Source organism: Glycine soja, chromosome 15, assembly GCF_004193775.1.
Source record: "Glycine soja cultivar W05 chromosome 15, ASM419377v2, whole genome shotgun sequence".
NCBI lineage: Eukaryota > Viridiplantae > Streptophyta > Magnoliopsida > Fabales > Fabaceae > Glycine > Glycine soja.
In genome coordinates, this window is record NC_041016.1 from 9276753 (window position 1) to 9348841 (window position 72089).

At 31.0% G+C, this 72089-nt stretch overlaps 8 protein-coding genes across 12 annotated transcripts in view; 6 read left to right on the forward strand and 2 right to left on the reverse strand.

Moving 5' to 3' along the window:
- The first annotated feature begins 1886 nt into the window (after nt 1–1886).
- Nucleotides 1887–6645, forward strand: LOC114386842 (heavy metal-associated isoprenylated plant protein 7-like). Its single transcript, XM_028346895.1, has 5 exons — nt 1887–2061; nt 2351–2504; nt 2933–3132; nt 4700–4790; nt 5936–6645. Exons 1-5 carry the CDS (start codon nt 2053–2055, stop codon nt 6283–6285), a joined length of 804 nt encoding a protein of 267 aa, XP_028202696.1. The 5' UTR covers nt 1887–2052; the 3' UTR covers nt 6286–6645.
- A 1806-nt stretch (nt 6646–8451) lies between these two features.
- LOC114385752 (SNF1-related protein kinase regulatory subunit beta-2-like) lies at nt 8452–11452 on the reverse strand. The gene is made up of 4 exons (XM_028345809.1): nt 10911–11452; nt 9975–10153; nt 9676–9838; nt 8452–9000 (listed from the first exon to the last, which is right to left on the reverse strand). The coding sequence occupies exons 1-4, from the start codon at nt 11118–11120 to the stop codon at nt 8674–8676; spliced, it is 879 nt and encodes a 292-aa protein (XP_028201610.1). The 5' UTR covers nt 11121–11452; the 3' UTR covers nt 8452–8673.
- A 2464-nt stretch (nt 11453–13916) lies between these two features.
- LOC114386860 (acyl carrier protein 3, mitochondrial-like) lies at nt 13917–15966 on the forward strand. 5 transcript variants are annotated; one of them, XM_028346915.1, is made up of 4 exons: nt 13917–14102; nt 14209–14262; nt 15212–15392; nt 15548–15966. In XM_028346915.1, the coding sequence occupies exons 2-4, from the start codon at nt 14246–14248 to the stop codon at nt 15734–15736; spliced, it is 387 nt and encodes a 128-aa protein (XP_028202716.1). In that variant the 5' UTR covers nt 13917–14102; nt 14209–14245; the 3' UTR covers nt 15737–15966. The 5 variants fall into 5 exon arrangements, with proteins under 5 accessions (XP_028202716.1, XP_028202717.1, XP_028202715.1 ...); XM_028346916.1 differs by lacking the exon at nt 14209–14262 and having other exon boundaries at nt 13918–14102; nt 15169–15392; XM_028346914.1 differs by lacking the exon at nt 13917–14102 and having other exon boundaries at nt 14111–14262.
- Nucleotides 15967–20527: 4561 nt separating this feature from the next.
- LOC114386741 (nuclear transcription factor Y subunit B-3-like) lies at nt 20528–21820 on the forward strand. Its single transcript, XM_028346775.1, has one exon. The coding sequence runs from the start codon at nt 21033–21035 to the stop codon at nt 21546–21548; it is 516 nt and encodes a 171-aa protein (XP_028202576.1). The 5' UTR covers nt 20528–21032; the 3' UTR covers nt 21549–21820.
- A 3990-nt stretch (nt 21821–25810) lies between these two features.
- LOC114385777 (nudix hydrolase 2-like) lies at nt 25811–30353 on the reverse strand. The gene is made up of 9 exons (XM_028345848.1): nt 30013–30353; nt 28794–29020; nt 28068–28133; nt 27796–27933; nt 27250–27327; nt 27118–27168; nt 27003–27037; nt 26442–26550; nt 25811–26183 (listed from the first exon to the last, which is right to left on the reverse strand). Exons 1-9 carry the CDS (start codon nt 30122–30124, stop codon nt 25983–25985), a joined length of 1017 nt encoding a protein of 338 aa, XP_028201649.1. The 5' UTR covers nt 30125–30353; the 3' UTR covers nt 25811–25982.
- A 1013-nt stretch (nt 30354–31366) lies between these two features.
- Nucleotides 31367–33619, forward strand: LOC114387359 (trihelix transcription factor GTL1-like). The gene is made up of 2 exons (XM_028347533.1): nt 31367–31774; nt 32680–33619. The coding sequence occupies exons 1-2, from the start codon at nt 31545–31547 to the stop codon at nt 33464–33466; spliced, it is 1017 nt and encodes a 338-aa protein (XP_028203334.1). The 5' UTR covers nt 31367–31544; the 3' UTR covers nt 33467–33619.
- Nucleotides 33620–43519: 9900 nt separating this feature from the next.
- On the forward strand, nt 43520–44273 carry LOC114387340 (putative lipid-binding protein AIR1B). Its single transcript, XM_028347507.1, has one exon. The coding sequence runs from the start codon at nt 43613–43615 to the stop codon at nt 43994–43996; it is 384 nt and encodes a 127-aa protein (XP_028203308.1). The 5' UTR covers nt 43520–43612; the 3' UTR covers nt 43997–44273.
- Nucleotides 44274–70298: 26025 nt separating this feature from the next.
- Nucleotides 70299–72089, forward strand: part of LOC114386949 (basic proline-rich protein-like) — a 3283-nt gene continuing 1492 nt past the window's right edge. The window contains exon 1 of the mRNA XM_028347027.1: nt 70299–72089. This exon is cut by the window's right edge and continues 1492 nt beyond it. Coding sequence (XP_028202828.1) covers nt 70359–72089 — 1731 coding nt within the window. The 5' untranslated portion in view covers nt 70299–70358.

Sequence of the window (72089 nt, forward strand, 5' to 3'; positions counted from 1 at the left end):
AATAATAGAGATTAAATTTTTTGTTGCAACGTATCATAATACCATAATTAACATGATATTCGTCATATTAGCACTTAATAAACATCATTCATAATTCTCTCACAAAAAAATCACATTCATATTAATAGAGATTAAAAACATGTATTTCAATAAAATTAATTAAAATGTTTTTTTTATAAAATTTAAAATTAACTACATTTTTAGAGACACGAAACATATCTAAAACAAAAAAAAATTATAAATAGCATAATCTTTTCACTATCACCTCAAGTTATATATGCATGACTCAACTATCGTAACTTAATTTGAATTCATGAATTGCAGATGAATCACATAGCAGTGCAACACTGTACCGTCACGTGAGCATGACATATAAATTATAATAAATTTGAATTCTCATTTTAACTTTAATCATGCTATAAAAGAAACATATAAAATAATTTGGTTATTTGTGTGCTTTTCTTCTAATTTACTGACTTGATTTTGTCTGCTTTCTCCGATAGTGTTCAGTGTTACTTCTCTAGCGCATTCCAGTGTAGAGACTTGAAATTTGGTACAGTCAAATTTAATGCACTCGCTGTGTTCATCAAATCATAAGTCATTGGATGTAAATTAAAGAGTTAATGATGTGAATGATTAAGAAACCTCTATGAATCTAAGTCGTTCGATCGATTTTTATGTAACAGTTGTGATTCAACGAGTAGATTGACTATGACTGCACCCAATAGGAATCTGTCTTGTGCTTGACACACGGTACAGACATACACATAGCGAATGAGATTATTTATTTGTGTCCCACAGATCCGGTATAAATTCAAGAGGAACCTTATACTTCCCCACAAAACTTTTTACAAATATTTTATAAAATAAATATATATTCAAATCTTTAAAAAATAACAATATTTAGGTCATGCAGTATAGTAAAGATTAGTAATAAAGAAGATTTTGTAAAATGATTTAAAATTCTTCCAAATACAATAAAGAAATGTTAATATCATATTTTACATCATTAATTTATTATTAATAATTTTACACTGATTAATAATTATGTGCTAAGTATAATTTTAAAATAATTATATAAAAGTCAATAAATTTATCATATTTATGAATTGTGATTAAAAGAGAATATAAAATTTATTTACACATTAGTAAATGAAATATTTTCTCTCATTTATTACTATTATTACTCACAAAATATTTTTTTAACGAAAATTGAATATAAAATGTTTAATAAAATTAGCATAATTTTTTTATGCAATAAATTATTTTTAAAAAGTGTCTATACTATTCGTAAACCATAAAAAAAAAAAATAGAAAACGCATCAAAACAACTTTCATTAAATAGCCATAATATTAGGAGCAGAAGCATCTATATTACAGCCTCCAGTTAAGCTAGTAGGTCATTAAGGCATAAAGTGAAGTTTGAAACTTGTGAAAATGAGTTTAATTATCTGTATTAATACGGTTTTGGATTTAAACTTGTAAAAAGGAAAAGCAAAATGGGTCTTGCTATTTTAATCAGTATTCGGGGTGCTAATTAAAGAATTAATAATATTTTTATTTAAAATCATAGTAGAAACATAATCAAATTACGACAGAATATACAATACATTAATAAAAAGTTTATACATTTAATTTCTTAACAAATACTGTACTGTACCACCTTCAAAATAGCATTTGTTCTAAAAATATTATGCAAGAGTTTTCACCAACTAAGTCGGTGTACACTGACCACCCAGTACTGGTTGGTGAAGTTGAAACTCCAAAGTCTATGAAACACAAGAAATTAAGGATAGTAGCTTTGTGGATGCTGACTCAGCCATATGGTGTTACGTAGGTAGCATTAAACGGTCCACCTCAGATTTTCAGAATCCCCACGTTAATTTAATGTGCTTCTCTCCAACCCGTAACATAGCTCTCACAGACAGAGTGCAAAGAAAAGAAAGAGAAATAAGAGAGAGAAAGTTCAGAAGAGGCATCAATTGCTAGCTCCAATATATTACACCACTGCAAAATTTTCTGAAGCAGAGATCATTGTTCATTATCACAGAAATGGGTGAAGTAAGAGTTCTCTCTTACACAAAAAATTCTTGTCTATTTATTCTTAATCAATCTGTCTCTTCCTTTTTTCGACAACTTTAGCCTTGAAAACTAACTACACTATAGGACTAGGATCATGCATTTTTTTAACTTTTATGATCTTTTGTATATAATGTCTGCTCTATGATATATATGGTGGTGGCATCATTATCAAGTAATGCATGCCATATATACTCTAGTTCTACACATGGTGGAGATTTTTCAGTCACATCTTTGCTATATTCAATTAATATTCTCTTTGCTGTTAAAGGAGAACAAGGAAGAAGAAAGGAAAGAAGAGACCACAGAGGAAAAGAAGGAAGAAGAGAAAAAGGATGAAGAGCCCCCAGAGATAGTACTCAAGGTTGATATGCACTGTGAAGCTTGTGCAAGGAAAGTTGCAAAGGCATTGAAAGGATTTGAAGGTCATTTTTATTACTTCAATTTATTATGCTCTAAGTCATTTTATCTAATTAAAAGTGATAAATGATAAATCTATGAATGCAATCGGAGGAGAATCAGAAAGAGTTGTTTTTACACATTACTAGTTTTTAAGGAATAGTGTCAGCTTGTACTTTTGTTCTCTTTTCCCCCTCTTTTCGATCTTTTCTTGTTAGAGGGATCTGTTATCCATGATTGATTTTGAATTTAACAACACATATGCATGATGAATAATTTGTCAGGTATATACTATTCTCAACTTTTACAGGTAATTTTACACATGTCCATTTCAAATAGAAACAAAAATTCATCATTGCATTAATGTTTAACATAGTTAAAGGTATAGGTGGTGGAAAAGATTAATAATAAATTAATATTAACAATTTTTTACTTGTAATTTTTTGTGAGACAGGAGTGGAGGAGGTGACTGCAGATAGCAAGGCAAGCAAAGTGGTAGTGAAAGGAAAGGCAGCAGACCCCATAAAGGTGTGTGAGAGACTACAAAAGAAAAGTGGCAAGAAAGTGGAGCTCATTTCACCTTTGCCTAAGCCTCCAGAGGAGAAAAAAGAAGAAATTAAAGAAGAACCGCAGCCAGAGGAGAAAAAGGAGGAGGTAAATCATTCCCCCTTATTTGGCTTATTATCTCGATTAATTTCCAGATTAGACATTAAATTCTCTTTTTGTTTCTTGTCTGTGTTCAATTAATTCTCTTTGAGAGATCTTATAAAGTGTTGTGTTTTGTTTCACATTGAATAATTTAAAGTTACATTAAAATATCTACTGACATAATTAAGTAAATATTGATATACTAAAAGGATCTAATTTAATTGAATGAATATGATAAGTGAATTATTATAAATCTAGTTGTATATGTCTTTTATTTTCACGTATCAAAGAAAAAAGTAAGTATTTACATATTGGATTTTACTTTGAAAAAGTCATTCTAGATCCATAATTTGGTTGAGTTTAAACTAAGTTTAGGAAACTTATGCATTTCATCAAACATTTCATATTGAATTTTACTATTAAATGTTTTTCACATAAAAATATTTAAACATAAATCACTTCACTTTAAAATTAATTTTAATCAAAATTAATTTTAATTTACAACCACTCATCTAAATACACTACCCTTCAGCTAGATTACAAGCAAAACTTTAAACCTTGTAAGCTTTTTTGCCTTGGAGATTGAGATGAATGTGGTTGTGCATGAGAAACATGCTTATCTTACAAAGTAAAAATGTGAAATACTTTCTTTGGGTGGAGTTTCCATCTCCATAGTTTTTTTTTTCTCTGTTTTGGTTTCTTGTTCCTGTTGTTTCCAAGGATGATGGATGCTATATGCTAGCATGAAAGTAACGAAACAAAGTCAGCAAAATGATGCCCCATCTCCCACAAGGCACGTGTAACGAGGGCAACGTTGGTGACAATTAAGAGGGCTTTGACCCCACTCTCTTTTGCAACTTGACATGTAGCTTGCAGCAAAATGGGGTCACACTCACGGGCTCTCATCATATAAGCCTGTTTTTACTTTTATTTATTTTTACCGTGCCCACATTGTAAAATAGAGAAGTTAATTAATAACACTACATGCCACACATTTGAGCGCATAAGTACAAACATAAGCATGTGATGAAGTGGGTACGAGGGGAGAAGTTGAAAGTTGAAACAACAGTCACTCTCTATTAGATTAGATCAGCAGTGTAAGGTAATTCTGTGTGAGACTGGTCCTCTCTGCAAACTGTGTTTTGGGACGAAGATATTGTAATTTTGCACCCTTGGCTTTTAGCGCACAATTGGAAACCCCCACATGGCCCATATCTGAATTGACAAAATACAAATTAGTTGCAGCACTTAAAAGCCTCTTTTTTTCAGCAACTTCAGTGGGTTCTCACAACTAATTAACAACTTGATAGTACAATATAAACAAATCAAAATGAAATAAGCTAAGGTGAATTTACTTTAACTCGCGCGTGAACCGATCAACACTAACCCTATAGGCATGTAAAAAGTTGTTTCAGGTAATGTTAAATGAATACTGAATGTGTAGTTGTGTATTCTTCTATATATGTTTTAAACTGATATTGCTCACGTTATATAACGTTTTGGCTAAACTCATATTTTTATGTATTGTTCAATCAATGTTACATGTTTCATGGTTGTTTCAATTATTTGCCAGCCCCCTCCTGTGGTAACAGTAGTTCTCAAAGTTCGAATGCATTGTGAAGCATGTGCTCAAGTTATACAAAAGCGAATCCGCAAGATTCAAGGTACATAGATTCATGTTCACTCTCTCTCCCTCCCTCTTTTTCTTTTGATATTCATAATTCATGCTCTCTCTCTATCTCTCTCTTCAATATTGATTGCTCCTGCGAAATGTCTCTCCCTCCCTCGTGCACTCACTACAAACACGTTTTAGATCACTCGCTATCTTGAACCCTACATATTTAAAAGAATTCTCTTTTCCTTTATTTTTTGAATTTTAGCATTGAATTTCATGATGACGAACATGCATTTCATTGTAGTTTTATTTTAGGATAAATAGTCAAATTTTTTGCATAGTTGAACTAAATTTGAATTTTATATTTCATTTTAAGATATTAAATATATTTGTTTGTAGTCAATACTTTATAATATATAAAAAATGATAATTTTTTATATCCTTGTCTTCAAATCTTTAAATCAAATGACATGTGAATAAATTTCGAATGCAAGACTTTGATATTAAGAGCAATATTAACACACTTTCTTTGCAGATTTTATGCAGATCTCACTAAAAAGATCAAAGTGTGTTTTGGATTTTCAGTGAACTCAAATGAAATTTTCTCAATAATTGAAAGCGTATTAAAAAATTATGTTATTGTCTCTGTATTAAAAGCTAGGTTAAGGAGCATATAATTTACTGATTTTTCTTAATCATGGCGTAAGAATCATAATATGTGGCGCTAATCCCGTGTCTTTCAAAAAGTGTGGGAGCTTTCAAAGTTTTTCATGCAGCCTTTTGACCGAAAGGGTTGTGATTTCGTCGTTGATAAATCTCGAGGATTATATATTAATCAAAGTGCCAATGCCATATATATACGTTAATTAACTACGTAAATTTTTCTATGAATTCGATGCTGATTTTTTGGGGACGAGGGTTACTTGATGTTGAGATTAATATTTAATATAATCGATCCATGGTTTTAACTGTTTTTTTAGGGTCTATCTTAACTAGTATTATAAATTAAAAAGACACTTCAGTGTTTAACTCGTGCTTTTATATTAAACTTACAAACATGATCAAATTTTAATTTAATTAATCTATATACTTTATCTTTAAGTTGCGATAGCACACTCTAATAAATAATTTAGTCATTGGTGAGCAACCTATGACATGTTAACATTTAGTAATTAATAATGATAATCTATGCAGGAGTAGAGTCAGTGGAGACAAGCTTGGGAAATGATCAAGTCATAGTAAAAGGTGTGATTGACCCAGCAAAGCTTGTTGATTATGTGTACAAGAGGACAAAAAAGCAAGCTTCTATTGTGAAAGAGGAGGAAAAGGAAAAGAAGGAAGAAGAGGAGAAAAAGGAAGAGAAAGAAAAAGAGAAAAAAGAAGGTGAAGAAAGCAAGGGAGAAGATGCTGAAGAGGGTGATACTAAAACTGACATCAAGCGAAGTGAATACTGGCCATTAAGGTCCTACGTTGACTACGTTGACTACCCTTATGCTCCTCAGATTTTCAGTGATGAGAACCCAAATGCATGCACTGTAATGTAGATCAGTCTATTGTACTAACTCGGTATTTTTTAGTAGCTGATCAACTGAAGCAACTTGTGCTGTGCTGAGTCGTTGGAGCGTGGAATAAGATGCATGGTTGTGAATATTTCAAGGCTTTGTATATGATTTCCACGGCATCCCTCAGAGTTGGCATTCTATATATGGAGATGGATGCCTTGTTTCTTATGTTTATGAGCTTTCTACGTATTTCCTTGCCAAAGGGTGACTAGAATCAGTTGTGTTAGTGTGTACTGAATTTCGGCCTACAACTTCAATTATGTACCTATAATGATGACATTAATTAATAATTTCAAGTTGTCATCTGTTATGATAAAACTTGCTGCGAAAATGCTTCTTCAATTGAAACTTACAAAAGTATTACTTGCAATTTACAGAATTCACAAGTTATCATTGTAGCCTTTCAACCAGCATTAGCTTCTCAGTTTTTTTTAAAATACAAAATATAATAAAAATTCATTAGTTGAAGCAAAATAGGGGCCATAGAGTGGGTAACATTAAGTTGGTACAAATAAAACTAAACTTGGATTAATCAAGTCTTAAATTCAAGCCTCATAAATTTAAAAAACATGATTAATTAGAAAGAGAAATCTTATTAAAAGTAGCCAACAAGTTCTCATATTAGTTATCACAAAATTAATTGGTGAATATTTCTTGTCTATAACATGACATGTGGAGAGCTGAATTGGATCATTGCACTTCGGTTTCTTGCCCAACTTAAAGAACTAAGATTGAGGTTGAGGGTTGTCCTTTATACGGACAGCTGCTGAGTAAGGTAGGGACGAATTATTGACCAAAGAATAAGGAAAAAAATAAAGGTAGGAACCGATTGCTTAGCCATTCTGCGTTGGGGTATTTCCTTTTTAAGCAATTCTTACATGTCTCATAACAGATACGTAGTTAACTAATAATGGCACAAAAATATAACGTATGATGCATTTTGAGTAGCAGCGCTTGTGGTTTTGAAGAATATTACCATTAAATTATTTTTATACTTTTTATCAAATGTTTTCTTTATAAAGTAATAATAGGGAGGTATAGTGTTATTCATTTGAATATAAACCAAAAAGGACATGTTAGTTGCAATATTATTATCAATTTTGTCGAAAGAGAATCATGCAAAGTAGTGCCGCGGAATCTAATTCCAAAAGGAATAGGATGCATGCAATCTACCAATCTCTGAAGTAATGGGGCGTTTAAGATAGCGAAGGTGATATCTAAATGGATGCATAAAATTAAAAAGGCGAAATCAGGAGCACTTTATTCTTGTAAAGCTGGAATGAACTACTTTTTGAGGTGGCAAAGGCAAAGTAAGAAACAGAAACGCCATGACATAGACTTGCAGGGTTTTCTTTTTGTTAGAATCATAGACTTATAGTTGTTATAATTGTGTAAATTAATCCATCAATTTAATGGGAATAGAATTCAACTTACATAAATGCATTAGACTAAACAGTGCCTATAGCATAAAACTCCGACACCTATTCTAGAAAAAAGGCAGGACCATTCAGCAATAGATTATAGAATGCATCAGGGAAATTTTTTTAAATTGCTCAAGGAAAATGAAAATATTTCCGCTGCTCAGAATTCGAAATTTTAAAGCAATATTAAGCTAGTATCATATTCCTTTCATAAAATTAAACTAGTCTCATAGTTATATCTCTGTCTAACAACACCAATGGTTTGCATATTTTTGTGTTAGAACGATTGTTTAATCTGAAAGCTACAATTTCTGTCACCAAGGAATTCAATAAATTTTTGAAAATTTCAATAGTAACATATTCATGAAATCGAAGCAGAACAACAACACGTTCTAAAAATCCATAACATTGAAGATTTCACAAAATAATTTTAACTTTATAATGGGATCCACATATTTTAGGTGTCTGCCTAGACACGCTATTCAGTCATTTTTTATAAATATTGATTTTATTAGTTCAACTAGTAGTATTAAATTAAAAATGTTTATGATAAATATGAGTGACTGAGAGTAAACAAGGTTAACCCAACAACAACACAACCTTATCCCACTAAGTAAGATTACCTACATGAATCACACAACATTATTTGACACGGTTAAAAAAAAAAAAAACTTTCTTCTCTTCCCTTTTATTTTAGTGTGGTTTAATCAAAATTCCTAGAAATATGTACCAAAAAAATTCCTAGAGAATAGCATCATCAAATGATGTAAGAATGGAAACTGAATTGCATGATGAATGGCCATCAAGCAATTGCATTATATGTACCACAATCTTCACTTTCATGTAATGATCCTTATGATGCTCAGAATTTCTCACTCATAACCGTACTGCTCGAAGCTATATTAACTTCAAGTTTAAAAGACTACACAGTCCATGTAATTTATGTTGTTTACCTCTGCAAAGACTTGTACAGCACCACAGTCACATATTTGGCTACAAACCGATGAGTCGTACCAAGGGCAACCACTGAAGGGCTACCCTTTCCTTTCTGCATGTAAAGATGATTGAGTACCACATGCTGAGGTCTGGATGTAAGAGGTTGGACTTCCATATTTGTTGACGGAATGTTAAGAAGCGTCATTTGTAAATATGGAGGAACCAATGGTGGCTCCTTTGCATAATCTTCAGAACTAAGTTGTAAGTTGTTATAGCTAGAGTCTGGTGATTTAGGAGGTTCAAAACTAGAAATGCTTCCAATGTCTTCAGGAACATAATCCTGTATATAATATACAAAAATTTTAGTCTCAATATAGATGTCTGTGCCTTCTAGCAGTAAAACATATTGCAGACATTATTATTAATCCTATAATAACATATGTAATGAAATCAATTTTTTCATCATTCTCTCGTCCCCTGTTTAGGAATTGCAACTTATACCGATCACCATGTAAGTTTTACTAGTGAGACATGAGAAAATTTCATGAGTATGAAGTTACAGGACAATAAAACAATTTAAAAAAAATGGATAAACCATTACGAAAATAAAATTCATGCACGTTAAGGATGATTATGTAAAAAGCAAAGGAGACTTGCAGAGTTGCTTAGCCACAAAGTGATGTAGAAATGAGTTCAATCATATGCACTGAAAACAAAGTTCTTGCAAGAAGGAAGAAAATTTAGCCTAAGCCCTAAGCATGAAATAAATGAAAAAAGATTCGAAGGAGAAAATGAATGCAGGGGATACTAAAACAAGTTTCACCCCCCAAAAAAGGAAAATTAGAATTTGATACCTTGAAAGGAGAGGAAAGTGAAATCTAATGCAAGTTGCACAAAATAATAAGTCCTTAACAATTCACTCATACAGAGTTCCTTAACAATTAGATAGCTATGCACAAAATCACCATCATATGTCAATTTAGATCACAAGCCAAACAAATCAACAAAATAGTACCTGCAAGTCCAAAATGTTGTATGCATTCCCAGCATCATCTTGAGCCCAAGGCAAGTCAGGTGCGTACCTCCACTGCCCATCCACAATAAATCTAAATTGGTATACACCAGATGGCAGCACCTTCATTATTGTGAAGTCCTTCCCTGATCTCTGTAAAGCCATTCTGTTGAACCAAGAATGTTAGAATCTAAGCAACAGCTATAGCAACCATTGAAGACAATTTTACAATTACTAGAGAAACCACATCAACTGAAAATGAAAACAAAAAACAAACCAAAAGCATCCTAAATTTTCCAAACCTTGTTTTCCAATTATCCCACGAACCCTCCACAGCAACTTCCTTCCCATCATAGCCCCAAGTAATCATCGTTGGAATCCCTAGTTCACAGTACATATCCTCATATCCTGATGTAGTCTGCATCCAGGAAGGGCTTGGAGCATGCATCTCATCAGGTTTTTGTAGCGGAACCACCGGAACCTAAACACGGGGAGAAGGGAACAGTTAACAACTGACGAAAAAAACAGAATCCACAAAAGCATTACCTATAAACAGACAACAGCCAAGCACGTATATTCAAAGCAACAAAATTTCAGAACCAGGCTAATAGAGAGAAAATAGCACATCTAACATGATTGACAACAAAACATCGTATAGCCTCTAGTGTCTACAATTAACTTAGGAGAGCAAGGGGGTACGACTATTGATTCCTGAACTGGACAAAAGAAAAAACTAGAAGATGCGAATATAGTCCTTTAAAGTAATCCTGATTGTTTCACAGTCACAGAAACACTCAATTAGATTCCCACACATGCTAACAAATTACCAAAAACCACTGGGTGGTGAAAGCATGGAACTCCAGAGTAGTAAACGAACAAAACAAAAAATAAAAGAGTTTCAGAACTTGATAATCCACTACATGAACTTGCATCAAACATCTAGTCTGCACCAGGAGTTCTTTTACAATCTCAAAAAAGTTTTTTTTTTAAAAAAAAGTTATAGTATAATTCACCTTCCAAAATGAATGCACTCAGGCATCATGGGTCCTAGGACTTGTCGAACCAAAACGTTTTGACTTTTGTTTTAGTCTTTTAGACACTCCAAACATCAAGAGTTTAAGGGAAGAACAAATATAAAAAAAAATGATTTTTTTTTTTACAATCTGGACGGATATAGAAGAAAGAAAAATATCCCATTTATGGATGAATGGTAAACAGAAGAAAAAAGGAGAATTTACTTGTGGGGTGAACATGAATGGAGATTGGGTTGCTCTAGGGCTAGCAGGGGGAGAATGACCCATCAACTCGGAAGGCGCACGATGGCCAGGGTTGGAAGACATGCAATCGGCGACACTGTCAGAACCACCCTCTTCTCCGGCTTCTTCTTCTTCTCCTTCGGTTCCCGATGGAGTACCATTAACATCGTCTCTCCCATTGACATTGCCCATCGTTGTTGTTATGCAGGGAGAGAGAGTGAGGGAGTAAGAAGAGAAGAAGAAAAAAGAAAAAAAAACCGGGGGGTGGGAAGAGAAAGATAAAGGGGAGGGAGTGGGTTATATAATAATAATGTTCTTTCTTTCTGGGAAAGGAATTAAAGGGTGGAAAGAGAAAGGAATGAGGGTGGGGCAGCAAGGGAAAGGAGCGTTGTGTTTGTTCCCATGGCAGGATGCCAAGCCAACACTGATATTCAGTGCAAGGTTACGGGCTGAAAAAGCCCGAACCGGAGGAAAGTGAGTACGGTTATGATATGGGTTGTTTACCAACAACTGGCCCGTCAGGTGGGTTATGGGGTGGAGCAAGGTATTTGTGGGTGAAGCACATGAAATTTATAAGGGTTTAAATGGGATTTTGGATCGGGTCAATCTTTTGGGTCTCATTGAATTTTTTTCTCACTCAATTCTTCAAATTCAATAAGAGTGTATTTGGATGGAGGAATTTAAAATTCTGAAAATTTTAAATTTTAAAAATTTTAAATATTTTAATTGAAATTATTTTATTTTTAAAATTTTGTGTTTGGATAAAAAAAGTTAAAATTATGAAGGTGAAAAAAAAATAAATGAAAAAAATGAAAAGATATGATTGGTTTGCTAGTTATACATGTTCCTCTACGTTCTCAAGTCCGATCGATGTTCCACAATCTCAGACGGTGTTTTTTTTTTTTTGAAGAAGACGGTAAGAAGTGAATTTCAATTTCTCACCTTTTAGAAGGAAATTGAAATTCCAGATTTTTAATTGTTTAAAATTCTGTTTTAAAATTTCAAAATTTTAAATTTTTCACAAAAAAACATCCAAACAATGAATTCTAGATTACAAAAATTCAAATTCTTTGATAAATTATTTTCCTCAATTAAAATTTTGTATCCAAACATACTCTAGGAGAAACCCCGAAGTCGATTTGATTTCTTAGCAACCGACAATCTATGACATTTCATCCTATCTCAACATTTTCATTTTAATATTACTTGTAACACTCATTGTTTTTGGAATTATTGATTATTTCAATCAATCAACATAATATTTTTTAGTATATTTTAATTTTATTCACATTCTTCTTATGAAATTTCTTAAAGAGTTACTTATCCTGAAATTATTCCAACTGGGGAATTTTTAGATGATATATCTTATTGGTATAAATAATACTAATTTATTATTTTAAAGTCATCCTCAATTATACAATCTCATACATGTATATCTTCTAGATTTTGGATCTCCTTATTATGTGTGTATTCAATTCATTTATGTATCCCTTTCGTTAGAAGTTTGTGAGAAGTCGTTCCTTCTCTATTACACCAACAATCACTCATTGCCCTGGTTCGAATATTACAAGGAATAAATTCTTTAACGCAGTCTTTTGAACACTTTATCTTATTGATTGAAGTTTATTGAAAACAACAAAAATTTGTGAATTCCACCTCATCTTTAATATTTCTCTTCCTAATTAATAACTTTTAACCAATTAAAAAAAATGTGTCTCTAACACTCCTGAATTCAATAAATAAAGATACTTCCTCTAATCTTGAATATAAGCAACAAAAATCTCATATTTTTTTGTCTCAAATATGAATAAATCTTAATTACCTATCTTTTATTTAATGAGGCTTTCTCCAAAATATTTTTTATTTAATAAGGTAAAAGATTTTTTTATGCCTAATATCAAATTTTAATGAAGGATAGTTTAGGAAACGGTATATTTTTTAATTGAAAATGAAACAATTTATTGAAATTAACTAATTTTCTAAATAAGTGTGAAATATGTCACTTTTTTCTTATAAAGACCTAAGGGAGAGTAGTCACAATGTGGTGAGATATTTTAGATTAGTTATAGAACAAATAATGCATGCACTAGTATTGTCTTTCAGACCAAGAAATCAATTATGTGTGTATAATAAATTTGTTAATTTTTATAATAATTTCCTTCCATAAGTGATTGATAATATAAAAAAAATTTCATATAGAAAAAATATGATTATTGGAAATGATTAAAATTTGTTTGCTTAGTCAAATATTTTTAAAAATATTCACACATATTTAACGGGATTAAAGATTCTTGTATTTAAGGTATGTTGTTAAAAGATATCTTAATAAGTTAAGAGAGAAATATGTTTATGAAATATCCTTAAGTTTCAATTTATTTGAAATGTGTATATGTTTATAAAGCGGTTAGAAGATTACATAGATCTCAAATCTATACATCATTGGGCTTACTACATTTGAAACATTATGTATTTTGACTCTCATGAATTTTATGGTTTTTTCTTTAAAATATATTTTAGTGAATTAAAGCGGGAAAGGTATATATAAATTAACTTTAACCTTGATTCTTAAACAAAGCATATCATAAATTAATTTTAACTTTTAAAAACTTCAAACGAAAAGTCACTCTAAGCAATTCCTTACCATTTAGTTTTTATTACTTGAACTGACAGCCCTTGCAATTGGTTTAATTTACCTGTCTTACTCTTATGTAATAAATTTGACTTCATGACACCAAAGAAAATTTCTTGCATTAAGATAGACCGACACTTTATATATTCAAATAACTTTTTTTAAAAAAAATAATATAGCCCATAATTATAATTTTAACAATACATTTTTAATAAAAAAAACCGAAACAAGTCCAAAGATGCATTAAATGTTTCAATTAGACTATAGTGTGTTAAGGGAAAATATATTATTTTTTCTGAATAAAGAAAATTCAGTTAAAATATTAATTTTGTATAAATAAATTAAATGAGCTGCTACGTAGTGCTCTCAACTCTGAAGAGAAGGATTGAAAGTGATAGAGCGTAGGAGCGTGCGAGTGTGAGGTAGAGAAAAAAAGAGTGCATTTGAGTTTTGATTCTATCTATCAGGCATTATATCAAACACTTACCCGACCGCTTCATTTGTCAGTATATTCTTACAAAATCCCAGCCACTGCGCCGAATCTCGTGAGTGCCCACTCCTATCTCTTCCTCTCTCTTTACAATTTTCTCACTTTCAACCTTAATTCCACTCCCACTTGTTGCCATTTGATGAATGCTATGCTATGGGTAGGTTTAGCCACTCCTAGTTTGTTGCATTATATGGAAACATGATATCACATTTCAGGTGTGTCTGTAAACTTGTTTATAATCTATCCCTTTCAAGACAGTTTAATGGAAACGTGTTGATGTAACTATGACATGCTCTTTTTTTTTTTTACCTCTGTTAATGATACTAGGAGTTTTTTGGGAATTTCCCATCTTTCTTAACCCTGATGGAATGTAATAGATACAGTTCCTGTTGCCAAGGAAATAGGGACATGACAAGCACCTTGTCTTGTGTTAATCTTGTATTGGTTCTTACCAGTGAGTGATATATTGTTTGACAAGAGACCTAGCTAGTGGTGTTGGCATCTGAGAGTTGAGACCTTTCTAGTCTTAAATTATGTCCAGTCATATGTGTAGCTTCTAGGATCTTGTTGCTCATAGACTATGGCTTATATTTCTTTAATTTTTTCTTTTCAACAGTAAGTTGTGTTTCTGTGAAATTTATTTTATCATGTATTTATGTTTTGACTGGTTTGGATGGGCCATACGATTTGGTCTTGTAATTTGTACAATGCTTTTACTATCAGTGTGTGTTTGATTGAGCTTTTGTAAAACTGATTTTGAAGTGTAATGCTTTAATAGTAAAACTCATTATAATTTTTTTTAATCTAATACAAGAGCTAGTTGCTTTGCCTCAATCAATTTTGGACCTAGAATCAATTTCTTAATATAAAACCAAACATTTGAATGTGTTACCTATAATGACATTAGCTGATATTTCATTGTAAATTTTGGATGATTCAACGTGAATCGTAACACACACTTATACACTTAAGAGTTTTCTTAGTTGTGAGGAAGTATTAGCTCACTGTTTTGAGTGAGAGAAAGAAGGAAAAGTCTGTTATTATCCTTACTTTCACAGCTACACTCTTTTGATGACACCTCTTCTATGTCCTGAAACTAACCATCTTGGATAACTTTGAAGTGGTGCTTGGATCATTTACTGACTTGAATATGCAAAACATAAGGAAATCTATCTTGACTCGTGTGAATTTGAGGAGGTCAACCGAAAGATGGTTTTTGACCAGGGATGAGGTTGTGCATATGCAATTGAGATGTTGGTGCTCTTCAACAGCCGTCAGCTCTGATCAAATACTGGACCGAGTGATTGCACTGGCCAAGAAATATGATAAAATGGATGGCTCAAAGGTATATTAAATTAATGGTCAATGGAGATTTACCATTTTGTATAGCTATATTTAGTGCTGAACAATCCATTTCTCTGTTTTTACTATTCATGTGTGCAAACTTCAAAATATTGCTGAATTACTCATACTGTTCTACTTGACCTGCCCATTTTGTAGGTTACTGAAACAGCTGATTTTCAAAAAGATTTGAACCTGGACAGTTTGGACAGAGTGGAACTCATTATGGCCCTTGAAGAAGAATTTTCTATTGAAATCCCTGATGAGAAGGCAGATAAGCTTGTTTGCTGTGCTGATGTTGCAAAATACATAGCAGAGGTCGATCAGAAAAATGTGCAAAAGCCCTGACTTCTTAGTTTTGTTTTTCGGATGTACATTCCAGTTTTTGTGGCTGTGCTACATGGATCTCTCTTAAGTAAGCTTAGTAGCATTATGCATATTAGGATAGTTTGCTTGGTTGGGGTAGTTATTAATGCATATGAACCCCATGATGTCCATGTTGAATTTTGTTTGTTAAATGCACTGATTCACTTACTAAAATAATTCTGAAATCCTAATCTTACACACGTGGGATGCAATCTCTTATCCTCTTCTCAGTTGTTGCGTCAAAGTTGAAAACTGAAACGTTATGTCTAGGGTATTGTAATTGCAGATGCCACTCCCAAAGGAAAGAAGCCTAAGTCCCTTATGTATCTTGTCATGAGCATCCCAGCACGATGATCCCTTTGGAATCCAAAGAATTTTCACTCTGCATATCTTTTCCAAGTTGGGAATTGCTCAAAGGGGGTGAGGGAGGTCGACAATGAAATCTCCAAATTCGCCAGCAACTGCATTTGCTACCATTGATGTTCCTTTCCTCCTAGGCAGCATGACTGGCAATTGACAACAACTGAAACTCCTGTCTGAATATAAGAATTAACCAAGTTGCAGGCAAAGAAATTTCAAGTGTGTTTGGTTTCATGATGGGCATAATAAAAATTGTTTTTAACTGTAGTCAAAATTGATTTTTATAAAGATATGAAAAAGTTTGGTTATTGTTAGGCAAAGCTGATTTTACCTTAGAACCCTGGTTTAACTAGAAGTAAAAAAAAGTAAACTTGCTTTAAAAATAAAAACAAACATAAATCACATCACCTAAAAAACAATTTTAACTAAAATCAATTTCATTTGAATTCAATTTTGCAAACACTCAGTCCAAATACAAATAAATGGTATTGGAATTTCAAGATGTACGTTGCTTCCAATTGGCATCAAGTTTGTTAATAGTATGTCTATTATACCTCAATCGTGCTATTCTGGGCAATGGTTGTCAACTTAAGTGATACAGAAGTGCGTGTGCTTTGCTGCTTCATTATTATATGAACCTCGTTTACTATTATGTGTAGTAGACCGGTAGTTCATATTATATGTTGTCGGCAAATGTGTAGGGATCAGAAGAATGTTCAATGCAAATTCTTTCACACGCATCCACGCATAGGTACTGAAAATAAAACATGGTTTATGGTTCCTATCCTTTCTGGTTCTTATATCATTATCATTGTAAAATAACATAATTTAGCACGATAATTGGAACCACTTTCACTATATTTTCTATCGTCACCAAATCAACTTCCACTGTATTTTCTTTCTGCACATTTCCTTCTCATTCTAAATCAATAATGTCTATTATAGTAAATTTGAAACAGTGTTTTTCTTCACACTATAAAGTATTTCCAAAAAGTGCAAGCTAAAAATTGATTTTAAACTAGAACTAAAAATTAATTGTTATTTTTAAAATTTTCAAAATTTAAACCTAAAAATCACCCCAAACATATCCTTAGCTAGTTACTCACCGTTAACTCACTGTTAATAACTCAATAAAATGTAAAGAATCTAATTTGAGTTAATCATACCACGTGGGCAACGGACAAATGGATGTAACCCAGCAATGAATGGCTAAGATTGTATCCATTTTTATGCAGAGTGAGGACACCAAAGTCCGAACCTTAAATTTTTTCAATTCACATATTTGTTTAATTCCCTGTAATATAGTTGGACTTAGGCGATAAGAGGGGCGATTCTGTTATGCTTTTCATCAATGAAATTTAATTTAACAGTACAAGATGATACTGCTCTAATTCATACGTTCTCCCTTCCTTTTCTTGTTTGGTGTAAAAATATTATCTTTTTAATTTGATGGAAAGTTGATTTATTGACGATAGAAATGAATCAAGTTCCCGTGAAGTTGGTTTGGTACCCCCTCCCCTTACCTTGCTTCCAACATTTAAACACCGCCACAGTAATCGACTCGAGTAGAAATACTAATACTAATTACTGTGATGTTTGATCAGCACTTGTGTTGACCTTAAAAATTGAAAAGTGGGACCCCCATTGTTGATGATAAACTGCCAGGTGGCTGAAGATGGTGGTTTCTGGAAGAAGGAATCATTTTTTGACGACCTCAAAATTTGTGGCAAATCAAGTGAACAGTAACAATGGATTTGTCTTATACGTGACGCTCCCACGCACATCTCTCTCTCAAGTCTGAAGTACCCCTCATCTCATCTCAGCGATCGTAACGCTGACGAGAGTCAGAGCTCATTCATTGACTGACAGCTCGCCAAGCTTCATAAGCCATATACTACTTCAATTTTCTTTTTCTTTTTTTTACTTTTATGTCACTTATTATAGTTGTACCTTCAAATTTTTTCATGTCAACTAGTCTTATTACTTCAAATTTATTCATGCTTACCCACTCGAGGTTGAAGGATTAAGTATCTTATTGATTGAATGTCGATTGATATTATTGCTTTAAGTTTTTTCGTACTTATTCGTTCGAGATGGAAGAACTATAAATCTTTCTAAATGAATGTCAAATAATCTTATTACTTTAAATCTTTTTATGCTTAGGTACTGAAGATCGAGGGATTGTTTATCTCTTTAGTTGAATGGAAATCGTTCCACCAATTTATCACTTAACTCTTGACGGTCAATTTCCTGTTACGTTACTTACAACTTTTTTTATCTTGAGAGTTGTAGTGGTTATTGAAAAGTAATTTGAATGAATGTGTTTCATTGATATGCGATGTGTAATATATCAAAATATATAAAAATGGTTGTACTAGAATTGGACAACAACCTACTTTAAGTAACAATTATTTAAAATATAAATTGAAGACAACATCAAGTAGATACCAATTATTTAAAATACAAATTGAATATAACATCAAGTAACAATTAAAAGACAATTTTAAACCAAGAGATAACTCCAATATGCCCTTGCAAAATGGAGCCAGATTCAATTACTCCAATCTTGGACTTGAGAAAATTGAGATATGCAATAGACAACTCCTTGAATGTGCAAATATGACTGGCATAAGTCATAACACAATGTTTAACCACTTAACAAAAGTAACACACCCCTCACAAGACAAAAGCAAACATGCTTAACCACCTAAAAAGGTGGAAGCAAGAAGGCTTAACCACCTCAAAAGTAAAAGTAAAAAAAAGAGAGGCTAAATCACCTAAAACATAGAAGTAAATTAGCTTAACCATCTAAAATGACATAAGTAAAAGAGCTTAACCACAAAAGGCAAAAGCAAAAGGACTTAATCACCTAAAAAGGAAGAGGCAAAAGGATTTAACCATCAAGATTGATTTTTGATGGAGAACATGATGTGATCCTTGTTACATAACCAATTAGTTTTGGCTTTATGGAGATAAGTCATTTGATAATTGACAAAGGGTAATATAATGGGTAGATTGAAAGCAATGGTGAATGATCACGAGGGGAGAAAAAGAAAAAGGATCGAATTGGCTTTTAAGCTCTTGACTCTATGATACTATGTTGAGAAGTAATTTGAATGAATGTGTTTCATTGATTTATGATGTGAAATACATAAGAATATATAGAAGTGATTGTACAATAGAATTGGATAACAAATATTCTAAGTAATAACTATTTGAAATATAAATTGAAGATAACATAAGTAGATAACAATTATTTAAAATACAAATTGAAGATAACATCAAGTAACAACTAAAAGATAAATTCAAACTAAGACATAATTCAAATAACAATCACTTAGAGAGTTATGAGATATCAATCATGACAATTAATGGAGAGTTAAAGCCAAGATTACCGTTCGAGGAAGAGGAAACCTTGTGAATAAGAATCCGAAGACAAACTTCAAATGACACTTTCTTACTTAAATGATTTTAGACTAAGTCTCACAAATCCTATGTGAAATCCAAGTAATGAATAATATTATATCAATATGTTTCTATGAAGGAATGTAACTCATTTGATTAAAGATATAAGATATTGGAAATCCTTTACTTATGATTTTATTAATGAGTAATCTTAATATTCATATAAATATTTTTTGGGTTTTGGAATCTGATGTTCTGATTTTGATGAATTTCTCGAACCTAATTAAACTCTAACTTTCTTATAAAAAAAACATTATAAAAATACGGTAGTATACAAATAATTAATATAACCATTTTTCTTATAGGAGGCTTGCCTTTTGGCTGAACTATCTCTTTAGGAACCTTTTAATTAAAAAGTATTGAGAATGCTATAAAATGATGTCAAGGCCAGGCTTGAACTTTCTCTCTTCACCAGCCGATCGAGGCATCGAGCCGTCCTACAGAAGACAGCTTAGCTCTTGTCTCCTTTTGGCACAAAACAATTCAAAATCGACGTGGATGTTTGGTTCCTAAGGTATAGCTAGCCTCCATCCAAAACTAAGCATCAAGCATACGCGTCAATTAATTAACCTATCACATAAACCAACGGCCACAAATCATCCACGAGTCCATAATAATAAAACATAATTAATTGATCAACTCCAAACAACTTAATTATACCCTCTTAATTAATCCAATTCTCCCATCCAACCCACACATACACCAATACCCAAACTCCCCACTCACCCACTTATCCCACTCCAACCCTCCATTTTCCAACCTTCCTTATTTAATTTGATCCTCTCTCAAACCCTAACCTCCTCAATCTCAATCATTCACGACTAAACTCATTCATCACTTATTGTCTAGATGAATTCAAGGACACCCACAATCCAATCTTAATCATTATATATATAATACACATCACGGCCTTTTTCTCACACCCCTACTAGCTAGTTAAATGGTATTATTAATACTTTATATACTTCTTTTTAATAAAACACAAGTATTTTTTACACTAGACAATCTACTCAAGTTGAGTTAGATAAGATTATTTTAAATGATAAATTTTTTTCCTCTAAGTATTTAATATATAGTTAGATACTTATAACACAAGTTAAAAATTAATAATTTTTTATTCAACAACAACAACAACGTCTCATCCCACTAGGTGAGATCGACTACATGGATCAACTTCCGCCATAATGTTCTATCACTTCTATCCAAATTTTTTATTCATAAAAATAAAAAACAGATGATAAAGAGTATATAATAACCTAGATTTTTTGGATTAAAATTAGAATAAATTTGTGTAAGTTGATATATTTGCTAAGTGATATTAATACTTCATGTATAACTAAATAGAATAGAATAAAACAGATATGCGTATATAATAAGGTTGTATTTGGTTTGGTGGCATTAATTTCTCTAGACGCTTTACACAACATATTATTGTAAGGCTAGCTAGCTAGCCATGGCTGAGTCGGACAACGAGTCCGGAGGTCACACGGGGAACGCAAGCGGAAGCAACGAATTCTCCGGTTGCAGGGAGCAAGACAGGTTCCTTCCGATAGCGAACGTGAGCAGGATCATGAAGAAGGCGTTGCCGGCGAACGCGAAGATCTCGAAGGAGGCGAAGGAGACGGTGCAGGAGTGCGTGTCGGAGTTCATCAGCTTCATAACAGGAGAAGCGTCCGATAAGTGCCAGAAGGAGAAGAGGAAGACGATCAACGGCGATGATCTGCTGTGGGCCATGACCACGCTGGGGTTCGAGGAGTACGTGGAGCCTCTCAAGGTTTATCTGCATAAGTATAGGGAGCTGGAAGGGGAGAAAACTGCTATGATGGGAAGGCCACATGAGAGGGATGAGGGTTATGGTCATGCAACTCCTATGATGATCATGATGGGGCATCAGCAGCAGCAGCATCAGGGACACGTGTATGGATCTGGAACTACTACTGGATCAGCATCTTCTGCAAGAACTAGATAACAGGTTTATGCATGTGTTATCTCATCTGTTTAAGCTTATTAAGGATGGTGATATTTGATTTATATTATGTTTGATTTTAGAAACACACCAGCTCCAGCTTGTAATTGTTGCTTGAAACTTCGTTGTTGAGAGAATATAGACATTATTGTGGATGGTGATGTGACATGCACAGAATTTTTGTATTCTTCTTTCTTTCAATGGATTTATGTGAGGACAGGACTATGGCTTAATTTGTTTGCTGATCGTAATATATATGGTGGTATCTAGGTTCAGATTTTTTTCTTTTTTCAAAGCAAAATATATAATGAAAAAGGAGCGAGGAAATTATTTTCGTATGACTTTGAAATTAAGTAGCTGCTGCTGCTGCTTCTGCTTCCTTTTTCGATCTCCTCTAATTTTAGGATAATAACTGATAAACGTTGCATGAATAGTAGTGTACATTTTTGTCTTCTAGTTTTCCAATTTTAGAAGTTCAATAATATGACGTATGTGTTACATATTGATATACTTCCCTTAATGGTCAACTGGGTTAATGACTACAAAAGAGGCCAAAGAACGAGTAGCAAAATTAGTTTTTTTTTTTTTTTGGGTGAAAAGCAAAATTAGTTTCAATGTAGTAAATAACATATATACTTACATACGACACAGTAGATTAATAATTAGTTTTTTCTCTCTCTCTTTATATGCATCTTTTTTTAAAGGCAGTCTTCGTTTATTGGTAAAAAAACGTAATCTTGTTTAAAATAGGACCGGATATTAAATGGAGAGAGACTTCTCCAGACGGATTTTCAACATTTTTTTTAATCATTAAACGGATTTTTAACATGACTGATAAGGCGCTCTAAAAAAAAGGATTGAATGTTTGTTATGTATATGGAAAATATTTTATTAATAGTAAAAATTCACTTTAATAATATATACAGCTAAAAAAATAGTTTCTATATAACTATTAAATCAATAAATATATCTTAATTGGTGAAAAAAATGTTTAAACCGAAGAGACAGCGGCGCATCTAATGACCTTTTTGTTACAGTTGACCTGAAATGATCTAATGCCTCATGGATGCTGGCTCTTTTTGTTTTAAAACAACAAACGTGATAATTTTCATGAGAAAAAAATATCTGCATAATTTTTCTAATTTCATTAAAAATATATATTATGAAAAAACATAAAACAATTTAATACTTACATTTTAAAACAGTTAAAAACTTTTTAGAACATGCACATTTAATTCTTTTAATATTTTTATTTAATGTATAATAGTATATAAAATTGTTTTAAAAAAATAATGAGTATTCTTAAGATATTAGTTAACAAAATAAAATAAATACATTAATCTACTATGTTAAACATATAATATTGATTCAATACTTTTTTTAAAAGCAATTACAAATATTTAATAAGTTACATTAAATTTTCTTCATCCATATCCTATTCAACTCAAACAAGATTGTTTTTATTAAATTGTCAACTTATTTCTTTTAAAAAATAAGTAGATGTAAGTTAACAACCAAGATTCTAATCTAACACATTGATCCATAACTAATGCTTTAAGAACACACATTATTATTAAGGTAATTAATTAATTAAATAAAGAGGATTACTTATGATACTACTAAAGTTAAAATAATACTAATTGATTTATTTACATGGTCATGTAATCCTTTTTGTTATGAATAGCTTAAGGTTTTCTTGGTATGTTTATCAATAATCTGATCTGTTAAATTATAATACATTAATAATAATTGCGCAATAGTAATACAAAAATCTTCCTATTATTTCAAAAAATAAGAAATTACTATGCAAAAAGATCTTGACTTTGAATGGCTTGTTTACTCGTTCGAATTTCTAGGGTCTTATTTGATTTGAGTGATTATTTTGCATGAGTGTCTTCTGTCAAACTTTGAGTTGGATATGCTCGTTTTATAAGCTAGTTATCTAAATGTTTTACAAATGTAAGACTTTAATAAGTGAACAAAAACTTTGAAGCAAAGTGTAGACTTGTGTAAATGTGTTCAATTCTATGAGGAAAAACATCAAGCAGAAACAAGAGACAACAGTTCCGTGTTATTCGGAGTTAATTGGCCTTTGCTTCAATCAGTACTATCAACTATAACGATATTTCTTGCCTCTAATATGCCCTTATTCTAGATGTCTATATATACATATCTAAAGATACTCAGAGGAGAGAGAAAAAGACAACGACGTTAATTAGGATCACATACAATTCAATTTTTTAAACCTGAACCATTTCATATTCATAATATTGGTGAATTGTCTTTGGTCAAGGGAATGAATATATGGTCCCTGAAAGGACGTTTTGGCCATTGGCCATTGTCTTAGGTTAGATTCTTGTGTAAATCAATAGCATCGAGGTAGAAATTGAAGCAAAAATTTTAGAAGGCCCCGAGGAGTTGTGATTGATTCAATTAGTTTTCTTCCTTCTGAAGGCGTTGTCTATTGACGCTTCAACTACATGTGAAGGCAGGGCCACACAAAAGTCTTGAATGGAGTCTAATCTCAATGGATGATTGATTTTGTTGTTTAGTCAAGATATTGGACGTTTTGTTTTGAAATTATTAGAAATATAGGTTTAGGGGTGAAGGATATTTCTTCACTTGTGCTATTTACGGTCCATGTGTGGGTCTACGTGAAATCATAAACCGATTTCCTTTTTGCTCTTCTTCAAACTTTAGTAGGGAAAAGTGGAAAAAAGTGACTTGGTAAAAAATATTTTTAAGAAAACAAATAGATAAACCAAACCTCTTAACATATTTTCACATCCAAAGCTAGCTTTTAAAATAAGATAAATTTCGTGTACCTTTCACATTTGAAGTTTGACAACAGGTACTTGACAAGAGGGCTTTATATGTGAATATTATTAGTTATGCCATAAAGGATAGTACAATTTAAGCTAGTGGGATTGACATAAGATAAAGGATTTAGTTATCTTTGTGGAGTTAATTTAGGTAGGATTAATAGGAATAAGGAATTATAGTTATCTTTATGGGAGCTCTCTTCACAGTTTAAGGAACAAAAGGAAAGAAAAGTCTCTATTTTTCTTTTATTGTATGACTTTTAATAATGGACAAATCTTCAATTGATATCGTTATCCTAAATTCTCTATTTTTTTCTATTTAACGAAATACTTTTGTCCAAAAATTATATAAAGGGAAGCAAATTTCCCCCAAAAGAAAATTGTAATAGCTTAATGTAAAGTTCAATAAATTTGTTATTAATGGAGATCTGTTTTATATTATTAGTGCATTCAGTCTTTTTTTTGTGTAAAACTCCATGCACTCAATAACGACAAACTTATTTAAAGAGTTTTTTTTTCTTAATATGATTCAACCATAAAAATAAATTATTAATTGTATAAAGAGGTTGTGTTGTAAAGAACACATATACCATTTAAAGAGGAAGGAGCAAAACTGGGAAGTGATTGGTCCACTCCACCCACCGTTGCTTTTCATCACTGTGAAACTAATCAAATAATCTTTATATTGTGCAAAGCACAAAATGTGCGCGCATGACTATCAGCACTAACTAGCTGCTACCAAAGTCGCGGATGATGTCAACATTCATGCAAGTTCTTTTATGATGTCTGCATGACTCCAAAATAACTCGCAGTACAGGATCATTATAAGCACAGTCACACACACCTCCGTTTGTCACTTTATATCGATATAGAGTTATTTGGATAAAGTTCTCCATTTTTTTATATAAGAAAATAAGTATAACGTGTTAAGTTTTTTTTTTCTTAAGATCAACTTATACATCTAAATTGAAAATAAGTTAAATGAAAAACTTCTCTATAACTTTAAGTACATAAATTAATTTTAACTTACAAAAAAAATTCAATTCATTTTATTTTAAAATAAATTACATAAATTCTCTTGACATTTGTTCTTATTACACTTGATATCTTTTCATTTTTTTTTACATTACTTTCGGCCTCTTAAAGAGGAGTCGATGTAACGCTGTTTATGTCTAAGAGGGGATGTTAATTTAACAAAAGTCCAAAAGTTAAGGGATTTTTTGGTAAGGTTAAAGAAAAATAGAGTATCGGATGTAATAAAAACAAGCTTCAAAGAGGATCAGTGTAATTTACTTTATTTTATTATTTTCTTCTCCTATAAATACATATAAAGAATTTTATCCAAACATGATCATACACTATGCTTATGCTAGTTTTATTTATTATTTATTTAAATAATCATGTATTACTACAAAATGCCGTGTGTTAAATGTCTAACTTTTCGACAGAAACTCTTGTGTTATTATCACTGAATTTGCTTTCAAATGACAAAGTCTATACTTATGGTAGATGAAATTAACTTCACCGATGAAGACCGGCATTGTTCATATAAAGAATCAAATAATAATACAAATTAATTGAATGTCCTTTCTAGTTGTGTAACCTTTGATGATGCTTATGAAGAATTGGAGCTCTTTAAGGCCCCAGCACTCAAGTACAAATAATTCTTCTGGTCAGAAAAGTTTGATGACGTAGATACAGGAGAAAATCCAGAATATTGTCCACCCATCTTTGCCAAACATGTATCATTTATGTACTTCAAAAGCTCACTCTTTTGGATGAATGGCTGAGCTGCATATTCCTCAAATGGCATCCACTGCAGAAAAATAATCATATGAAAAATCGATGTCTGCCTTTGTCTACAATGATTTTACATTTCCTCGGGATCCTTTTCAAAATTACTACTACAATTTATTTCCACACTAGAATGAATTAAAATCAATTTTGAGAAAGAAAGCTTTTTACTGACAGTAAGAAAAATGATGATATTTTCAGTATTTTAGGGTCTGTATGCATTGAACATTTTGAAAGGCACATAGAAAACAAATCATGACTTCAACTAAAATTTACATACCTGTGCATTCAGTATCTCTAATCTCTGTGCTTGGATGTCAGAAGAAAGAGGCCGCAACATGCACATGAAGAATAAGTCTGACTTCTCAAAGAATGAATTATGACTTTGTCTGTTGATCAGATATTCAAATAAAAGAAAAAAAATTCTCAGTCATCTATATTGTAGATTCACAAGAATCCAATAAAATTCAAAACAAAGAAGTCCCTAATTTATTGACAGGTAACAAAATTTGCAATATATAAATATTTCAAGCACATATTGTCTCAGACAATGATATTGGTAAAAGTGAATATGTTAACATAGGCAAGCTTTACTACTCTTGCTTGACACTGAAAGACCTAAAATGGATCCTGCACCTGGAATATGAATGGTTAAGAATTCCCAAATTCCTGTAGGATTTTGGACTACATGATGTTGGCCCTCCTTTCATTAGTCCTTATTCCCTACATTCGCTATCAATGAGATTTGAACATTCTATCTCCTATTTGAGGTCTCCGCAATCAATCATCAGAACTTCCCATCAAGTATATGAATTGATATATATTCATATAAACGTGCTACCTGAATGCTAATACTTCCACAAATTCTGAATCAACCTGAAAATTGAGAGAATCCAGAATAGTTAGGCTTAGAACAATAGCCCACATTTAATTAGTACAGCAATGAGATTACTTACCCCTGTTTCTTCTTTGACCTCTCTTACTGCTGCTACACAAATATCTTCTCCCTGAATAGATTGAATGAGTAGATTATATGTATGCAGTATAGATTTTTATACCGTAATGAGAAAGATATCCAACAGATCTACCTGATCAACAACTCCAGTTGGGAATTTCCAGACTCCAGTTCCTTGAAATAGTCCACTATTCTCTTGAACAACTAGGACCTAAGATCATTGAATAAGTAGAAAATGAGATGTTAATTGCCAATAGAACTATATTCTGAAGAATTTCTATTGGTGAGAGACATGTTACTCTTTTCCAATGAAAATTCTGATAATGGACCTACCAGACAGAAACTGACAAGAATCAAATTAAGCAGGAGCAATGGGTGAGAAAATAAAGAGAGGAACTAAAATAAACAATAAAGATACAGTCCATTCATCACTTCTTTTTTTCCTATGAATAAATGAGAAGCAAGGTGCTTTTTCCCTTCAGCTGTCTCAAATGATTGAAAAGTTCTTTTTCATCTTAATCCATGATGTTATCATTTTATCAATATACAGGACAGGCAGGCATAACAGTATTTGTCAAAGATATAGCCCTCAAACAATAAGAGATTCCTTCCAATTAAGTATAAGCCTGATTGTGAACTATGAAGTTGCACTATATTGTGATTGATGGTGGGGGAAAACCTCTTGTTTTTCATTCATGACAAATGAACCAACGCCCACCCTGTGTGTGGCATTTGCAGGAATAGTGCTTGGACTTTCAGGAATCCAATATACAAGCATTAAATATTTTGGTTCTGCATGATGATACCAAAAACCCTCCTGCATAGAAGTGTCATGGAAATAAGTTAATAAATAAAATTGATACCTAAAAGCATTAACAGCACTCCAATTTTCATTAACCAAACATTTCAAGCATAACCATTATCATTAAGGTAAGCAATAAAGTTAGTTACCTTCACTAAAGCTTCAACCAGATTGACTAAATGAATAGGTAATTTTATCCAAACACCCTTCTTGCCCTGCATGACAATGTTGATTCATTAACTCAAACAAACAAAGATAGTGATAGATTCTAGATTCTCATTCTCACTACACACAGACTGCAGTACAGATAAAAATGCTCAAGTTTTGTTGCATATAAATGACAAGCTTTTCAGCTATTTTTACAAAATAAAATAGACAGGAAACTGAGCTTATGGCAATCATTAAATAAAAAAGCTTATGGCAAATTCAAAATGAAAATTGTTCCAATAGATCAAAATTGCTATGCCTAGGATTATAAGGGTCAGCTAACATTTTTTATTGAATAGATGTTCCACATTACCTACCAAACTTAATGAGAATATATAAAAATGATCTATACACTGAATGACATGTTAGTGACAAAGGAAGAAACAAAAGTCACTTAAAAGTAAAACTTCATGTATGTGTATGAATACATTGATGAATAACATATGTTACTTATTGCCATACAAAGAAACTTAAAGAAGGATGGCCAGTAGAATAGAAATCATCTATACCTGATTTGTTTGCTTGTATTCTTTAATGTGAGTCCCTAATCATGTCTAGTTTTAAATCCTTACATTTTATTAATATTTGACCAGTATGCTTCCATCAATGAATGAAATCAGATATCATATATTAATTACATTAAGCAAATAATTAGAAAGATTACCTACCAGCAGCTTCCAATGAGAAACTGAAGCTCTAAGGATCGAGACAAATGTTGCAGAATCCATATGCTGATCAAGTTCCACAATAACACCACCATAATTATCATCAGTTGATGTTAGTAGGTTAACCCTTTGAACTTGATCTTCTGCAGCCATTTCTGATGCAATTGCTGATGAAATTGTTGAAGTCAACTTGGATCGAATAGGAATAGTGCTTACCACTCCAATCTTGACTATAAGGAAAAAGTGAGAAAAAAAATAATATTAGACTCTATACCAAGACAAGTTTAATTTTAGTAATTCCTAATGAACCTGAACATAATTATTAAGCATTCCCTATGAAAGGGAAACAGTATCCAGTGTAAACAAAGACTATCAAGTCCGGATAGCCCACTTTCCCCAACTGATTAGGAAAAATATATACAACCAAAATTTAATGGTACCAAATGGATGCATGAATTACTCATTTCAGACTGTAGAACAGTTTATGCAGCCAAAAAATGTGATTTTCTTAACGAGTTCAGTTACCTCTCTTTTATTTTCATCATTTTTCAGTTACCTCCACTGTTGTTAAAAATGAGCGACAATGACCTTTTGACTGGAGAACTTTGGGAATAATTCAGGAAAATGAAGTTAAAGCAAGTCTCCCCTTTTAAAACTACCAAGGGAATGCTGCAACTAGTACAAAAACTCACTAAAAGTGAACAATCTCAGAAGCACAAACAGCCACTTTTTGACAACAGAATTGTAGAGTGCATTGTGCCACAATAGAGTGAATGGTATTTTTACATTGTCATCGAATAATAACAAATTGTCATGAATGCTAAGTTTATTGGCTATTATAATAACTTATAAAATCATTTCTGAAATGATTTCTGATTGGTTGTACATAAAAATTAAACTCATACTTATATTATATACTGGCGTTCATGAATTAGGAGGATATTGGTAAGACATAACAATACATTATACTCCTCATGATGCAAGAGACCCCCTACAAATCATCCAATAACAAGCCTAGTGATTAGCTTATTAATATTCAAAATCAGGATCTAATAAAAAAATGATAAAAAATAAAACCAGACATGCACGTTGAATTGGAACCAATAAAAGAAAAGGTTAAATTTTGGCAGTCACAAACGATACCCAAAAGCAAAAAGAAACAGAATTTGTAACCGGGTCACTGCAATCTGGTCTGGATAATTGGTTTCGGTTAAACACCTACCTCTTGAAGCTGCTATTCTCCCTTGAGATATGAAACGCTGAGCACTTGAAAGATAATGGGGATTCCTGGCTGAGGAAAAGAGGAGTGAGAGCTTCGGCAGTGATCTGAGCATGGCGTTAACTCGTTTGAATCAATCCAATTCCAAACCCACAACAAGCACAACACGTTATCGTAACATTTTTCTGTCTCTGGCTCTGTCTTTATATTTTTTGTTTTGTAATTGTTCGGTTTACCTGACCAAGTAATGAACCTGCGAGTGCGATAGGAACTGAAATTTTACTGAATCAAAATTTGACGTTGAAAGTTGAAAAATTCAAGGAATGAGATTGGCGTACGTGTTATTTGTGTGTGATGAAAATTAAAAGTTGAAAAAAAAAAAGCAGTCCAAACAGCTCAAACCACAAGGAAGGGAAGCGGTGGAACAGTGGACACGACAGCGTGGGGATAGCCTCGTCATTATGGACCAACAAAAGGAGACACCCGTAATTCAGTTTCAGAGGTCCTTTTTTTTTTTTTACTATATAACAAAATATTATTTTATATTTTCATTAAGTCTTAGTAAAAATAATAATAATAGCAACAATCAAGTCGTTTTGTGAGGTTGAGAGGGTAAATTAAAGGATGCCATATCATGAATTATAATTATAAATAAACTATTGACTTCTAAATATTTTATTTTTATTTTTGTTTAAAATTTACTATGTAGGATTCTTAGTTGTATTCTGTGTATTATATATATATATATATATATATATATATATATATATATATATATATATATATATTAATTTTATTCAACAGTAACAACAAAGTTTTTGTGTGTGTGTGATTGATAGAGTGCTTGCATGAATAAGTGGCACCATTTTGTGATATTGGTAACATGAATCAAATGACAACATACTATTTAAACATGAATTATGTTTACAAACAAATTGTTGACATGTAAATCATTCTTAATTTTGCTTAGAATTTGTGATGCTAAATTCTTATATTCCCACTTTTTCTATTGTCTTGGTGTTGAGTGAGGAGTTAAATAGTTATAACAATATGTAAAGTTTTCACTTCACTTTTTTTTTTCTTTTATCTTAAAATGAGAGATTGGGTTAAAAATATTTGTAAAAACACTCTTAATAAATTAATAATTTTATTTTTTTTATAAAAAATAGTATGGTTATTATAATAGTAATAAGAATACTGATAATAATAATGACGATAATAATAAGGATAAAAATATTAAAGACGAAGATGATGTAAAACAAAAATCATATTTACAATAATACTGTATTTTTTTGGGCAATCTAAGAAAAACCAAATAATATTGTAAAAAAAAAAAAGTATTACATTTACCCGTACCTGAAATGTGTAGTAGATGGGTTGTATTATATAGTTTACCTAGGGGTTAACGTAGTAGTCATTTTACTTACCAACCAGTAAGGCAGTAACCACCCCCATTCCCCTCCATTTTTTCACCTCTCCCCAAAACCCTCGCGCCGCTTTTTTTTCTCTTTCATTATTTTTTTACCATTTTTTTTATGGACCTCTTCACCGGCGACCACTTCCCCGTCCCCGACCACGTCGCTCCGTTCCCCGATTCCGGCGACCTCCTCTTCGCCGCCGACCTCCTCTCCCACCGCCACAACCCCCAGAAGCTCCGCCCCATCAGGTCCGTCCCCACCGCCCCCATTGCCAACCCTTCTCCTCCCCCTCTCTCGCACGATCCGATTCCCTCCGGGTCGGGTCACGCCCCATGCCACGAATCCAGGTTAGTCCATTTCTCTTCTCCCTTCCCTCCTTTTTTTTTTATCTAATTAATTATTAATTGTTAAAAAATTGTTTTTCTTTTCTTTCTCTCACTGCCGTTATTTTTAATTGAATTTGAATTTGTATGGCTTTATCTTTTTATCTTTATGTATTTATTTACCTTGTCTTTGCGGAATGGGGGCGGAACAACCAATAAAGTTCTATCTTTTTTGGTTAGTATAAAAAGATTGTGATTTGTGGTGGTGATAGGGTGTGTTGTTTTTTGATGGGTGCGTGTGATTAGGCGTAAAGGACGATTTTTTTGTGCTTAGAATATGTTGCAGTGCAGGACAATTGTTGTCCATTTGATGCTTCTCGTTGTGATAGGCTTTATGAGAGAGAGAGAGAGCCCACAACTGGGTACTACTTTGCATCATCCTTTTGTGATTCGAGAATGCTTTGGTTTATGGTATTTGTGTTTGTGTTGGTTAAAAACCCACATCGTACGATGTTTTATTATTTTATAGTTGAGTCAAGACTATAGTTATGTTTTATTTGCTCACAAGTAATTGTAGCATATAGAATGATCTGTGTGACAATTGAGAAACAAACCTTGGGGGCAAAGTCTAGTGGAATGGAACCATTTTCCCAAAGATTCAGCAATCCAACTGCTGTCAAAGAATTAATTATCCTTTTTTTTACTAATAGGAGTTGTGTATAGTGAAAGTGATTAGTCTCTTTGAATGTGACAACTCAAGGCTCAAATCTTTACTGAAAGAGGTGCCACATTTAGCATTTGCAGTGTTTCGAACAAGATTGTCTCTGACACAGGGACACACATTTAGGATCCAAATAGTCTATCATGACAGTTTTAACATGGGTTTGGCCGTTTGTGCTGTTCTTTTGATTAGTTCTTCCTTGTTTCAGCTTGTCTTTTGATGCTGAGGATGAAGATGAGGATGATGACAATTCATCAGCAAGTACCAAAGGACATGGCCCTAGAAAGAAAAGGAGAAAGATGGTGAGAAAGCTCGAAGATTTTGCGAAGGATTTGGTGGTGAAGGTGATGGAAAAGCAAGAGCAGATGCATAAACAGTTATTGGAAATCATAGAAAACAATGAAAGGGAAAGAATAAAGAGAGAAGCAGCTTGGAAGAATGAGGAGATGGAGAGAATCAGAAAAGATGAAGAGGCTAGAGCCCAAGAAAATTCTCGAAATTTGGCCCTCATATCCTTCATTCAGAACCTGTTGGGCCATGAAATTCAAATCCCCCAACAACCTGCAAAACCATGCAGCAAAAGAGAAGAGGATGAAGTTGAGGCAAGTGCTAGAAAAGAACTGAACAATGATCCAGGTGACAATAGATGGCCTGATGTTGAAGTGCAATCACTCATCACTGTGAGAACTTCATTGGAGCACAAGTTTCGTCTCATGGGATCAAAAGGGTCAATATGGGAGGAGATATCTGAAGCAATGAATGGCATGGGGTACAACCGCTCTGCAAAAAAGTGTAAGGAGAAGTGGGAAAACATCAACAAGTACTATAAAAGGACAATAGGGAGTGGCAAGAAAAGGCGTCAAAATAGTAAAACTTGCCCTTACTTTGATGAGTTGGACATTCTGTATAGAAAGGGTCTCTTAAGTATTGGAAATGCCTTGAGCAATACCTGCTGTGTTCCCCAGATTGAAGTAAAGGAGTTGAATGAAACTTGAATAGGTAGTACTTGATAGTCGTAGATACGGCTTATGTAAAAGCTCCTTCATTCAGCATTTATTTAGCCATTCTTCCTTTCAATTTTCTCACTGATGACTTTAGTGGACAATAATATACCAACCATCCTTTAACCCTGCATTTAAAATTTTAAATATTAAGTTCATTGGGCTGATATATATATATATATATATATATATATATATATATATATATATATATAATTTTTGGTTGTGGTGGCTTATGTCAATGGACAAAGGTATTTTTATACATGCTTTTGGTGGTGGAGTTAACTGTTAAGTAGAAATTGGAGTTTCAAAACAGTGCAAAGGGACATACTTTTTTTTATCAACAAAGGTATTTTTTTTTACATACTTTTTTATTGTTAAATTTTGTTGTTTAAGTTGTTAAAGTAAAATTCTAATTTTGATTTCAATTTCAAAACAGTACAAAAAAAAAGAAGACACAAAGTACCGAGTTTAGTGCAATTTCTATCAGTACAGCAATTCTAATTGGAAATAGAAAATTTCATTCCTACGATAACAGAAACATTTTTATATTAAACGTAGTTTTTTTTAATCAAGAAAAGTAGTTTGTTTTTAAGGGGTCCTTTGAAAAAGTTTTTAGGAAACTTAATTATGCTTATCATAAAATGCATAAATTATAAGAAATAAAAACAAATAAAATAACTTATCATCTCTCATGTGTAGGAATACAGGAGTTGGATTGGATTGGATTTGGAAGAACCCATCACACAACCTAGTTAAAAAAGCTCAAGTTGGATTGGGTCAGATTTAAGTGATTTTGCTATTCAACTCAACTCGGTCGGTCATGAACAAGTTGAGTCAATTGACTCATGGAATTCAAAAATAAAAAATTCTAGGATAGATTTTTTAAAAACAACTTTCTTTAAATATACAATATAATTACGTAAATTTGTTGCATAAAAAAATTTAACATCAAACTACCATTGAATAAAACCGAATACAAATTTGTTCATTTTGTTGTCTATATGCAATTAAAACACCAAAACAAATTGAAAATAACAAACAGTCAAAGTGTCAAGCAAGGGTACAAAATAAAAGTTGTTGTCTTGTAGGCTTGCTGCAATGTTATCAACATTCAGCCCATAAAGTAAACACTTGAACAAAATAAATTTGATAATGATATCAGCCCAAAAAACAAACACAAATACAAAATAAAAGTAAAATTGAAAAAATAGTGCAGTTTTTTGGCCAGTCATAAGATCCAATGCTGGACGGTTGCTCAAACACTGCAAGCAAAAGAACAAAATCAATGATTGTATTAGTAATAAGTTGAAAATGTGCAGAAAAAAGAAATATGCAGAAAAATTAAATCAAATTATAAACTGAGTTGAAAATATTACCTTAAGAACTAGTGGTCCTAACTCCTAATACTAGCAGTTCCAAAAATAGCAATATATAAAGTCAAATCATATAACTCTAAAAATTCAAACAAAATCTCATTAGAACAGAATATTAATTCATATTGATATTCTAAACCATTGAAAAAAATTTGGGAGTTTTCACACTAGATTCAATCTTTTTTGTTTCATCTAATTCAACTTGCAAATCATCAAGTACTAGACTTCCTGTGTTGAATGCAGACTCAAATGACACAGTAGACATAGGAATGATCAATATATCTCTAACCATGAAAGAAATAACATGATATTTGGTTGCTTTCATTTTCCACCATGCCAAAATGTCAAATCTAGGTTTGTCATCTTTAACTTCATTCTTCAAACTCATTCCTTTGCTCATCACCCTATTTTTTTTCTTCATTTTCTTTCTAAATTGACCATCTCAATCCTCATCCTCATCACCCTGATCTACATTCAATTATGAGCCAATGTTTGAAGCCAAAGTACTAGAAGTACTACTTTCAATGGAAATGAGATGTTGTATTGCATAATCCATAAACAATTTTTTGATGAGATCATCCAAAACACCATACATTTTATTAAAACATAATTCAATGTACTCAAACTTACAACATGGATTAAGAAAAACAATTACATATAAAAGATAGTTGATTCCACCACTTTCCCAATACTTGTTAAACTTCAACTGCATATTAGTTGTCATCTTTTGTATCACTGGATCATCGTTGTGCCTCCACTTATTTAGGGATTTCTGAATACTAAACAACCTCTTGAAGAAATTGTTAGTTGTAACATGCAATGATCCAAAAAAAAGAAAGAGTTGCATCATAGAAAACCTTCAAAAAACTTACAAAAACATGAGCACGTTTCCAATAAACCTTTTTAAAACATCCTCCTTCACTAGTAAGAAGATTGAACACAAGCCACAATATACTCAAAGTGATAAAAAAACTTATTCAAATTTTTCAGCAAAATCTAACATCAAATAAGTGAAGTTCCATCTAGTTGGCACATCAACTGTTAACACTGTTTTAGAATTTACACTAACTTCCTTTGCACACCTCTTAAAAGTTGTCAACCTACTAGGAGAAGACCTCATAAACTTGAATGTAGCCCTTATTTTACTAATTGAGGAGTCAATTTCCTTCAACCCATCACTGACAATCGCATATGCATGAACTCTCCATTCAACAAAGTATGATCGTTCCAAACACTTAGACCTCTACTTTAATATTAAATGGCTATATTGTTGGACTTGCATTATCCACTATTACACAACAAATTTTTTCAATCCCCCATTCTTTCAAGCAATTCTCTAGGGTTATCCATATGGCTTCACCTTTGTGGTCGACAATCAAACAAAATTTGAATATCTCCTTATGCAACCTAAATGCCTCATCAATATATAGTGAGCTGTCACACACATGTAATTCACATTTTGGATTGATGTCCATGTATCAGTTGCAAGTGAAACCAATTGTTTTTTGCAAACAACAAGCATTTCAACTTCTCTTTTTCATCATTGAACACTTGAATGCAATATCTAGCAATAGTCACACGAGAAGGAATTTTAAAATAGGATTGAGCCTCTTCCATAAACTTCCTAAATCCTTCATTTTCAACCAATTTAAAAAAAAAGTTCATCTAAAATTATCATCTTTGCAAGTGTTATAAGAGTCTACTCTATTGAATTCAACAATTTTCATACTAATAACATTAAGGTCATTCTCACATCCCTTTCCAATAGCAATTGTCTTTTGTTTCCTATCAACCTCCCTAGTAGGGTTTTTCATACAATCTCTCGCATGCCTTATATGATTTACCACAATACTTGCAAAAGGTATCACCATTTATCCTATTGAAATACATCCAAACATTAAAAGGGTTTCTATTAGCTTTTCTTTTTTTGTACCTTTGTTTGTCCAAATGGAGATAGAGCTTTTGTCCCTTGTTGTGTTACTTGTGTAGGAACATCTAACTCTTGTTCTGATAGTGATGGAGCTCCACTTGGTTCAGTAGGACATTGAGAGAGAGTAACCAGTGGTAGAGGACTTGAGGCATTCACGATTCCATTACAACTTCTATTTTTCATTTCTCTTATTTATAGATTTTGACAACCTGTGCAACAAATATAAAGGAAAAGTATCATATAAATGCAAACCACAAAATAAAATCATGTCACTGCTAAGGACTTGTAACACTTGAGCTAAGGACTTACAACACTTGTAAAACCAAATTACAATGTAAGAACAAAAGATAATAATGCCATCGCTAAACCACAGTCTAACTTAATTAGACAAATTCATATTAGGCATGTTCAAAAAAACTACAAACTACAAACTTAACTATAATTGAACTGAACTTAACTCAATAAAATCAAACTTTTTTTTATTTCAAAAATTGAACTGAAATATCTTTAAAAAAACATTGATCCCTAAAAAATTAAAAGTAAGAAATAAAAACGAAAAATCAGACTAGGCAAACAAAAAAGGGAGAAGAGGAAAGCAGACACTACAATTTGTAACTATAACGAAAATCAGAATCCCATTGCCTCAAAATTCACAATGAACAAACACATCTAACTCTCATTATTATTATTTTTAAAACATAAATTTAAAAGGAAAAAAAGAATCGAGAACCTTCTTCGATAAAATGTCTAGTCTAGAAATGAAGAAAACTTGAGATTTTGTCTTGTGTTATATGAGGAGTTGGATCTTTGAAGCGTCAAAGGAAGAGAAAATGAGAAGACTGGAGTGTGGAGGTGCAGTTTGCGGACACGATTGATGAAAGTGTTGTCGCAGGAAGAACTGAGCTTTCCGCTTTCACGTGAGAAAGAGATGAAGGGCTCAAGAACGAGAAGAGAAGGAAGCTGTATAAGCCATGGTGGGGGCAACAGCCTTCAACGGCGGCGATGAGGAAGGCAAGGAAGGGAAGCGTTGGCTATGACAGTGGGGGGCGATGTGAGAGGCGAAAGGCGAGAGAGACAAAGAGTGAGGAACAGAAGAATTATGCAAAACATGTTTAACAAATATGTAAAATATGCAAAACATAAAAATTATGGTGGTAAAATGCCAAAAAAAAATTAGGTGATAAAATTTGCGAAATAAATTATAGTTGGAGTGATAAAATATGCAATCAAGCAAAAAATAAACTATGAACTAGGAAAATTAAGTGTAACATCATGAACTCTCACAAGAGTGAGAGTGATTGTTTGTGCAAAAGAAATGAAGCACAACAAGAAACAACTCTTGAGAGGCTTCCAATGGGAGAAAAACATGAATGAATCGAATACACATCGGAATAAGAGGGACCCTGCAAATATAAGACTATATAGTTTAGGATGACTTAAGAAATTAATTAATATTATTTATACCAACAAGTATCTACTTTTTCCTAGTCCATCACTTAAAAACTTCACAATTAAACATGCATGATTTGAAATAATTATGTGATGGGTGATCTATCGAAAAGTTTCCTAAGCATGTTTGACTTGGAACAATTGTGAAATATTTCACAGGAAACATGTGAAGAAGAGATAAAACATACTAAAAAGTCTCATGTTGATTTGTAGGGATAATAGTTGATGATGAAAGTAATTGGGTGTTAATCCAAATTGTTCTCCCAAACATTTCTCACCAAATAAAAAATTTATACAATAAAGTTGCATCAATACATAGGAAAATACAAACTTCAACATGAAAATGAAAAAAATGGAAAATGAGAATTTGTGATGGCTTCAATAAAGAATTGAAATATATCAACAACAAAAATATAATTAACAAAGAAAAAAATGGAAGGTAATGCCTTGCGAAACCACATATTAGAAACATAATAAGCCAAATATAGGTACGTACAACGTTAGTGAGACCGCATTGAAAAGTCTACGTGAGTCAAGTGATTTAGAAAACAAGACAGTACATCTAGATCTGGTGCCAGTTTTCGAGGATTCAACATTTAGATTTGATGCTATTTCACCTCACCACAGATTCCCATTTCATGGAACACCTTACAAGTTGCAACACTTGTGGTGCAACTTCTAAGCCTATGAACGTTGCCAATGAACTTCTTGAACGCCAGTGCAAAGTTGTTTACGGCTAGCTTGTTGTTGAATGGGTCTATGTTGTACTTTCCTTTCTCTATTGTGGCCAACAAGTTTGTAGGGATAACTTGTTCTTTGGACTTCACAACATGTGCATGGAGTTGTAATCTATGTTTGGGGGACAATGTGAAGATGAGTTGGTGGAGGGTGTTGATTGGGGTGACCAGTATTTGGGGAAGTGAAAGGTTGGGTATAGAGTGAGAGAGTGAAAGAAATAATGGATGAGGGGTTTTGCTGATCTGAGGGCAGGTAGGGAAGTAAGTGTCGTGGATGAAAGAGAATGAAGTTATAGAAATCTGAGGCCTTTGTGAAAGGATTTTTTCATGGTTATAAAAATTGCTCTAAAATATACTTGCTACATCGATTCAAATTTGAGTTGATGTGAAATTACTTTCTACATTAGTTAAATTTATAACAGATATAATTTTTTTTTATCTATTGTATCAAGACATCTTATTTAACATCTGTTTTTACATAGTACACGTTAAAACGAAGTTATCGGATATAATTTTTCCACTAGTGTAGGTAGAATTCAATGCCTTCGGCTTAGGTTCAATAACAACCCTTAACCACAAAACTGATGAATTTCTTTTGTATATGTTTGAAAAATATAAGATATGTAAATTAAATGGAGAAAAAAAATTGTACCTATATTTATTATTACTTAGAAAGCACTTTGGGGAATCCAATTTGCATAATTAAAATTCACAATCTCAATACTTGGAACATCCTTCCAAAATACCTAAGCTATCTCTCATGAAAATTAAGTATCTTTTAATGATAGTTAAATTATTTAAAACATATAAATTGATTGATTGAAAAGGTATCTTTTGTGTTATGCTATTAACTAATAAAATCATGTATGAACAGCTATATATTACTATTTAAAAATGAAAAAGAAACTTCACTGCTTCAGTCAAAAAGAAACTTCGCTGCTGAGATATGTAAACTAATCTTCACGTGTTATGATATGACAAATCTATGTGACATCATATTTTAATTCTTAATTATATTGACATCTATGCGAATCTTTTTTGTTTTTTTTATAACAAATTATGAATATATTTTTTATGGTTGGTGGACAAGTGAAAATTTGAATAGTCACTAATAAAATGTCAATTCGAATTATATATATATAATTTGTTTTATATAAGCATGAGTTATAACAGTTACATATTATATAGAAGGTATGTAATTTCGGTATGTTATTCATGTAAAGATTTTTTTATATTTTTAATTACTTAGAAATTATATTAAATATCATTTTTAAAAATTATTATAAAAGTTAATAATTTCAATTGTATATTAATCTATAGTCGATCAATTATGCTATATTATCAATATATTTTAATTAAATTCTTGTATAATACTTGATGCATAAAAATTTTATTTTTATAGGAATATCAGAATATGGTTGCAATTTTGAAAAATCTCAAAAACTTGATTGCAAAAACTATTTTTGAGTATTCATTAAGACTAATTTCTTTCAAAAATATTTGAATATATTTAAAGGTGAGTTGTTTACTTATTGTCTATTTCTAACTAGGTTTTATCCATATAAGTCAAAATTTGAATTTTTGACCACTTGTTTATTTATTGAAACTCATCACCACTTAATTAACCATCCACTCATTAGTATATAAATATAAAATTGTTATTCAAAATAATATATATATATATATATATATATATATATATATATATATATATATATATAATGTGTTTTGTCTTATAGTTCATGGAACAAAAATTATAGGGAAAAAGTGTTTTATTTACAATTTACATTAATTAGTATAATTTTAATAATTATTACATTATTTTCATAACTTGATATTGAATGTATTTTTTATTAATACAACTGTTGAATTATATCTACATATTATCAAGATTTTTTGTATTAAATTTTATCAAAATTAAATAACAAAAATATAATCAAATCATTCATATTTTAGTATATTTTAAAATATTTATATTACATTAATTTTAATCTATATAAAGGAGATAACAAATTATTTATGATTAATATGAAATTTTATATATATGATCTATATAAAATGAACTTTCAATCTAAAAATAAGTTTTAGAAAAATATTATCCAATTACAAATTATAAAATTATCTTATAATTATTCAATCTAAAGATAACAATTTTTTTTTGTTTTAGTTATCTTGTATACATATTAAATAATTTTTTTATTGATAGTATATTTGTAGAAATTTTAGAATATGAAATCAATTTTAATTTTTTAAGATATATAGTCAAATTTATCCCAAGTAGTGTAAAATACTGACAAATTAGTTCTTCAAAGGTGAAAAATTTAAATTTAGTCCATAAATATTTAAAAGTATGATAAATTAGTCTTGCATACAATTTAATGAAAATTTATTCTCCTAACTTTGCAACTTAATGTTAAATTGATCCTAAAAAAAATATAACTTATTATTAAATTGATCCTTAAACATTACAACTTAATAATAATATGGTTTTACAAATTTAACTGTAAGATTAATTTGTCACCTTTTTGTATATTTAGGGAGTAAATTTATATTTTCTATTTTTCAGGGATTAATTTGAATAATTATCCTTTTTTATTTGAATCCAAATAATTACGAATTGGAAAAGAGGATGAATTGAAAAATATTACATTAATCTTGAAATAGTTTTAATTTTTAGTAAGCATTAGTTTGATATTGATTGTCTTCTTGTTATTTGCTAAAAGAGCGCTAACAAAATAAATTAATTCCATATTAAAAGTATTAAACTATATTGGAAGTTTGATTCTTTTGTGTTATATATATATATATATATATATATATATATATATATATATATATATATATATATATATATATATATATATATATATATATATATATATATATATATATATATACTACAATTATTCTCAGTAAAAATTATAGGCTCTTCAAAATTACATTTTTTAGATTTCATTTAAGATCAACCATATTACAAGATAATGATTGAATAAATTACTATAAAGTGAAATATTGAAATTATTTGATATAATTTTAATTAATAGTAATATGATATAAAAAATCAGAATAAAAGATAATTATACTCTCTCTAATCCTTTATATAAGAAATATATAATTAATTTACACCAAGCCTATAAAAATAGTTAAGTTAGATATTTTTAATTAATAACGAACTAAATTTAATTTTATTCTACAAATATCCATAAATTTAAATAGCGGTTATATCTAGTGATTTACATGTATTATAAGATATTTTTTAAAAAAAATTATGATATAACTAATTATAGTAAAATAATTTATAATAATTATTTTATTTTTTTATTGATATTTATATTTAAAATATTAAAAATTCAATTTTTTAATTTTATATTTTAGTTTATTTTTTTATTTTATATTTATTATAATGACATTAGTGTCGGAATCTGCAGTCGCATATTACATTTACTATAAATTTACCAACTGAACTTCTTGGTCTCAAATATTAATTAGCCACTGAATGTTTCAATGACAAAGCATTATACTATAATTGCTTTGCTTTAATGCTAATTTCGCCACCTATTAGCGACCAACGTTTGATTTAAACTCCTGCTAATTACCACACGATCCTAATTTCATCTCTACTACGCAAAGTTCCGTTCTTACACAAAATGGTTGCTACATCTGTCGCTAGTTGCGATTGATAATTAGTGGTCGCAAAGTCTGGTTGCTACATCAAATTTTTTGGTAGTGTAATTATTATATCTAAAATGGATCTATATTTCTTATAATTAGGACAAAAAATATGTATCCATTTGTTTCTAAGATAAATAATAACTAGAGGAAGTATTTAATTCAAATTAAAATATAATACATTTTCAAGAAAAACGGTTACCTTAAGCAATTTTAAAATATATTTCGCTAGAGAAAATTAATTAGTAAAAGGACGAGCGAGAGTCGATCTATTTCTTTTTGGTCTTGAAAATTTCTTAATTTTGACGGAATTATAATACTTATACATTAACATAGAAATCCAGGCTAGTTATCTGAAGCCTATGTTGCGAGATTCCAAAACTCCAATTAATTTGAGCATAAACTAGGAGATTAATAACATGAATCGAATAATAATAATTTTATCTGTGCCCAATCACAAGCCTAGGTTTTTTGTCTTGTTTGTGTGATTTCAATTTGTCGTGGATGTCATGGAAAGCATGAACCCGCCAATCATACATCTACTTGCTTGTGCACACACAAAAAAATTTACATCTACTTGCTTTATTAATTTAATGAAGTTATTATCATAGTTAACATCTTCACAGTCCTATGCATATTCAATCTTTATATGTCAATTTTATCTTGTGAAAAAAAAAAAGACCAATAACTCTACGCGTTTGGTGCTACAGTGATTCCATTACGTATCATATGATCCCTCGTGTTGCCCAGCCAGGGTGCCAGCTTGTGAAGCATCTCAATTATAATCCCATAGGTTCACGGGTTTGGTTAAGTAGTATTTTAAATTAAAACAAAGACACCAAACAAAAACTTCAAAATTAGTTACCTATAAAACCCCCCTTACACTTCTCCAATTTTCATCACTCAAAATCAATTAGCATTCACAAACTAAGCATCATATCCCAAACCCTAATCGTTGTGATATCCTTTGTTGTGTGAAATGGCTTCCAAGGGCACAGTTGCATCCACTTATGTTGCTCTATTCCTTTGTCTCAACATGCTTTCCTACACTATGGTGAGCTCCACCTACATCCCTGTAATCCCTGACCCATCAGTGCCTTCTCAAAAGGGTACCTGCCCTATAGATGCACTTAAGTTGGGTGTGTGTGCCAACGTGTTGAACTTGGTCAATGTTAAATTAGGGTCTCCACCAACGCTCCCATGCTGCAACCTCATTAAGGGTCTTGCGGATCTTGAAGTTGCTGCATGCCTTTGCACTGCCCTCAAAGCTAACGTTCTTGGCATCAACCTCAACGTCCCAATTTCCTTGAGCGTAATTCTCAACAACTGTGGAAGGAATAACGCTGGCTTCCAGTGCCCTTGAATTCTTTATTGCTGATCCATATCCACATATTCCACATGTTGTTGGTGATCTTTGTCATGCATATTTCATATCTCTTTATGGTTAATTTTCTCTTTTCAATTCATGTTGTGTTGCATGTATTATTGTTATTTTTTGGCGCTTGCCATCCTAATTTCTCACTCCTTCAACATTTGTTCTACTGACGGAGGGTTACTCATCATCCTCGTCAGCATCTTTGATTGCATCTGTAAGAGCTGTGGTATCAATAAAATTATGTGATTCTTATTAATTTCCAGAATTCATTTGTCATTTTTTAAAAATCTTTATAGGTACATATACGATATACCATTTCTTTTTAATTTGTCTTAGCGTGAAGCATATTTAGAAGAATAGCCTAAAAAGCTTTATTTAAGGATTAGTTGTATAACAAAGTTAAACTTGTTATATATAAAAAAAATTGATCGAAAAGGATGGCAACTATGATTTTATGTGCATGTGCAAATTACATTTTACTCCATTAACTTCTGTTGACTGACAGAATCCAAATGTCACACTATAATGCATAGCTGGGAACAACTTATCCTAATATACTTTGATAGCTTTGTAAAAGTGGGATGGAATATTATATATTAGATAAAATTGTCTAACTTATTTGTTACACCATTCAAGAAAAGAATGTAGTAACTAAAAATATCATCTCAATTTCAGAGATATTCAATAATGATGATTTTAGAAAATAGACAAATTCCTCAATGTCGTAAATTTTAGTCCCTAATTATTTTCACGAATTTTACTCCTTAATTTAAGTATCACGAATTTTGGTTCAGGTAGAAAAATTGTACAATTAATACATTTTGTGAAGATTTTTTAATTCAAACATCAAAATTAAGATAATTCTGTGACAGTTTTTTCATTAATTGTGGCTGTTTTTTTTACGTGGAGAAACAAATATAGATGTTTGGTATATAAGGGGGCAAAATTTGCAAAAAAATTTGGGGACAAAAATTGGCAACATTGTAAAACTTTGGGGAGAAAAAAATTAAATACAATTAAGGCTAGAATATATGTTTCAATCTTGACAACAAATTAAAATAGTTGAATATTATCGTCAGTACAAATGTTTGTCTTTTTATGATTTAGACAAGTTGAACAGATATGGCAAACTAGAGTTGATTAGCTGAACATAGCAGGCCACCAAAGTGTAATAATGGAAAAAAAAAAGAATCTGAAGTTGGTAAACAAATGGAGTATTAGCATCAGTTTACATCGGTAATGAATTTCTATAAAATGCTCTCTTAAATTTTTAATACAAGGATTGGCAATAATCAAGCATTTCTTGAGAATATATTTATTTTTGATAAAAATAGAAAAATGAAAATGTGCGTGCTACGAAAAATGTTTATGCAGATTTTGTTTAGAACTCAATTTTTGTCATGCTTTTAATTGATTTCTAGAAATACAGGAATGTAAATGTGGCTCAAGGACTACCAAACAAACAGAGACCCTTGAAATGATATTCATGGATTGACTTTTGTGTTTTGTCTTTACTTATTATTTATCTTTTCTTTATTTATTGATTAATTTGAATAGAAACTTTTTTGTTTTCAAGTTATTATTTGGTATCTCGAGTTTTTAGATCAGGCTTAACTGAGATTCAATTCATTATCATATCTATTTCTAGCAGAAAAGTGCTAGCCTACATAGAAAAGGAAAAAGAATCCTAGCTATGATTTTTCTTAAATTCTTTTGTCTTGGATGTCATGTTAATCTTAGGACTATTTTCTTTGGTCTGGTAGTTATAGTATGTCCAATTCTTCTGGACAGTGACTGTATGCATAGCACTTTTCTGCACATGGAACAGGTTTGGTTTTCTTTTAATAGGGTATTTTCAGAAGCCAAAATGAGTACTTATGGTTGGATTTTGCATGCTTGGGTGCTTCATATTGCCTTCTTTGTGAAAAGCGGGTTGTTCTTTAAAACTTGAAGGACCCCCCCCCCCCCCCCCCCTGTGTTATAAACGTAAAGAGGATGGGGTTTGTTATGTTTGATCTCTGTGAAGTCGTGTGTGAATTTGGTTAGAGCAAATGTCAAAATGCTTAGGATTGAATGGGTTTATGGCAATTCACTAATGTTGTATTTTAATGAAAGATGTGTTCTTACACTTTACTGTCAGCTATATTGTTATCTTTTAATGCAGGTGACGATAAAATCCAATTCTGCAATTAATCCCATGGTTGCTTAACATCCAGTTCCTGTGCTCTCTTCACATGCTATGACTAGCACAAGGCTATATAACATGGGAACACACATCTAGTTCCTGCAAAACCAAATGGCTGAAACAATGGAGACAAATTCCAGAGACAAAAAACGTGCATGCCTAGTTTGTTCACACTAAGTCCTGTCACAATCCGAAATGGCTTGTATAATAGAGTTAAGGGAGAAGTTTGTGCGTGGGCAAGCACTCCCACATCCATGGCCTTGCCCTAGATTCCTCCCTGGAGCCGCGCCTGCCTCAAACGGCATGGTCGGGCAACAAGACTGCCATTGCCATGGGAATGGCCAAGTCCCTCGAGCTCGAAACCCCCTTTGCCATGATCACCGCCAGCGAAATCTTCTCCCTCCAGATATTGAAAACTAAAGCGCCATCGTTGTCCACTTCAAGGAAGAAACCAAAGTCGTCGAGGTTCAAATGGACCGTCCCGCGGCATGAATTGTTGAGCATTCACATGCCTGCATATTCTGATTCTATTGTTAAGGGGGTCTCTACAGTCATGGTTCAAACTCCAGTTGGAATGGTGTAAGGATGCATGCAAATCGTGATCTAGTCACTGGTTTCCTCAAGAATACCATTAAGTTTAAGGTGATTGGCTTCTTTGTATTCTTTTCTCATACATTATAAATGTTGAGGTACATTTGTTCTATGCAATGGAAGCAGCTACCAAATGCTTGTTACAGTAATGCTTTAATTTGTTTGATTATCATATTATCTAGAAAAAAAACAAACACTTTAATTTATAATTTTTTTTAACTTTTTTTTGTCCTGTAACTTGATTTTGATTAACACAAATTTATTTTATAAAATTTGGAACAGAATGTGTTATTACAAGTTTAGTTTATTTGACATGATGAAAGAGAATGAAACATGATGAATTGTGTCAGAATTACATGAATATACAGTTGGTGCTAAATGTTTTATTACTACAGAATTGCTTAATTTTTCAACTATAATTAACATAATTACATAACATATACTCTACCATATTTACAATTATTACTATGATTACATAATTTCCATCAAAACCCATAAGTTTTAATTCTATCGAAATTGAGTTTTTGGTTTCTGTTGTCACTCTTAGCAAACCCAAAGAATTGTTTTTGTTTTGAGTTTCATGAGGTTTAATTTGATCTAAGTTGCTTTCATTTTTTTTAATCATGTAAATTGTTTATATTTTATATATTCAATCCTATGTGGCATATTGAGTATCAAATCATTAAATTAATTTCCACATATGCAATTTCATTGCCATGTCATGATGTCAGTGTTAAAATTTGATCGTAACTTAACAAATGAATCACATTTACTTAATTTTAAAAGTAAGGGGGCTTGTTTGGCTTAAAAAATATTAGGGCAACTAAGATCACGTGTGTCCCATAGGAAAAATGCAAAATCCAAAATAAAAATCTTTCTGAACAATTAATTTAAAAATATATTCCTTTACTCATTATTATATTAATTTTTTTTCTCACAGAACTTGCATTGCAGTCTTATGGACATTTAGAACCTGCACTGAAGTCTCATCGACATTTAGAATTTTTTATGAGAAGGTTGTGCACTCATCTCTAATTATTTGAATGATTTCATCTTTGTTATTGTAATAATTGATATATTAGAGTAAACTTATACTTCTGTTGAGTGTTGATACCATAATTGGCTAATGTTTTTTTTTTTTCCGATCTAAAATATCTGATGAGCGTCCGTATCAGGTTTTCAGCTTAAATTGATGTCTATTTCATGTTTGTAGTCAATTTTTTTTATAAAATATATTCTAAGATGATTTTTGAAAAAATTATATTAGAATCTTTAATTTTTAAATATTTTTTTTTAAAAAAATATTATAAAACGATTCTTTCAAAAATCATCTTAAAAAATTTATTTTTAAGAGAATTTTTTGGAAAAATCATTTTAGAATTTTCAATTTTAAATATTTATTTAAATAAAATATATTTTAAGACGATTCTTTAAAAAATTATTTTAAAAAATCTACATTTTAAGATGATTTTTTAGAAAATCATCTTAAAATTCTCAATTTTTTTAAAAAGAAAACAATTCATAACCCTGTTAGATATTGAACCTTTTAAGTCGGTTCGAGAATCATACGCAATATACAATCTAAAACATTGGTTCTTTTAGAAAGAGTATATCTTTTAAATATTTATGTATTATAATAAGACGTTTAATTTAATAAATAATACTTTTTATAATTTAGTAATATATTTATATTAATATTATTTATCTTAAAATATAAATTATAAAATATAGTTTAAATGTAATTTATATTTTAATTTAAAAATTTAACTATACATAATAATAGTATTCATATATTATGTTAATAAATTAAAATTAATTTAATTTTGTCCTATGTAGTATCATATCTCAATAGGGTCGAGCTAGAATTCAAATAGATTATTCTATCAAAATTTATAATTTCTAATATGATACACATAAAGAAAAAGAAAAAAGACGTATGGGAAACACTCTACATCCTACAATATTTATTCAATTTAATTTGGAGCCCCGGTTTTTAATAGCGGTTTAATACAGACCACGTGATAGTTATTAAAGTTGTATAACTCTTTGTGGTACGGTTTCATTTTGACATATTACTTTCCTTATTATTTTTTATACGACAAGTTTGTTTGTTTTTTTTTGACAGAATGATCAGTTAATTATAAATTGGTATGTATGATAATTTTATTAATTTTATAATAATCATTTCAAAATGAATAATATATATTGACAATATAAATGTTTTATATTGTTATTTAATAACAATTTTATCCATATATGATAACTTTATTTATTTTTATAATAATTATTTTAAAAATTATATAAAAAGTTAGGCATAATATCATAAATTGTGGAAGGTCAAGATGAGGTAATTTAAATTAATGCAACATCCGCGTCAAAAAAAAAATAAAAATAATGCAACATCAGAGTCAAATCTTATGCTTTTTAATTTATTATTATGAAAGCATAATAACAAACGGCTAACGACTAAATAGAGTAACTAAAACATCAGCTAGCAAAGGAAGTAGAAAAGTTACTAGGGGCAAAATAAAAAATCCTAGTAAAACGTAAATCCATGGACATGTCATAACTAGTTAGGCCATCTTCATTGCCACTTCCTTATCTTTTTGACGCAATTATTCTCAGATTAACGCACATATTATTGCGTGTTTGATTGTACGGTTCAAACATGCTATATTAAAATTTCATCTTCCAAAATTTTAAAAAAAGCAAAAAGCTTTATCTTGCTTTGGGAAGATATGGATTCTCTCTAAACACTGAACCAAACATACTTTAAGTGTGTGTTTGTATTTACAAAGTGCGTCCAACAAAACGCCAAAATAAGATGCCCCCTTGCTTCTCCATTTTTTGCATGAAAAAATGGAAACTTTCGTTCAACATAGTTGGAACGATTTTCTAAGCCCATCCTAAGCAGGAAAAACAAACATTATGCATCTTATGCAGTTTCTATTTTAATTTGGTCTCATTTCATACATTAATTAAGGATGCTAGCTACCCATATATGTCCTAAGATTCAACCTCCATTAATTTAATTTAAGAAATTAACTCATTCGTCGGAAAAAGTAATCATAAAAGAAGAAAAAAAACGACATCCTTAGCCTATAAATTCAATCGCGAAGTCTACCGCAAGGCACTTGTTCACCCATCAAGCTTTCAAGAGAGAACTGTTTGGAAATGGCTTCCAAGGGTGTTATTGCATCTGTTTCCCTTTCCCTCTTCATCAATCACTTTTTTGTTTCTGTTGTCAGCAGTCATAGCCCTATTAGACCAACGCCACTAAGACAACCCTTACAACTATGATCATTGTTATTATTACCACTATCTCTTAACACAAAATTATTATCATCACAATTGTGATCGCCACGCCACCTCGTGTTAAACCACCACCACCATCACCTTGTAACACAAAATCACCACCACCTCCACCCTTAGTCTCACCACCACCACTCCCTAATTCACCACTGCCACCGCCCCCTAATTCAACATTGCCACCACCACCCTATAACATACCACTGCCACCACCTCTAATAGACAAATATAATTAAGAAAATAATATGCATGACCCCATCATCGTATTCTCTTGTGTTACTTCATATCATGGTGTTTGTTTGTGTGCATTTGAAGTTAAGGACACCATTGTTCGAGCTTGCTACATATGCGCGTGCATATGTGCCAATGGACACTATATTACCGATAAATGTCCATACATAATAAATAATACTACACAAATACAATTGTGTTTTTGTTCTTCTCGTGGATGGAGTCTCCTATCTTCTTCCTTGCTATCTTTGTTTATCTTCCTTGCTATCTTTGTTTATCGTCTTTTAGTGAAAGTTGTTCAATAAAAGTGTGACTCAAACACCACATCAAAATGAAATAACAGAAAACTGAAATTCACTCCTTGTATGCTTCATTTACATATAGTGAGTTCTTATATATACTAGAAGCTAAGCAAAATAACATTTGTAACAAAGTAAGAAACTTTGAACATCCTAACAAACTAGCTAACCAACAACATGCATGCAAGGCTTAGAAATTAAATAGCAATTAAGCCACATGAGCTGTTGATTTGCAAGTTGTTACTGGTGTTTAAACACTTAGAACTGTGGATCGATGAGTCGATTGAGCCCAATCGCAAATATGGCCAAACTAAATTCTAAAAAATGATTGTCTAATTAGAAATAAATCTTTTTGGCTCAAGTTGTTTAACCTGGTGGGTCAATTGGGTTTAGCCCCACCCAATAATTAAAATAAAAAAAATAAAGATATATCATATGGTAATATATATATGAAATTATCAATTTAAGTTAATAACATAACATACTAATTATTGGTCATCAATAAAAATGTTGAGTTAAAAAATTAACATAAGAAAATTAACATCAAGAAATATAGTAATTTATTTTATTTACTACGTACTAACATTTTCATAGACTCACCGAGTTTCATGCTATCCTTTTACCCACATCATCAAAACACCGAACTGAAATTAATAACGCATTTATGTTGCGTTAAATTACAGCACCCTTTAACACTACCATAACATAGGTTCGTGAAGCCGTATCATGTAGATAACATATAAAAGCCTTGTTATTTTAGCAAGTATTAGAATACACTTATACACAGTATCATACCGGCCGCAACAAAAATTTCAAGCTTCCAGAAACATATATAACACGCTCCCACAATGCATGAACGAAAATTCAATTGGTTTCGATTTCGAAGCACTTTATTAATTAATTATAAACAATAACACTGAAAGAGAATTATATATATTCACATAAAATTGAAAAAGCAAGTATTTGGACCCAGGGAAACAAATGGAGACACACGCAAAGCTAAGAAATAGGCGATGCAGTGAGAAGTCTAAAGTATTTCATGGCTGGAAGATTCAGAAAATGGCGAATGGTTGTGTGGCATGCAACTTGTTGGACTATTTGGAGAATGGGAAATCGGATTGTGTTCGATGAAGGAGCAGTGGACATGGGAGCTATATACAAGCTATTAAGGCGATATCTCATGGCAGTGGTTTGTATAAGAGGGGTTCTAAATCTGGTCTTTTTTTTTTCTCTAACTGGCGTATGAACTTGCCAATGTCTATATGCTTGATACAAGTAGACATTTTCTTTTTGGATGTGGGCTAACAGTATTGGGGAAAGGCTTTTTTTTAAGGGATTTTGATGTAAGTAATATATTGTATACCTTTTACAGCTATATGTAGCTGAATCTCTATTTATATTAATACAAAAGTTCATTTGCCTTTCAAAAAACAAAATGCATGGGTGATGCAGCGAATAAACACAGGCTTCCATGGCTTCTATGGATGATATGGGAAAAATAATACGATGCCACGAGTAAGGGATTTAGGAATTCTTCTTGTGCTTTTGCGAAGCGCGATAGGCTCCGAATTTATTTATTTTTATATAATTTGGTTATAAGACAAAAGACATTAATTTATCATGTATTTTATCAGGTAAAATTCAAATTAGGAATTAAATTGACATATGAAACATATTGAGGAGGAAAGTTATAACATTTATTTTAATTACTAGAAAGTATCTTGTGTATTTTCCAATTACTAATAAATACATGTATAGTATAAAAGTTAAATATTAAAAATAAATTTAACTGATATATATTTATTAATTTTAATTATAGAAAAAATATAATTTTAAATATAAACAATCAAATATTTTTTTTGTAAATAAAACTTTAATTATTATCGCAATTAGTATAATTGTTTAAATAACAAATTGCAAATTTCTTGTTCAGTTTAATTTAATTTAAAAATAAGTAAATATATGATTTGATTGAATATTTAATTAAGAAAAAATATTAATTTGATTTAATGTAACAAGTTAAAATATGTGTCTCGTAAAATGAAGAAAACATATAATTATGTGAAGAATAATACATTAAAGAATTATCTTATTTTTAAGAATGATATATAATTTAAAATTGTTATTTAAAAGACTGAATAAAAAACTAAATTAGTATTCTAAATTTCTGAAGGCCATTTTAATAGCTTCATGTATATTTTAAATGTAATTAAGATGAATATACATTTAAATTTGAATGATGACATATATATATATATATATATATATATATATATATATATATATATATATATATATATATATATATATATATATATTATCATAATTATGACATATATTGTTATGGTTCATTTAAACTCTAGAAGATGTATTTGCATCGTGAAATTAAGCAATACCCCGGAGTATAAGGCATGCGCTGCTGCCAACCGAAGAAATTCTAGTTACCTAGCTTGTTTGCATTGTTTTCTCACTTTAGCCAAGTACAAAATATAGATATTTAGAGCAATATGGTCTCATTTCAGACTTTGAATATATATATATATATATCACAAATTCAACCTCCATTAATTTAAGAAATTAATTCATCGGGAGCAAAAAGTAAACATAAAAAAAAAAAAAGATACACACATAAACTCACATACTTGACCCCTATAAATTCTCTGTCAAAGTTCAGCTAACACACCAGCAAGAACTAGCAATTGTTCACCAATTAAGGTTTCAAGAAGTTTTAAGAAAATGGGTTCCAAGGGTGTTGCATCCGTTGCCCTAATTCTGCTCTCCCTCAACCTTCTTTTCTTTTCCATGGTTAGCTCTAGCACCCCTCCCCGTGTTGCCCCTCCCTCGATGTGTGCCCCTGTCAGGCGACCACCGCCACCACCACCGCGCCAACCACCGCCATTGCCACCGCCCCTTGTCTCGCCACCGCTACCACCCTCTAACACAATATGATCACCACCCTGAGGCCGCTGTCTTTGGAATCAATTAGCGTTGAACCATAAGTTGTGGACGCAAAACGACGACTACCCCTTGCAATTAAGAACAGAATATGTATGACACCCATCATCATTTTCTGTTGTGTTACTTCGTATCATTGTGTGTTTGTTCGTGTGTTTAAATTTAAGGATAATTACCTTTCGTGCCTGCTACATATGCACATGCATAGTTTCAATGGACGGATTCTATAATATTACCAATAAATTAACGTCCGTACGTATTAATAAATAAATGTGTTACCATACGAATACAATTGTATCGTGTTGTTGTTCTCGATGATGGGGATCTTATATTCCTTCTCGCTATATATCTTTGTTTATTTAGTGAAAGTTGTTAAATATAAGTCCTTGTTTCAAGAAGTGATTCCAGGTTATTCAATTCCTTATCTATGTCTTTATTTTTACTTTCGTGTACTCATCAAGTATATAACCGTTTTTCAGTTAAGTCGGCCATAGTAGACAGAGGAAGATCTGATCTTGTAAATAGCATATTAAAATCGATTTGCAGATCTTTTGGCCCAAACAAGAAAGCATGAAAATATGGTCAAGATAGTTAACTAGGATAAAGAAGACATATATTGATCCTATACAAATTACAATAGTAAAAGTCAGCAGAAGGAAATGTAGGAACTCCATTCCTCACATGTTGAAATGCTAGCAACAAATTTTTGTGTATACTTTTCATACAATCACCCCGCGATTTTAGAATAATTAGTGCATGTAGAAGGACTTTTTTTATTTATTAAATATTGAGCACAAACTCTATTTCTGTAGTAGCCATGCATTTTGATTTAAGAAAGAAGAACATGCATGCTCCCTTCGATTTTCTTAAAATGAAATTAAATATTAGTTGGTAATAATACCAGTTAAAAAAAAAAACCATGACGGATGAGCAATTGTTTGGTTGTTAATTTGCATTGATTCGTTGAAAATGATGTCTTACCTGACAAGAAGTTTATAACTTGAAAATTCAAAATATGAAATTTCATATAAAGAATGGCCATAGAACTTTTTTAATTAGTTCCACTACAAATTAATTGTGGTTAATCTTTTTTAGATTTGAGTCCAGGAGAAAAATAATTTTATTGGTCATAATAATTCTATCAGTTCGAAAAAGGTCGTCTCCAATTATATATATATATATAGTATTTGCAAAAAAAAATTATTAAAGTAGCGCCTAACTTTTGGGACCTAATTTTGTCAATGGGAATTAAGGCTCAATATGTTTTTACACTGATAATTCTTTCTAAATAAACTATGAGTAGATATTGTCTATTTTTTCCAATAGAAATAAATATATTAAAGTCGGTTAAGTACTGCAAATTATATATCAAAATTTCTGTAAAAAAATCAAAATTTGGCATTGATCTAATTGATTTTTCCATCCACAAAAATAATTATTTTTGATAATTTGCTGAAAAATTAAACACAAGATGTGCAATTATTATCGATAAATATTTGCTGTTTGTTAAGGTGATTTATCAGAAGTGGAGACTGTTGCTTTGGAAGTTGAAGTTTTTACAACTGAGTTATCCAGTAAAGCACACAAGAGTGAAATGTCACTTGATGGTATCTTGTCAGCTGACTTAAGAAGGATCAAAATTGCATTTGGATGAATTTAATGATCAAATTCGACGGCAGAAAGAAGGAAGTAAGTGCTACGGATCCGGACTAAATTTATGATGGATTGTGATTAAAATAATATTTAAAGTGTGTTTGGATTGAGAATTTTAATTAAATAAAATAATTTATTAAAGAATTTAAATTTTTTTAATCTAAAATTTATTATTTGAATGTTTTTTATAAAAAATTTAAATTTTTAGAATTTTAAAATAGAATTTCTAACAATTAAAAATATTGAATTTTTTTTTTTTTAAAAAAGTGAGAAATTAAAATTCTCTTCTTAATAAAAGAACCTTTTAAAATATTTGTATGTTTCCTTTATCACCTTATGCTAATGATTTTTTTTTTCTTCAAGAAGCACCGTCCAAACTCGCAGAACATCAATTGGGTGAGGGTATAGGGAGGCACTTAGAATTGCACCCACCAGGCAAGAGAGCAATTGTCATCGCCCATCAAGCAGCAGAGATGCTTGTCGGCACGGAGGACTTGGACCATGACTTGCATCGTTGACTGAATGATGTAATCGGATGTTGTGGGTTAAGGGAGAAGAAGAGTGAGTGCCTTGTTTCGAGGTCAAGGTCCTTCCTGAGGGTTAAGCTTTTACTCAAATATTCTCTGCACTTTATTCATTTCATGGAGGGTCCTTTTATACAACGTGTTTCATGCATGAGCCTTATACGTAACTACTTACAAGTGGTTATAACGAACTAACGGCCCCTCTAACTAACTAACGGTCATGCTAGCTTATTCACACGTAATCATCTAAGTGTCTAGGTCTCGAGATGTTCCTCCTTGGCCTCTCTGCAAGTGCTTCTTCGTTCATGGTGCTTGCTGCACTAATGGTTCCATCATCATCCCGCCCTGGAAAACTCACCTTGTCCTCAAGGTGATGGGTCCTGCGAATGTCATCCCACTTCTCCCATGTAGAGTCCTCGGGTGCTAAGCCAACCCATTGTACCAAAACGAACCGAGTTGGGGGGTTAGTAAAGAGATCCATTCGTGAGTCGAGGATGGTCAAGGGCTTCAATATGGGCTGATTTTGGACTGCGTCTGGTGGAAGGGCGGAGACCGGAAGTTCCAAGGGACCGTGGTGGGGTCGTAACATGGAACAATGGAAGACGGGATGGATCTTAGATGCCTCTGGGAGTTGCAACCGATATGCCACCTTACCAATGCGTTCGAGGATGGGGAATGGTCCGAAGTAACATTTGGCGAGCTTGTTAGGGGATTGATCTTGCAAGGAAAGCTGACGATGAGGACAAAGGCAGACGTAAACCATCTGCCCCTCTTCGTACTGAACATCACGACGTTTCTTGTCCGCAAGGAGTTTCATATCCTCCTGAGCTTTTAAAAGCTTCTTCCTGAGTGTAGTGTGGACAACACTCCGTGTGACTAACATGGTATCGACTGCATCGTTTCGCGAAGAGCCTTTGAGGTAGTCTGAGATAGAAGGAGGAGGCTTGCCGTAGATGACCTCGTAGGGAGTGAACTCCGTGCCGGAATGTTGTGATGTGTTATAGGACCATTCAGCTAAAGCCAGAACAAAGATATTGTTCAATCGTGCGGTTCATCACTTCGATTTGGCCATCCGTTTGTGGATGGTAAGCCGTGCTCATGCATAACGTCGTTCCACTCAGCCGGAAAAGCTCTCGCCAGAAGGAGCTAACAAAAATGGGGTCTCGGTCGGAGATGATGCTCCGGGGAAACCCGTGTAGTTTGCATACGATATTAAGGAAGAGGTTGGCCACCTTAAATGCTGTATAGTGGGAAGGTAAAGCTCCAAGGTGAACTCCCTTGGAGAACCTATCAACGATGACGAGGATAGTCGTGAATCCGTTAAAGCTTGGAAGGTGGGTCACGAAATCCATGGAGAGGTCCTCCCAGATGCTTGAAGGTATTGGAATGGGTTGCAAGAGGCCAGCACTTTTGCGCATGATGGGCTTTATTTGTTGACAGGTGTGGCAGTTGCGAATGAAGGTCTTAACATCCCTGAGCATGTTGGTCCACTGAAAATTGGAACGAAGGCGGTGGAACGTCTTCTTGACGCCGAAGTGGCCCGCGAGTGGGGTAGCGTGATACTCGTGCAGTAATGCCGAGATGAATGGATTCTGTTCATCAATCCAGATTGCACCTTTGAATAGAATGAAATCACCTGAGATGGAGAAGTCAGGATGATCTGCAGGGGCAGTTTGGATTGCTTCACGTTGCTTTTGAAACTCTGAGCTTTTTAGTAAGGACTGCTTTAGTTGGAGTAGGAACTCAGGGTGTGGGACGGAGAGGATGAAGCATTGTCCTTGGGAAAATACTAGACTTGTCAGAAAAGAAAGGATAGAAATTGATGGTAAACTTCATTCTTGTTGTGGAAACATGCTAAAACTAGGGGTGCTAAAAAATGTTGAACTGAACTAAACTGTGAAAACTAAATTGAATTGGAAAAATGGTTCACTTGAACTGAACTGAATTAAAAAGTCGTTCAAGCAAACTAAACTGAACTATTTTTTTAGTTCAGTTAACTACATTTAAAAGTTTGAACTGAACTATTTTTGTGGTTTGAACAAAACTGTTAAAAAATGGTTTTTCTTAAAAGGACAGAGTTGATGCAAACGTTTCTCACATGGAAGACAAGTTGAGTTTTGGGCGAAAGTTCCTGAATCCAAATCCGAAGCTGTACTTTGAAAACGTTTGCAAATAACATCAACAACCAATTTCAGTTTTGCAATACATAATTAGCAATCCATATAACATTGTATTTAGCTTGCTAAAGGAGACCTTTTTAGTGGTTCAATCAAAAAATGTTAAAATATACTACTGTCATGGTATTGTAGCAACGGGATTGGTCTTTCCATGGATGCACCGTGCTTCCTTTGCCTTACGGTCCAATAGTTCACTAACTAAACTTTTTCACTGGATGTCTAGTTCAGTTAATGAATTGTTTTGCTAAAAGAAAGTTCAATGCAATTTTTGTTTACAAACAGTTTAGTTATTAATAGTTTAGTGCAATTCAGTTATAGTTAAGTTTGCAATTTTTAGCTTATTTGAAGAGCCCTAGCTAAAACTAACCAGGATCTAGTTAATTTCCAGGAGAAGGCATAAAAGATATGATATCCATGGTTGACTTAGACCAATGACTGGCAGAGATGTTGTTAAAATACATCCCTGAGTACACTCAACAAATGCTAAAAAAACCTTAGTTAGGTACACCCCATTTTGCTACTATTCCTGATTGTTTATCATACCCTTTTTCAAATGAGAACCTCAGAATGAGAAGAAACAGATCCTGAACTTTCAGTTTCACTAGGTCTCTTATCAGAAGACTTCCTCTTCCATAGCAAATCATTTTGTCAGACCTATAGTATACTGTCTCAACAAGTAGTCCCTGGACGCTATTAAAAACATGTAAGAATATACTCTCAACAAATTAGAGCCTTAATTTTGAGATTGTCATATTGTTAATGTAATATCCTTAGAAGTAAATCATGTGAGCAATTTTATGTGAGAACTTACCTCACATGAGTTGGGTAGATCACCTCCATTGCCACTCTCCAGTTTATATGTAAAATTGAATTCATGTTGAACAAGGGACTTGAAAATGTGCATTCATCTCTGACCACAATGAAACCACTGTTACCCAAATTAATGACATGTAGCCCCTAGACAAAGAAACCAAACACATAGTAAGCAAAATAATCATTTGATTTACCCTGTTACTTCCTTTTATACTAAAGATAGCAAGCTACCAAGAGTTAATAATATGTGTGCATATGTGCCCATGCCTCGACTATATTCTAACATGAGTTAGTAGATTACAAAAATCACTAATAAATGAAGATATAATCCGGAAAAAATTGAGCATGCTTTAGTTCATTAATCCTTTTCCCTTGGCTTTTAGTTATTGATTTTTAAAGAAACCTAACCGTAGAGACACGCTAAACATATCACTATCACATAACTGTAACTCTAATTGTGGACGGAGACAAAGAATCTAGTTGTATTGTACAAGATTTTACATCGAACATCATGTGACATGGAATACAAATGTTGGGGAGAGGCTAATAATGATAGTTAACATGTTTTTCAGGAAAACTTTTGAATATCACATCATGTGACATGCAAATATGACTCATGGACGCAGATAAAAAGAGGGGAATTTAAGCTTTAGCATCTGAATTTGGAAAGACTCATGTAATGCCAAGGGAATTATTATATTCAATCCACAATAGTAATGGCTCAGTTATGGTTGTACACTTGGAAAGGGTGAGAAATTTGACATAAAAACCAGCTGTCATACTCATTCTTATTTGCCAATTAAAAATGGCCGAAAATTAAAAAGAAAACAAAGCTAAAAAAAGGTCATTACGTGTCATTTTTTAATTGCTAAAATAAACAACACTAATGCAGGATAAGTGGTTTACATAAACAAGCTCAGGGAACGCACCTGTCATTGCAATTGAGTATAGTAAACCTTGAAACTTCCAAGCCTTTTTGGACAGATTACATACTAAAAACTGAATTTATATGTGAAAGGAACTGTATGAACTGCAAGACCCCTACAGACATTTTTCATGGAGCCAGCCATAGGATTTCCTTCCAAGCCTTCTTGCATATTGCACTGAGGAATAATGTGAAATCAATCAATCTAAATTGGGACCAAAATATAACAGATAACACCACTCTCGTAAAACAAATAAATGAATATTTGAAAAAGGCTACCAGAACCCAATCTGTGTTTTTATTGTATACTGAACTGAGGAATACATAGATAGAGTGTTGGTTTTATACATGACTAGTGATGCTAAAATTAGGGAAACAAACTCATAGACTTTGGCTAAATTTAAAATGACAATGATTCTCCTAATATGTTGCAATCAGCAACTTATTTTAATTGCATATATCAAGGGATACTAACAAAATTAAAGATTGATCATAAACAGATCAGCTGCTTAATTTTCTCTGCTGTGTCAGACATTATTTGTCACATCTAGCCTCTTCAATTTGAGACTGTTTTCAAGTATTATATATGGCTGGTTTTTTAGTGCATTGCTTAAATAAATTCAAAACAGAAACGTGAGGCCACAGAATTATTCGGCAAGAACTCAGAAGGTCAATTAATTGAATTGGAAGATGTTGAAAAGAAAATGGTCACCTCTACTGTTATTATGAATGACAATTCAGTCAAAACTCAAAACTGGCAAAATGCTCGAGACATCTGGAGTTGTGAGATCAACAAGGCTCCCCCATGCTTGAATGATAGCATCTTTCCAGCCGCGTTTCTTATCTATTGCTAAACAAAAAAATGAGAATAAATAGAAATAATATATAGGTTCCTCAGACTCCTAAAATCTTACAGGACGACAATTAAAGTAAGTGAGGTCTTGAAGAAATTTACAAGGTCTGCAACTTTTGAAACCTTATTACTAATTCCTCAAAATAATACTAGTGGATCTGAAATTTTGCATCATGTTTATTATTGTTGCTAATATGTGGATGCTGAACATGTTAGCAAGGCAAAGTGTTGGTTGCTTTCGGTCCCCTCTTTCTCTATTTCTTTTGTTATTTTCTTTGCTTTATTACTTATTTTAGTTCTTTCATTCAATCACTTTTACAATTCTCTTATTGCTTCGTGTCTGTCAGAGTCTAACACTACTTAAAATCTCTGACTGCTTGATGTGCATGGCAATTTTTAAGAATAACTGTTTGACATAGGAGTTAGAATTGCTGATAAACATAACACGAAGTACTGACAAGCCAAGACAAGAAAACACTGCTTGAGAGATATACTGTCAAGGAAACTCAGGTCAGTATGTTTAATTTTGAATATTGTGTTGCCTGCATCAAACTCTACAATTTGCCATCCGAGTTAATCTAGTCAGCATATTTAATTATGTTGGCTTTTTATTTTGAAAATCTTAGTATATTTGGAGCCTCACAAAGGCGCTGGCTTAATGTCTTAAGAGTTATTCTTTATCAGGATCCTAAACTGAGTTATGCTTTTTATTAGTTTTCTCATTCAATATTATCTGTTTTCCTAAACTGAGTTTTAAAAAAATATAAATTTCTGTTTGCATGTTATTAAGTAATTGTATGTGGAAAGAGTCCCTCATGCTTTCACATATGCATCTTCTCAAGGTTTTCTTAGCTGTAATTCAGTTTCATAATTTTGAACCTCGTGTACTATTTACATTATTGGCATACTATTTTTCTTCAATTATGCTGCCATTTTTAATATTTATTTTAATAAAAAAAATTCTGCATCGGTTCGGATGCAAACTGATGCAGAAACTTTGTTTTTTGCACCAGTTTTCAGAAGAACTGATATAGGAAGTTCAACCAAATTATCCGTTTAGGCATAAACCGATTTAGGGGGAAGATTTATAGATACACTTTTTACGTCGGTTGAAGCTATAACTGATGTCGTATGAAAACATTTCATTAAAATTTAATGAAAATAGTTAAAGAGACAGACAAAAAAAAAAAACCAAACACATTTTCTAAATTTAAAATTTTGAAAATGGAAATTATTTTTACAAAATTCTTTTTTATCATTTTCAGTTTAAATAATTTAATTTTTTAATAATATAATTTTACAAAAATTACTAAATGAGTCTTATAAACCATTTTATATTTCATCAACATTTATTTTTATTTAAACCTATAATTATAAATCAAACTTTTAAAAATGAAAAAAGAATTCTACGATACTTTCATATGTTTTTAAATTTTTAAATATTCATTTTATTTTAATAAATATTTTATTGAAACATCACTTTCTCTCTTCTTTTCACAGGCTTCCGAGCTTCCTTTTTATATTTATGAATCCTTTTGAGTTGTGAGCTTCTGCAGAATATATTTAATTCACCAGTCAAGACATGGCGATTCTGGATCCGTGGTGATGTTGATTGATGAGGCTGGGGTTGACGATACGATGGAGCAAACCATTTATTGATCATTCATTTATGTGATAAGCAACAATTATGGCTCCCTTTCTCCCTAACTTATGCAACTCTATTTATTCTTGTTATACTACTATATACAATGAATCTTTATGCTTTTTTTTTTAAAAGCAATTCCTAGGTGCAATACTAGCATCTCTTAGGAGATGCTTATATAAATTAATATTGTTTTGGTAATAACTTTTCTTTTTGACAAAAACTATCATAATTTAAATGAAAAATTTAAAAATGAAGAAATATTCATATATTTGAATATATCTGTCAGGAGGAGATGAAAGTCTATATTTTAACATAAGCAGGAAGAATGGTATAATATTCGCACTGGGAGAATGTAATTAATTATCTCTAAATTTATATATATTCATTTAATTATATAGATTAAAACCACCTTATTGTATTATTTTCATAAATTAATTTGTTATAAGAATTTAATAATAATATAATTATAATAATATTTTAGAAACAACAAGACTTCTTAGAACTTAAAATAAAATAAGATTTAATTTAAAATTAAAGATAGTAACATACTCGTAATATAATAGTAATTAATTAAATTTAATGTCAAATTAGAAATAATAGTAATTTTTATAATTTAAAATAAAATATAATTTAATTTAAATTTGAACTTGAAAAATAATAATTTACTTTTAAAAAATTAATCTCAGTTTCAAAAATATAATCAGACATCACTATTTAAGGAGATAAAGAATATATATATATATATATATATATATATATATATATATATATATATATATATATATATATAATAATTAAGTTAATCAAAAGTATATATATACACGAGGTGAACAAACAACAAATTATATTCTTTTAATCAAGTGGTTCAAAATTTATATGAAATAGATCTTCTTAAAAAAAAATACACATATCATATATATATTTATAACCTTCAATAAAAATTAATCATGATTTTCAACTGATTACTAATACGATGATAAGAAAAAAAAATATCTGATATAAGTATTTAAATTTATAATATAAGAATATTTTTAACTGTGACAATCGCAGCATGCATATACGTGCGCGCCGAATTTCTAAATTTCCTGTATCTTTGAATAAAATAAAATAAAAATCTTGCATCTTCACGTAGGTGATCTAGTCATTATTTTAAAGATATATAAAAGTAAAGCAAATGAGCCCTTAAAAACTTAAAGTCACCGGACTACAATATTAATTATTTTCATGTTGAAAATTGTTGAATTGCTTTTAAACAAAGCAATTCCGTACATGATACTTGACTTTGTTATGCAAAGTATTAATTATAAGAGTGTTTATTATTCAATTTGGATCGATCGACTTTTAATGAAACTAAATTGTAGTTTGAATTGAAATAGTTATAACTTGGTTCTGGTTATTTTTCAGGGACGTTAAATTATAACTCAAATATATAATCAACTGAATAAAAACTAAGCTAAAATTATAAATATCTCATTATTTATAACTCGCAACATGACGTCAAAATTATGAATTATTAAAAATATACATACATATTCGTCAGTAAATTAAACAATACATGTGGTAATTAGTTGATAATTCTCTGGATACATATTACTTCTTATCGAATATTTAATTTCTTCTATTTATTAAAAGATATATAATAACAAAGAACAAGAGATCGAAAATACATTTAACTAATTAATACATTTATAAAAATATATATTATATTATTTAATGAAACACATTTGAGATAGCAAATATGATTACAATGATATTTTTATAGATAAAAATTATACAAATATTTTAGCATGTGTATTGCAATTTGCATGAGTCATTTTTTTTTATATAAACCACAAATATTTTTTACCAGAAAGAATCTCTTTTAAAAATTTAATTGTTTTAAGATTTAAATTCAAGATATTTGTGTTAGAACAATCTCAACCTCGCCGCAACTTAGTAAAATCTTGAAAAGAAAATAAGATAGTAATTAAATTTTGAATACAATGTGGGATTCTTAAGTGACATTACAAATCCCACGCCATATTGTGAGTTGACATTCTTAACTGCTAGCTTATCAAAATATTGTGAGTAGATCACGAGTCAGTTATATTAGATGGCAATAAATGGCTTGGGTAACCAATTCAGTTTGGTAATTCAGGTGAATTGGTTTATTACATATCACTGTAGGTTTTTTTTTTTTTGGATTCTACATAATAAATTATTTTATACATTTAAATTTTATAATAAGTAATATATGTTATAATTAAAATTCATAATAAATAATTATTTTTAAATATATAAATTGTGCTATAATTAAAATTGATAATAAATAAAAAATTATAAATTATACTCTAAATTTACAGCAAACAATTGACATATAAGATTATTTTTTACTATTAATATATACTTTATTTTAAATTTTTTTGAAACTGATCAATTTAATTAAAAGATATAGAGATAAAATAATGTATAATATTGAAAGGAATAAAGGAATGTAGCTTGAGATGATCCAGATAGAAATTTTTTGGCTTGTGGAAATAGTATGTGAAATACATCTTCAAATGAGAAGAAAGAAAATATTGATTGTGTAATTGGGAGGAGTGCTAGCAGCAACACACTCTTTAGCTAATTACCCACTTCTTATAAATATATTATATGCTATCCAATAAAATTTATGAGGAAATACATAGAAGATATGAATAGGTTTTTTATCGTATGAAATTCTGTAATTTTTAATAAATTTTATCTAATAATAAAGACTGCATTTAAAAGAATATATTTTTTAAAAAAAAATATGTAGTATAGTGTTTCTCATTTTGAGAGAATGGGAATCCTTCAAAAAAATTGATAGAAGAGTGAGAGTTTTTTACATAAAAAATACAAAAAAAAAATATTTATGCCAATGATACAAAATATGTAACAATAATAAATTAATTCTCCCAAAACAGATTTTTTATTTTTTTACAATACTTAATAAATTGGCTCTAGCAACCGATTTCTTAAGTACTTTTTTTCATATATATAGACATTATGAAATCTATTCATGGGAACTGATTTCATAAGATGTGTTATTTTTTTTATAACTGGTTTAAAGATACTTTAATCTTTCTATACAAAAATTAAAATTTATTTATTATTAATAAAATTTATATTTAACCGGCAATTTATATTTAGAAATTACACTAATATTTAATAGATAAAATATCATAAACATTAATAACTGTTTATTAATCCAAGTCATGTATTCTAAATAAAATTTCTTTTGTTTATCTAAGATAAACTTTATTTCATTTAAGAAATAATTATTTTTAAAAAATATCATTTTAGATAATATATATATATATATATATATATATATATATATATTATAAATTAATATATATAAATTAGTAAAATAAAAAAATAACACAAATAAAAAAACAGTTATTTTTTTAAAATACTTATTTATTGATTATAAATTATTATGTTTTATTTAATCTTTTGACTCTATATTTCTTTCTTTCTTTTAGTTTTTATATCAAAATATTCTATAATTTCTATACAAGTAATTTTTGTAGATTTTTAGTTATTGTTGTTAGTTATTATTATGTTTTTGATAAAATTAAATAAAGATATAATGAATAAAAATATGTTTATTTTTGTATTTTTATTTTTTAAAATCAACTATATTTCATCACTCATCTTTAAAAAAGATCTCAACTATTCAAAAAATGATAAAACAAAAAAAATATGAATAAAAACAACAACATATACAAAATAAAATTATTTTCGTTTAAGAAATAACAACAAAAATATAAAAATAACAGTTACGAAATTGATTTCTGAAATCGAACCGATTCCATAACATAGTTTTGAAAAAAAAAATATGAAATCGATTCTCCGTGAACCGATTTCTTACAGTCTATATAAAAAAAAGTACTTATAAAATTGGTTTTTAGGAAATCAATTTCTTAAGTATTGTAAAAAAAAAAAAAAAAAAGAAGCAAGGGTAAAATCCGTTTGGAGTAATTGATTTCTCACTTGCTACATATTTTATATTATTGGGATAAATATTTTTTAGGCTATATTATTCAGATAAATATATAAACATATGCATATTTTTTTTTTATCATCATAAACATATGTATGTAATAACTATTAACCAAAGGAAACATTTGAAAGAGTTTTTATGAGAATTATTTAATTTTGCAAGGGAAATATATATTTTTAGCGCTTCTAATAAGTTTATTTTAGCGTAATCATTTCCATAAATTTTATGGCAATCTTCTTAGTATGTGTGTCTATATATATATATATATATATAAACTTATTTAAGAAAGTTTCACAATCATGCTTACACGTAAACTTTTGTTTCCTCCATTTATGTATTTGGTAAAATAACCCTATTTTTTGTAGCTTTATTGTATTCTCTTCAAAAGTAGAAGTAGTGTGAAACTTTTTTTTAATATAAATAATATCTTAAAAAATTAAGCAACTTATATTCATAAAATGTTTTTAAGAAAAAGTAGTTTTTAATTTAGCAGGGGCCTTTTTTTTATATCTTATTATATTCGGAACTTCTTCATACAATCCTTAATTATTTCTTCAAATCTCAACTCTCTGTAACACCATTTTTATTTTTACTTTACTTATTAATTTCTATTTTCTTTCTGAGTCAAAGAATATAAGTATTTTTTAACTCATTGAGTCAAAGACTATAAAAATCTTATTTAAATTGCGTGACAATTGCTGATTTAAGAATTTTACACAAAAAGAGTTAACACATATTCTTTCACTAATTAAATTTCACTAGATATTTTTTTCGCATATAAGTTCATTTTAAATTATATTTCTTTACTATCAAGTCTTAACTTTTTCAGGTTTAATTATTCTATGGGTCTCCATGCTTTTTTACCAAATTATCCATTAAGTTCCTAAACTTTTTTCTTCTTCTAGATTTTCCCGTTTAATTGTCATTATAAAAAATTAATTCCAGACACCTAATAAAAGGTACAAACAATGAACATATGCTTTTCGAGTGTATTTTAAGTATAACTAAATTAATTTGTGAGAGATTTTTCAAGTATTCCATCTCTGTAAGTGAATTCAATCCAATTATTCTTTCATATAATTCTCACAATTGTTTGATTTTGTATAAAATTTTGATATTTAAAATATTTGTAATTTTTATTCTTTAAATTGGATTTTGATTTTGTATTTTTTAAACTTCTAATGTTTACTTCAATTTTAAATTCTTAATTACATAAATAGATTTATAAAATATTTGTTTGATTATTTATCAAAATTGTTAATATATATATATATTACAATTATTGAATTATATCTACATACAAAATACGCTTATATATTATATATCTTCTTTTTTTTTTTTAGAATATTGTGTCATTTTATATACATCTTTCTTTTCTTTTACTTTTTACGCAATCAAACAATTAATAAAATCATCTCACTTTCCGTTCACTTTCTTTTCCTTCTCCTGCCTTCCTTTTATTTTCTTTGTTTTCACTTTCTTTCCTAATCCAAACATTCCATAAAGTAGGTTTTAAGCCAGAAAGAAAAAACAAAGGGCCAAACATTACCTAAAAATATATCTAATATTTTTATTTATATCAAATTATCTTTATCTTTTTAGTATGACTTTTATAATAATTTATCTCATTTAAAAATAAATATCTAAAATTAAGTAAATATATTTTTTTATATGAAATAAATTAAGTGGATATATTAAAATGACAATAATTAATATTGTCTTAATTTTTTAAATAAAAAAATTTATTCCTAAAATAAATATATCAAGAGAAATAAAAGGAATATACGAAAAGCCTTTGTCTTTATATAAGGTGATTATTAAATTATTAATAAAATATTAAAATTATAATAAAAGTATATTGATAAGATTTGATAACTTTACTTGAAGTTTTTCAAAGAGAATGTTAGCAAATTACTCTTTAAGCACATTTTAAGATAATTGTAGTTATATATAATTTTCTCGAATGCTCCTATAAAATAAAATAAGAGTACATTAATTGATAAATCTACCGGGATTTATTAATATACACTCATTTTATTTTTTTAAAAAATATATGTTAGAAATTAAATGAAAGATATTTTAAAGATAATAATATTAAATACAATAAAATTAGTTGAATTTTTTTATATTTGAAATCAAAGAGAGTATATGTTGACAAATCTTTACTGTGAGAGCATTAAATAGTGTATTTTTTAATCAAAATACATTAATAAAATTTTATTAAATTAATATATTTAGTCAAACATTGTTAAGTAAGCATGCTCGAGCTTATTAGGGTTAGGCACAATATCATAAATTATGGAAGGTCAACACAACTTAATATAATTTGGGAGCCATCGCTGTCGAAGCCAACTCTTATGCTTTTCATTAATAATAAGGGAAGAGACACAATCTGTGTCTCTCTAAATTTTTTAAATAATAAAAAATAAAATTTGAATATAGTTAATAAAAAAATAGAATTAAAAAAACTAATAATATAAAAGTAGTAGGAAATTAATGTAAGTTAAAAGAAAATTTTAAAATTTAAAAAAAGGTTTAAAGATAAAATTATCCCATGAAAGTATAGAATAATTAATGGGTGGTTATCCTAATTTTGGTTAATGAGTTAGTTTTAATCTGTATAATTAAAAATGATTAATTATTGTTACTACTTTAATATTTTATTAAGAATAAGAATAAAATGATGTAAAAAATGAGAAGACCAAAACCAGTTACACAAAGTTGTATATCTTTTTATATATTGATATAAATATTGAGAGGAATACATAATTATCAATTATATTCCATCCACCTATTGAAAAGTATTTTAATTTAGAGGAAAAAAATTTATGTACTAATAATATAAATAATTTTATGTCCTTATTTAATTATAATTTTGTATAATAAGTTTATTAACTTTTAAATAATTATTTTAAAATAATTGAAATGATGATTTATGATTAAACTATAAAATTATTTTATATTATAAATGGATATACATTAAATTCTTTAACCCAAATTGGTAGTATTTTATATAGTAAATATAAAAATAACTATTAATTAAATTAGATAATTATTTTAATCTTCGATAAGATTAACATTAATAATACTTGCACTTCTTATTGAAATTTATCTTCTTAATTTCATATATTTATTATACAGTGATAGCTTGTTATTTTAAAAGTATATATTCCTCTTATTTTCATGCACAAGAAATATAGGAAATATTCTTAAAAATAATAAAGCATGAAATGTATGGGGGAGGTAATTTTGTAATTAAGAAAATCATGAGTGTAATTAGTTTTATAATTCAAGAGAAATTAATATCCTTTAAAAAATCTTATTGATAAATTTTAATTTCTATATCAATTAACTATTTTCCCTTTTAATAATATTTATTTCGAATAAGCTTTATCCTAAAAGAAACATAAAAGATAGTATTCCAACTTTTAAATACTAATTTTAGTTTTATGATGTGGTTATGTATAACTAGAAAATAAATTATTACTTACCACGGAATGATTAACAAAAATCGTGTTTACTAATAGACCTGGTTGGCTGCTAGCTGCTAGTGTAAATTGTATGCAGTTGCTTTCAAAATCTTTCTTTTTATGCATATGCATACAGTTTCTGTTTTTAAGTAAAATTTGTAAAATTTCAAAATAAAAATTTGATAAATAGAAACAAACTTTTTTAAAAATATTAAAAATTTATTTTTAACATTAAACTAATCAGGACAACTTTAATGTGTTTATGAATAATCATGCAAATTAGGAATTAAATTGACACACACACATATATATATAAACGTTGACGATCTAATTAAATTAATATTTATTTTAATCACCGTTAAGTATCTAATATATTGTACGAGTATTTATAAACGCATCTATAGAACAAAATTTAAAATTATTAAAAATAAAATTAATTCATAGATATTTATTTTATTGATAATAAAAATATAGTTTGAAATATAAACAATTTAAATTTTAGTTAATGAAATTTAATAATTATCTTAATTAATGAACCTCCATTAATTCAACCTCTATTAATTAAATTTTAAAAATTAACTCATTTGTCACAAAAGGTAAACATAAAACTAAAAACCCAAGCATCCTTGACCTATAAATTCTCTTGCAAAGTTCAATTAGCACAGAGCAATTGTTCACCCATTAAGCTCTCAAGAGAAACTGGTTGAAAAAATGGCTTCAAAGGGTGCTACATTAGTTACCCTTTTCTTTTCCCTTAACTTCTTTTTCTTTTTCATTGTTAGTGGTCATGATCCTAATACACCATCGCCACCATGGCAACAATCAGAATCACGATCACGACCACGATCATCACCACCACCACCGCCACCGCCATCACGATCAAGACCACAACCACCACCCCCACCACCACGATCACGACTAAGATCCCCTCCACCCCCGCCACCACGATCACGACTAAAATCACCTCCACCCCCACCACCACGATCACGACTAAGATCCCCTCCACCCCCGCCACCACGATCACGACTAAAATCACCTCCACCCCCACCACCACGGTCACCTCCACCCCCACCACCACGATCACGATCATCTCCACCCCCACCACCACGATCACGACCACCGCCACCACCACGATCACGATCACCTCCACCCCCACCTCCACCCCCACCGCCACCACCACGATCACGATCACCTCCACCCCCACCACCACGATCACGACCACCGCCACCACCACCTCATGTATCTAAAGAACCACCACCACCTCCATTCCTTGTCACAACACCACCTCCACCTAAATCACCATTATTGCCACCCCCTATCTCACCACCATTCTCATCGCCACCTATCTCACCACCATTGTTGCCTCCTGTATCACCGCCATTCATATTGTCACCACCTATCTCACCACCATTGCCATCATCTATCTCACCACCATTATCACCTCCTATCTCACCACCATTATTGCCACCTATCTCACCACCATTGTCACCTCCTGCCTCACCACCATTCTTATTGCCACCTATCTCACCGACATTGCCACCATTGTCGCCTCCTACCTCACCACCATTCCCATTGCCACCATATGTCTCACCACCATTGTCATTACCACCACTTATCTCACCACCATTGTTGCCTCCTGTATCACCACCATCATCGTCACCCCCTGCCTCACCACCATTGTTGCCACCCTCTGCCACACCACCTGTCTCACCACCATTGTTACCACCCTCTGCCACACCACCATTATTGCCTCCTATATCACCACCGTTATCGCCACCCCTAGCAACACCACCGTTGTTGCCTCCTATCTCACCACCATCATTGTCACCCCCTGCCTCACCACCATTGTTGCCACCTGTCTCACCACCATTGTTACCACCCTCTGCCACACCACCATTGTTGCCTCCTATATCACCACCGTTATCACCACCCCCAGCAACACCACCGTTGTTGCCTCCAATCTCACCACCATTATCGTCACCCCCTGCCTCACCACCATTGTTACCACCCTCTGCCACACCACCATTGTCACCACCTGTCTCACCACCATTGTTACCACCCTCTGCCACACCACCATTGTTGCCTCCTATATCACCACCGATATTGCCACCCCTAGCAACACCACCGTTGTTGCCTCCTATCTCACCACCATCATTGCCACCCCCTGCCTCACCACCATTGTTGCCACCTGTCTCACCACCATTGTTACCACCCTCTACCACACCACCATTGTTGCCTCCTATATCACCTCCGTTATCACCACCCCCAGTAACACCACCGTTGTTGCCTCCTATCTCACCACCATTATCGTCACCCTCTGCCTCACCACCATTGTTACCACCCTCTGTCACACCACCATTGTCACCACCTTTGTTACCACCCTCTACCACACCACCATTATTGCCTCCTATATCACCACCATTATTGCCACCCCTAGCAACA

Excerpts from the sequence above, each read along its gene's own strand:
- LOC114386842 (XM_028346895.1), top strand. Across the intron at positions 2,505-2,932 it reads GGCATTGAAAGGATTTGAAG|GAGTGGAGGAGGTGACTGCA; the intron begins GTCATTTTTATT and ends TTTGTGAGACAG. Across the intron at positions 4,791-5,935 it reads GCGAATCCGCAAGATTCAAG|GAGTAGAGTCAGTGGAGACA; the intron begins GTACATAGATTC and ends TAATCTATGCAG.
- LOC114385752 (XM_028345809.1), bottom strand. The coding sequence starts at position 11,120 with ATGGGCAATGTCAATGGGAGAGACGATGTTAATGGTACTCCATCGGGA. Across the intron at positions 10,154-10,910 it reads CATTCATGTTCACCCCACAA|GTTCCGGTGGTTCCGCTACA; the intron begins GTAAATTCTCCT and ends CCCCGTGTTTAG. Across the intron at positions 9,001-9,675 it reads ACAACATTTTGGACTTGCAG|GATTATGTTCCTGAAGACAT; the intron begins GTACTATTTTGT and ends TATTATATACAG.
- LOC114386860 (XM_028346913.1), top strand. Across the intron at positions 15,393-15,547 it reads ATAAAATGGATGGCTCAAAG|GTTACTGAAACAGCTGATTT; the intron begins GTATATTAAATT and ends CCCATTTTGTAG.
- LOC114386741 (XM_028346775.1), top strand. The coding sequence starts at position 21,033 with ATGGCTGAGTCGGACAACGAGTCCGGAGGTCACACGGGGAACGCAAGC.
- LOC114385777 (XM_028345848.1), bottom strand. The coding sequence starts at position 30,124 with ATGCTCAGATCACTGCCGAAGCTCTCACTCCTCTTTTCCTCAGCCAGG. Across the intron at positions 27,169-27,249 it reads CAACTGGAGTTGTTGATCAG|GGAGAAGATATTTGTGTAGC; the intron begins GTAGATCTGTTG and ends CAATCTATTCAG. Across the intron at positions 26,184-26,441 it reads TAGAGATACTGAATGCACAG|TGGATGCCATTTGAGGAATA; the intron begins GTATGTAAATTT and ends ATTTTTCTGCAG.
- LOC114387359 (XM_028347533.1), top strand. The coding sequence starts at position 31,545 with ATGGACCTCTTCACCGGCGACCACTTCCCCGTCCCCGACCACGTCGCT. Across the intron at positions 31,775-32,679 it reads GCCCCATGCCACGAATCCAG|CTTGTCTTTTGATGCTGAGG; the intron begins GTTAGTCCATTT and ends TCCTTGTTTCAG.
- LOC114387340 (XM_028347507.1), top strand. The coding sequence starts at position 43,613 with ATGGCTTCCAAGGGCACAGTTGCATCCACTTATGTTGCTCTATTCCTT.